This window comes from Eutrigla gurnardus (genome assembly GCF_963514095.1).
Source record: "Eutrigla gurnardus genome assembly, chromosome: 1".
Classification (NCBI taxonomy): domain Eukaryota; kingdom Metazoa; phylum Chordata; class Actinopteri; order Perciformes; family Triglidae; genus Eutrigla; species Eutrigla gurnardus.
The window spans coordinates 13,042,409-13,114,497 of NC_139915.1; the positions used below are offsets into that span (position 1 = coordinate 13,042,409).

General features: G+C 43.7%; 2 protein-coding genes across 2 annotated transcripts; both read right to left on the minus strand.

The window, feature by feature from the left end:
* Nucleotides 1-2,504: 2,504 nt before the first annotated feature.
* mex3b (mex-3 RNA binding family member B) lies at nucleotides 2,505-7,802 on the minus strand. The gene is made up of 2 exons (XM_084019233.1): nucleotides 7,296-7,802; nucleotides 2,505-5,769 (listed from the first exon to the last, which is right to left on the minus strand). Exons 1-2 carry the CDS (start codon nucleotides 7,513-7,515, stop codon nucleotides 4,421-4,423), a joined length of 1,569 nt encoding a protein of 522 aa, XP_083875359.1. The 5' UTR covers nucleotides 7,516-7,802; the 3' UTR covers nucleotides 2,505-4,420.
* A 10,653-nt stretch (nucleotides 7,803-18,455) lies between these two features.
* Nucleotides 18,456-30,908, minus strand: cUnh16orf87 (chromosome Un C16orf87 homolog). The gene is made up of 4 exons (XM_084019359.1): nucleotides 30,677-30,908; nucleotides 24,561-24,660; nucleotides 20,026-20,205; nucleotides 18,456-19,316 (listed from the first exon to the last, which is right to left on the minus strand). The coding sequence occupies exons 1-4, from the start codon at nucleotides 30,740-30,742 to the stop codon at nucleotides 19,198-19,200; spliced, it is 465 nt and encodes a 154-aa protein (XP_083875485.1). The 5' UTR covers nucleotides 30,743-30,908; the 3' UTR covers nucleotides 18,456-19,197.
* Between the last annotated feature and the right edge of the window lie 41,181 nt (nucleotides 30,909-72,089).

The following is a 72,089-nucleotide window of genomic DNA, read 5'->3' on the forward strand; positions in this document are numbered from 1 at the left end:
GAAGCTAGTTTGATTTTTGGAATAGATGGGTCTCTGATGATATTTGTGATGAAATGGATGTTTTTGTTGTGTTGCTGTGTTTATGTTTGTTGTATGATTCGGTGTTAAGTGTGTGTTGGTTATTGTGATTTATGTTATGTTACTGTTTTATAGTTCCGTTTTTGTCTAAATGAAAGAAAAACTTCACATGTATTACAGTATGATAAATGAATCTACTGGTGTCAGAACAACGTTATGAAGCTACTCAAGTCAAGTGAGTCATGTATTTCGTCCCTTCTTCTATTGACTCTGTCCACAGGAGGGAGTGAACTCCATGTGTTGTACATTTGGCTAAAAACACTTGTCAGCTCTTTCAGCAGCAGTATGATTGCTTCCTAATAATATAGTTCATGGGGCCAGTTTTTGTGGGTCTGTGATGTTTCCATTTGTAACTTATCATTAGAGGCTGCTCTCTCCACATTTACTATCTCACAGCGAAGCATGTGTTTAAACGTCAGTGTTTCCAGCCGGACCACATGACATGAGGCTGCACTTCAGATGAAGGAGGGAGGTGGGGGAGGGGAAGGACGAGCGCTGAGGAAGTTCAAATGAAATCAGGCTTTTTACACAGATGCTCCAGATGTTGACTGACACTGTATACACAGTTGATGATTCAAGGCGATATTAAAGGCCAACACTTTATTTGATTATGTTTACATTCACCAAATATTCTCTTTTTATTCCCAAAGACAATATGCCTACTAATCTCTTTACATGGCTGATGTAAATCAACATTCCACTACATGCAGCCATTCATTTTCCGATTCATGTAATGTTATTTGTGTTGTTCAGTGTTCTTACCAGCATCATCTGGTCCATTTGAGGAGGTGCCTCCACATCCTCATCACCAGGACGGTGAATCCCACATCGACCCCATTCTCTGCTGTTTGACGGCTCGATGCCCTCACATGTCGTTTATCACATCAAAACATGAAAAGTGGAGCAGCAGGAGCTGTGTATGACATTTAGATGCTTTTTATAGTCGTCCATCGTGGTGGACTTGTTGGAATGTGTGAACACAGATTCCCTCTTTCATGCCTTCAACCTCATTCTTGAAGAGGTTGGAGTTGTGATGTTTGTTCAAATGAAAAACCTGTTGGTATCCGAGTCCTGGATGAGGGTTCAAAGTAAGTGTTTCTTATTCTTTTCTTGTCTCCATGCATCTATACTGTCAGATGACAAATCTGTTTGCAATTAGTTGCAAAGCCCAATTCCTCTCCTTGTAGAACAATCCACCAATCAATGTTCACATTGGCAAAATAATAATGATAATTAATAAGATGTTCCCATAGGTCCAGCTGTTTTTTCTTATTGGAAATTCATTATTTGGACAAAAGAAAATGACATCACCTTATGCTTGACAAAATTACATCATGAAGATCTACTATTACCAACCAATTTCAACCAATAATATCATGACATCCATCCATCAACCAATCAGAGCTAAAGCTTATCTTGTCATGCATCAAATCAACGTGATGTCCCACCTCCTGTCACCATACAGGAGATTCTGGCTGCATGACCCAGTAAACAAGTGGCCGCCATGATAAGAGCCGTTTGAATTCTCTATATGCAAAGGAAAGGAGCTCCAATGCTTCCTCTCCTTTAGCATAGGATGCAACGGATCTTCTTTTAAGAAAGGAAAGGAGATCACGCCGCCCCACAATGCCTTGCGAGAGCAACATTTAAAGTGCTGCGCAACTCAGCCGTTCATGAAAACAAACAATATGCGTATTTGCATATTTAACAATTACTTTCATGCAGATATAAAGTAATTGGAATTGTGTTGATAAATGTGTGGACAGTGATAATAATTGAATGGTATTTTAACTTATTTCAACCATGTTACAAATGTTTGACAGAAACAAAACTAAAAACTTTGTCAACGTTGTTGACTTGGTTTTCCCCCGAGGTCAAGGAAAAGGCGTGAGGAAAAGGAGTTAGGAGTTAGTTCATTTTTTGACTATTCGACTGCAGGCAGAGACTCTGGAAAACATTTTCCAGCTCAACTTTAAAGTGAAAGTGAGTAATCAATTAATGGAAAAAATACGTTACCAAACCAATGTCTGATTAATCACATTACCACACAGGAAACATGGCCCCTGGGTGATAAATTGATATTTCTTTTGACATGCAGCTCCATCTTTCATTTATAAAAATGTTTAATGTTGAAAGATGCTCATCACAAACCCCATGGTGAAGCCTTCAAATATCTAAACCTCAAAAGGTTGGTTCCCAGAAGAGCCAGATTGTGTCTTCAGGTCACACGGCAGCACTAATTAGTGACGAGTCAGGCCAAGTCCCCCTCTGTCTGAGCCGACACGCAATAATTAGGCCGCGCTGGTAATCCTCAAGGCTTCTGTTAGGAAGCAAGGAGGTCAAATGTTCAGAAAACAACCCGTCTGCTCTCAACAAAAGCAGGTGAGAAGAAGATGAGAAGCACACAACTCGTCAATGGACCATTTTTATTGGACTTATATAGAAATACTTAAAAAAAACATTAAGTAGCACCATTACTTATTTTTTTTATCATGTATAACTTTAAATGTCAGAAAAATAAAACTCTTGATACATTTTGAAATCTTGTCTCAGCAAATATAATATTAGTATTTGACCATGAGGTTAAAGGCCCTTTTTCATAAAATAAAATATACTTTGTTCTTAAACTTTGCCCAATAACCTACATTTACGCTCAAATAACTTCACCTACATATACATACACAAGTGGTAAACAAATGTATTAAAATAGAAATACTAAAACTATAGTGGTGCAACAGAAGCCTGTAATTCCCACTGGAATCTAATTCATACAAATTTTAGAAAGCATACGGTTTCTTTGTGTTCAACTTACTAAGTTTTGTACATTTCAATGTTTCATAATAATATAGAATAAAATATGCTTTATATTACTGAATAAAAAATATGCTGGGTGAAGCAGATTTAAAAGACATTGTTTTTTGCTGAACATATAAAAACTCCTTTCCAACAGAATACTGTCAAATGCAATACACAGTCGTGTGATATTAAAATAATACAGTGATCAATGCCATAAGGCCATACTAAAAAATAACCAACCCAGCCAGTTCACTGAACTTAAATTAAAATATCTGTAAACATCTTTGCAATAAGAAATATAATATTTCAAGTCAAAAAAGAATAAAATACTTGATTCTGTATGAATGTCATTTAAAACGTGGATTCTATACATACATATGTTGTTGCTCTGATCTGTAAAATGTCATGTTCACACCAGACGCCCAGCGAATCTTCACCGTGCGTTACTCACACCAGTTTGACTTTATTCCCGTCACTCGCACCAGACACCAGAGAGGAGGCGGGGCTTCCCTCCATGTAGAACCCAACCAGGTTTCCTCCATCATCATTCACCACTATTGCTGCTTTGTACATGTTGAAGTCCCAGATCCACCAAGAAACCAAACGCTGTCCTGTCTGAGTTCATGACATCATCCAGAGGTGCTCGGTGGATTTCACCACACTGGATTCTCTGGATCTAGGAAGACCCACGTAGGCTGGTTTACCACAGCTGGAGGAACCCAGAATAAACTATTTAGTTAAATATCAATAACCAGTTGAAATGGATGCTGAAATAACTTCATAATGATTGTGACCAGTAACAAGTGGGAAGTCATGCTTTGTTAGGTCTGTCTGCAAGACAACAAGCTGACTACTTTTAAATTGCTTATTTCTGAATGGAGTCTGGTTGATGTGTGCTAGGCTATGCTAACATTGTAGCTGCTCCATCAACACTCCAAATAAGGTAATCTAGACATAAATACGACAGAGGCCTTGTTGTTTGGACCACAGACAGACTCTGGTTTCTCCACATAGTCTGGTCTGGTCTCTGGACTAATGTGAGCTCCATTTAGGATTCTGCAACATCAGGGCGTAGGTAACGACAGGAGAATCTCAATGCCGATAGGCTTTAGTTCTACGTGAATGACAGGAATCTGCATCTATCTGCATCTTTACATTGAGTTTGTATGCAGTCAGTCACACTGCACATGAAATTGGCCTTACGTTTGGTGTGAACTCGGCATTAATCTACAGTTAGGCTGGAGGCCCTCCATGTTTCCCAGCATGACCTCCCCTCTGACTACATTCAACGGGTAAACTGTAGGACTCAGCCAGTTTGTCACCAGTTTGACCCACCTGTGTCTCTTCACTTCATAAATATAGAGTACAATTTACTACAACTATTGATTGCTATGCTGTAATATTTAAAACATGCACTAAGATGTTAAAAATATTTCCCGAAGCTACAGTATATGATGTCCATTCCTCTGGATACTGCAGCCTCTTAGATACATATCTATGTACACTGATGATCCCATTAAAGCTGTATGAGGTGTCTTTACTCTCCTTATGAAAATATACGTATAGCCTGAGTGACGCCGGTGTGGCAGATGGGGCATTTGGGTTCGCTCCTCTCACAGATACGATTAGCACATTCCATACAGAAGAGGTTGTGCCCACAGGGGACCAGGGCGGCGATGACCTCGCTCTCAAAGCACAACGAACAGTCGCGGCTGCCTTTCCGGCTGGTGCCAGAGGAGGTGGAGGAGGAGGAAGAGGATGAGGATGACGAGGCGGAGGAGTCGCATGGGAGGTGAGGGCCAGGCAGGGAGGCAATAGAGCTGGAGTAACCGGGGAAACTGAGTGGGCGGGCACCTGGGTCGCTGCGCACCCTCCGGGCCAGTGGGTGCTCAACTCCGGTGTGGTTGTGGAGGGGAGGCGACAGTCTGGGCTGCCGGCGCTGACTCACCACCGCTCCGTTGGCGTTAGTGGAGGCGTTGGTGGGGAATATGGCTGAGGTGGAGGTGGGGGAGCCAGCTCCGGTGGACGAGGGGGTCATGCGACTGTCGTACTGCGACCACAGGAAGCCCGGTGGCGTGGACGTAGCCTCAAACCCTGACGAAGAGTCAAAAGCCAGATCAGTGCAGTCAGGAGAGATCGCCTCAGTTCCATAAACAAAGCAGTTCCCATTGGTGGTGGTGTTGTTGTTGTTGTTGTTGTTGTTGCCGTTGTTGTTGGCACTGTAGCTAAGCGGGGGGCTGGGGGGGCTGTAGTCGGCCATACGGGAGTTACCAAAGCAGGAATCTGTGGAGGCGCTGCCCAGCGACGATGATGAGTCATTGCGGTAGTTAGAGAAGGGTTTACGCATCCCGGCGCTAGATTTAGACCATAGGGTGGCGTTCCCATGCAGATCAAAACCCACATCGGTCCCGTTGGCATGGAAGTCGTTCTCATCCTGAAGCTCAATAAGACCTCCTGTCCTCATGGCGATATGGGCTTCAATCTCTTCGCGTGCTCTGTCCACATTCTCCGGCATCCCAGTCACCTCAAAGACCGGCTCCTTGTCTCGGCTGGGCGTCACAATGTAAGTGTGGGTCTGCTGCTGGATCCGCTTGATGGTGGCCCCCTTGGGGCCTACTACCAGCCCCACCACACGGTAAGGCACCCGCACCTGGATGGTGGCCTGTCCAGGCAGGTTAGGTGGTACAGGCACCGGTGTGCCGCTCCCATTCTGGCTGGTGTTTTTGTTTCTGGAGGCTCGGATCATGGAGAAGTGCTCAGCAGCAGAGATGATCTCCCTCCTGGCCATGGCCACGTCCTCCCGTCGACCAGTCACCACGAAGACTGGCTCCTCACCTCGGACTGGTGTCTTAATGTAGGTGTTGGTCTTCGCTCGCAGCGCTTTGATCTTGCAACCTGAGGTGGTTAAACAAAAGGTGACCGTGAGGACAAAATGACAACATGTGTTCACTCATTACTTATGGACTCGCAATGGGAAGATTTAATAATCGTAATCAAATAACTTGATGGTGGTAATTTTACACAATCAAGACTTGAAGATTGATATTTTCATGTATCCTCTATTTATGCAGGCAGACTTTATGATCACTTCATGATTATTTTATTGAATGTTTTTTCACTAAAAAAATGTATATCTTACCTGTGACAAATTATGAATATTTGTTTCTTAACAAAATGTGACAATCAGGTGAATTGCAATAATCTAATCATGATATGAATGTTTTGATTCGTCTCATGCATATCATGGACTATAGAAAATAACTGCTGGATGTTTATTATTGTTTGTCAACACAAATTCTAATCCCATGCTCCACAAACATACAGCAGGACAAAAACTCACAAACAAAACATCACTCCTGGGTCTCTTATTTTATACTAATAGGATCACGGAAAGACGGGAAAGCTACCTAATCATTCCATAGCCTGCTACTGGTGCATAAAAGTGCAATCCATGCACATGTGTCTTTATGATCAAAATGGGAAACAGCCTCAGAAGAATGACATAATTAGTCAAGCAGAGAGGGTCTGTAACCAGGGATGGAGAAAAATGTCTCCATAGCCCAGTTGACATAGATCCTTAATGAATTACTAATGTAGGTTAAATGAGGCCCGGGTCTCTTTTCAAATAATCCAGAGGTCACAGTTAATCCACTGCTTGTATTTACCTGGCAGCAGCTAGAAGCAGCAGCAGCTAGAAGCATCAGCAGCAGCAGCTAAAGACATCAGCAGCAGCAGCTAAAAGCATCAGCATCAGGGAGTAGAAAAGATTCCTCATACGTAACCAAGCACCAGACCGCCCTGCAGCTGGAACACTCCTAGATGTGTGCTGTTTTACGGGCGCCAAGGTAAAATCTGATCCTGTACAAGACGGGAATCGATTACCGAAGACGGACACGTGGGGTTCTGGAGAGCCTCACTGTTGGGTGGTTTAGCCTACATGTCCATTTGGAAGTGTCTCTCGGGGAACTCACGTGACCTCAGAACGCTCTGTCTTTAACCCAGCTGCGTTCACGTCCCTCTGTGTTTACAGAGGCGGACGCACGACGTGGTCTTCTATCAGACTTGTTTCGGCTCATCCAAATGGGTTCCTCTTTCACTTACTTTTTAAATTGGGGTCTGTTGCTTGCTGCCGCCCACAACTGTGTATTTATAGAGGAGGAACAGAATGTGTAACTGGCGAGACACTCGCAAAAGTTGCTGCTGAATTAGAGGCTGGTTCCTGCTCATTTTAGATATCCGATATTAACACGCTCGTGAAGACGGGCAGGCCTTTGTCTAAGGTCGTCCAGGCAAGACCGGACCGTGTCCTGGCAGGACCGGACCGTGTCCGCACACCAGGATCACATCTCATACCTGAGATGTTTGTGACACATGATACATATAAAGAGAGCACGGCTGTGAAGAAGCAGAGAAACACGCACCCTGTCTGCCGACGATCTCCGCCACATGCTCAGAGCTCGGAACCGGGACGCATTCGGTCATGTTGACGCTCTTCCTCCGGGGCTCCTGGTTGTCGTATAGGTTGCTCTCGTCGTTGTCCAAGCCGAGCAGGGAGAGCTGATCCAGGGCGATCTGCAGGGCTCTCTGCTCGTCCATTGCGTCTCCCTGGACGCTGCCGTCGGCGTACAGCGAGCTGGGCATCTTTGCGGCGTTGCGGGCTCGGATAGAAAAAGGAGGTAACGAAGGAGGGCGGAGAGGGGAGGATGAAGGGAGAGGCACCGGTCCCGGTCTTCAAAGACAACTGGTCAGCGCGATGAGGAGGGAAGTAAACATTCAAGCAGCAGCTAAATGAAAAACATCCACCCGCTAGGAAGTCCCGGTCGGGGCCGTGCTGTTGCAGACTGTGTTTATTCCACAGGAGTAATAAGAATATTCCTTCACGACAAAAAAGTGCCCCTCCCCGGCTGGCTTCCTTCAGGTTCTCTGGTGCTTCTGTCTGAGTCCTCGCGGAGCCAGACGGAGAGATGTGCAGGTGACGTCACCGCCTGGGCAGGGACGATGCGGCGCTGCGAGCTCATTAACATATCCTCACGCTGATTGGCTGGACGAGTGGTGAGTGGGTGGGGTTATGTGTAAAGACATGCCCTTCTTTGTTCTGAGCTTCTCTTTGTCTAGCTCTCCCATGCTGGTAATGTTGTTCTTAGATGTAGCACAGCTACCAGCAGCATGTGGACTGACATGACCTCAGTAGATGTGACTAAGTTATGGAACCACAAGCGGCACATCTCTGCTGCTCAAAAGCAAAGATTTAAGATACAACACAGCCTCATGGCAGCCATGAAAGAGTCACAAAATGTAATCGATTGGTTTTAGGGGACACTCCCACTAGACACCCGTACCATGCCCAAGCATGAGGTGTGCTTCGGCACAATACAGTTCAAGCACAAGCACGGGTACAGGCGGTAGTTCAACTCGGTGTTCAACTCGGATGGCGGCCCGCTATTGAGACAATTTTTGACTGGGTCGGAAATGGGGGTGCTTCAGACTCGTGGTGTGTGCGGTAAACTACATGATTTTTGAAAATAAATTGTCCATTTCTTCACACTGGGGCTCCAAAGCTGATTTCGACCAGCCACCTTCAACCAGACATCACACGTCAACCTTGAAAAAAATACATCCATCGTCAATGCAACTTCGACTACGCTGATTAAAAACGTATATGGTCCTTCTGGTCTTCTAACCCATGCCCTTCAGTGAAATCTGGATGAACTGTGGACCACAGCATGCTAGCTAAGTCTTCTGATAATGTACATTTTTTGAATTATACAGTAATGATATTTAGATTTGATTTAGGTATTTGACATGAGGATGACAATGAGGACCATTTTACATTGGAAGGTCTTCCAGCCTTTATGTAATAATGTTTTTAAACAGCCCGGCTGCAGCAGTGCAGTCTTGATGACAATAGCTTCAGGCAGTTTGTATAATGATTTCAGCCTCTTTCTCACTAATGCATGGTATTATGAAGCCTAAAGGTTGTGTCAGAGGCCTCTGTGGATGTCCATGGATGAAGAGAGGCAAGATGGTGGGGTGGGGAGCAATGGGGGATTGGCAAACACAAAGGGGATTTTAAGCCGATTGAAAACCGTTGAGACCAGAAGCACTTTGCTTTGTCCCCCCAATTCTGGAGCACAATGCTAATGCTAATGAGGAGTCAGTCAGGAGGAGGTGATGGGATGCACCCTCTTATATTTGACACCTCAACTACCCCCCACCCCACCTCCCGACTTGTAGCAATCCTGAATCTGTTCAATTATATATAGGAAAAGTGTTTATTACTACTACAAATAGACAAACACTAGATATGCATTTACAGCCTGGTCACCTAAAAGTTACATTTCCACACAACAAAACTACTTTGTGAATTATGTTTCAAGGGAAATATATTTTATAGTGGATCACATTTATTCTTGACATATCACAAATTAGTTTCGAAGAGCCTGTGGAAGTCCACATATGGAGAAGGTCTAGGTGGTGGACGGGTCAAAAGGCCACCAGGAGACTGATGAGAATGTTTTGTTATGTTTTCTTTCAGTTAATTAAGATTGCTGAGCACTATTCTGTAGCTATGGGGGATTCATGTCAAAAAGAAATGTTAAATTGACTTTGAAATCAGCATTGGTGAAAAGGGGGATCCAAACTGAACACCAGGAAGAGCTTCATCCAGCTAACACAGCAATATGTATCCAGACACAAGGGTTTACTTTTGAACAACAGAAAGAGCTTCTCATCATGAGAAGTGAAAGCAAGAGTTGGAGGTGAACAAACAGCTTGAATTAGAGCCGATCCACCAGCAGACTGAGAAGGCACTCATTATACTCCAAACCAAGATAGTTAGTGATATTTATAGTGTTTTGTTTTGTTAAGTTCATTAATCACACATTTCAAATGTTTTTTAAACTGTGAAAAAAACTAGAACAAGAAATTAGAAAAAAACTTTTTCCCCTGGAAAGTGTTTTCAGAGATGAATTGCTGCATAATGAGTTGACTATTCCCCCCCCTGTTTAATGCTTCATTTTGATCTTTCTTTTCTTAAAATGTGTGGGCATAACATGGGCTAGAAACATACAAATCTAATTTCCCAAGATGAAGGTCTAACCTTATGGGGGTCCCAACCACTGATTAAAATTATAATTGCTTCGTAATATATCTTCCACACGGAAATCTACCTCCAAATGCTAATGTGTGGAGTTGGAATTAAGCACAAAACTAGTTTACAAAACAATTTGTTGTCAGAGGTACAGCTTGTTTATAAGAAGTGGACATAGTGGTTTCTGGACTATTACATTCTCATTTCAACTGTGTTTTTCATGTTTTTGTGCATTTGTGTGGTGTCCTGTTCCATCTTCTCCCCTCTGGTAGGCGCCACCGAATACTGCACACCAAAACCACCAGATACAGTTGATATATATTTGCATACAAGCTTCTGATGTTGAAGTGAATAATTGGCATACTATGCTCTGAGCTAACCTTACATGTTAAGCTCAGTCAGTGTGTTAATACTATTGTTCATACTACTGTTGATACTACTACTACTGCTACTGAATCCTCATAGAGAAATAAACCCAAAAACAATACTCGTTGCAGCTGCGTTTATCTACATTTCTATCATTCTCCCCTTTGTTTGTGTTCACTGTTCTGATGAAATAAAGTGTGACTGAAAGTGTTGTCGTGGTGTTGCACAGGCCCACAGCGTGTCCCACTGCTCTTTCTTCAGCCCAGATGGACACTGATTGCAGCACCATCCCTGATATTTGTTGTTTGGTGTTAGGCGTTAGGCAGCTGCTTCGAGGCGATTACCCGTATGCCTTTTAATGAGAGGAAGAAAAGCTTTGTGTGCTGTAAGAGAGTGACGGAGACAGGCAGGGCTTAGTGATTGCCCTGTCAGGGCTGCAGACTCAGACACTGGGTCATGTTGAACAGCAGGTCACAGGATACAGCATCGCCTGTTTGCACACGGCTCCGTCACACCATGATCTCAGACACGCCCCCTCAGGTGTCCTGCATAGGACCTTATTTCAGAACAAATATGTATGGTAGTCAACGATGAGCGGCATCATTCTGATCCCATTTGAATTGTACCATGTAGCTGATGTGTCTGATGTGTTTTATCCAGTGACTCTTTTTATCAGCAGGAAGAGAAAAAACAAGCAAGACTGTTGTTGGCATGAGCAACGTTACATCCCGGTCCCGAACACACAGAGACCTGTTGTTAGTGTGAGTAACGTTACATCCTGGTACCGAAAACACAGAGACCTGTTGTTATAGTAACGTTACATCCTGGTACCCAACACACAGAGACCTGTTGTTATGTGAGTAACGTTACATCCTGGTACCCAACACACACAGAGAGACCTGTTGTTAGTGTGAGTAACGTTACATCCTGGTACCCAACACACACAGAGACCTGTTGTTAGTGTGAGTAACGTTGCATCCCGGTCCCGAACACACAGAGACCTGTTGTTAGTGTGAGTAACGTTACATCCTGGTACCGAAAACACAGAGACCTGTTGTTATAGTAACGTTACATCCTGGTACCCAACACACAGAGACCTGTTGTTATGTGAGTAACGTTACATCCTGGTACCCAACACACACAGAGAGACCTGTTGTTAGTGTGAGTAACGTTACATCCTGGTACCCAACACACACAGAGACCTGTTGTTAGTGTGAGTAACGTTGCATCCCGGTCCCGAACACACAGAGACCTGTTGTTAGTGTGAGTAACGTTACATCCTGGTACCGAAAACACAGAGACCTGTTGTTATAGTAACGTTACATCCTGGTACCCAACACACAGAGAGACCTGTTGTTAGTGTGAGTAACGTTACATCCTGGTACCCAACACACACAGAGAGACCTGTTGTTAGTGTGAGTAATGTTACATCCTGGTACCCAACACACAGAGAGACCTGTTGTTAGTGTGAGTAACGTTACATCCTGGTACCGAAAACACAGAGACCTGTTGTTATAGTAATGTTACATCCTGGTACCCAACACACACAGAGACCTGTTGTTAGTGTGAGTAACGTTACATCCTGGTACCGAAAACACAGAGACCTGTTGTTATAGTAACGTTACATCCTGGTACCCAACACACAGAGAGACCTGTTGTTAGTGTGAGTAACGTTACATCCTGGTACCCAACACACACAGAGACCTGTTGTTAGTGTGAGTAACGTTACATCCCGGTCCCGAACACACAGAGACCTGTTGTTAGTGTGAGTAACGTTACATCCTGGTACCGAAAACACAGAGACCTGTTGTTATAGTAACGTTACATCCTGGTACCCAACACACAGAGAGACCTGTTGTTAGTGTGAGTAACGTTACATCCTGGTACCCAACACACACAGAGAGACCTGTTGTTAGTGTGAGTAACGTTACATCCTGGTACCAAAAACACAGAGACCTGTTGTTATAGTAACGTTACATCCTGGTACACAACACACAGAGAGACCTGGTGTTAGTGTGAGTAACCTTACATCCTGGTACAGAACACACACCTGTTGTTAGTGTGAGTAACGTTACATCCTGGTACCCAACACACACCTGTTGTAGTGTGAGTAACGTTACATCCTGGTACCCAACACACAGAGAGACCTGTTGTTAGTGTGAGTAATGTTACATCCTGGTACCCAACACACAGAGAGACCTGTTGTTAGTGTGAGTAACGTTACATCCTGGTACCCAACACACACACACACCTGTTGTTAGTGTGAGTAACGTTACATCCTGGTACCCAACACACACAGAGACCTGTTGTTAGTGTGAGTAACGTTACATCCTGGTACCGAACACACAGAGAGACCTGTTGTTAGTGTGAGTAACCTTACATCCTGGTACCCAACACACACACACACACCTGTTAGTGTGAGTAACTTTACATCCTGGTACCCAACACACACAGAGACCTGTTGTTAGTGTGAGTAACGTTACATCCTGGTACCCAACACACACCTGTTGTTAGTGCGAGTAACGTTACATCCTGGTACCCAACACACACCTGTTGTTAGTGTGAGTAACGTTACATCCTGGTACCGAACACACACACAGAGAGACATCACTTTTGGGTGTGTTGTCTTTATAATCAAGTATTTTCAGTCTTATACTTCAACAACAGATAGACCACAAAATGAAAATTTCTTGATAGTGAAAGTGTATTTATATTTACATGTATTTATATACACTGCTCAAAAAAATTAAGGGGACACTAAATGATCACAGTATAACACCAAGTCAGTTAAACTTCATTAATGTTGGACACATTCAGGAAGCTCAATGATGGTGAATCAGTTTCAACTGCTTTGATGCAAATGAAAGTGACAACAGGAGCAACGAAGGGACGACAACAATGTGATGCGGAGGCCACAGATAGCTGCTCTATCCTCCTCCTTCCTGACTGGTTCTTCTCTAGTTTTTTCTTCTGCTAGTGTCATCACTACTTGTAGCATGAGGTGGTACCTGCAGCCCGATCAGGTTCACAGGTAGTCCAGCTCCTCCAGGATCCACATCCATACGTGAGGTTGCAAGAAGGTTTGCTGTGTCAAGAGCATGAGCAGGACCATGAGATCGGCCCTTACACCAGGAGAGCTGGACAAGGCCGTAGAAGGGCATCAACCCAGCAGCAGGAGGAGAACTGACAGAGTCCTACAACAAAACCTCCAGCAGCCTACTGGTGTTCAACAGACTTCAAGAGGGCCCCTGGTCCTCTAGTGGGACCTGGTCCCACAGCCCAGGAAGTCATTTCATTGGCATTCATATATTCATAGGTATATTCATTTATTTATGTGTATGTATTTAGTTATTTAATATTGGCTTAAATGGCATGACACATCTTCTTCTGAAGCTCCTCCAGTATATGTGAGGTGTCTCATAGTGTAATGGAAGAGAACAGACCCAGATGGAGATGGAAGGATATGTGGATGTGTGGTTTAGAGACCGGCTGGCACGTGTGTGTGTGTGTGTGTGTGTGTGTGTGTGTGTGTGTGAGTGAGAGAGCCACAGACTGTAACCTGATCCAGACTCAAGGTTAGACAAAGGAAAATGGGACACTTTGGTTTTGGTGCATTTTTACACAAGGAAGCTTCTTTCTTCACAGGTTTTTACATCAGCGAAGTGAATGCCTATTTATTCTAATCATCACACATCCCCAAAACCAAAACAAACAAAAACCCTTGAAAGAGTATGAGGCTGGAGCTGTCACTGAGGGTGTCTCTAGTGGGATGGGATTATATTTAAATCAAGATCATAATTGGTACATTCAGGCAAATATGACAAAGGAAGGATGATTCATTTGTAACCGACGTTGGATATGATATGCTGTTGTGATGTTGTGGCTGTTGCGATTCCACTTGCAGAATGATGTGTTTGAGGCATAGAAATGGTGCAGGCTACGTGCTGGGATCTGCAGGTATGGAAGCAGCGCTGTCCCTATCTGTTTCCTCCCTCCTCCCGTCTTCCTCACATCTCTGTGCCTCCTCCCTTCCTCCCCTCTTCCCCTCCCCTGTTTGCTCTGACACACTGAACTGAAGTGGCACTGCTTCTCTGTGCTGTGATTGGCTGCCTGCCAGACGCTGGCTGAGCCAAGCAGCACAGCGGCAGGGCAGCTGGAGCTGCCGGCCCACAATGCACCACAGCGCACCGTTCCCCCTCCCCCTCCTTCATCCTTCATCCCACCACCCCCTCCTCCTCCTCGACAGCCAGCCACAACCCAGCTCTTTGTCTTCGCTTCCCTCTGCTCCTCTTCTGATATTCAGTCAATCTCTGATCAATAACGGCTTCGTCTCTGAGAAGGAGGAAAGAAACAACATTATATTGCAATGCAAAGCACCTTCTGGAATATATCTATTTAATGGTTGGGTCTCATGTTCACACCAAACACAAAGCATATTTTTCGCAGGCTGTAATATACAAAGTCAATGCAATGATGTCGCTGCCGTATTTATGTCTAGATTACCTTATTTGGAGTGCTGATGGAGCAGCTACAATGTTAGCATAGCCTAGCACCTGTCAACCAGACTCCATTCATAAAACAACCATTTTAAAAGTAGTAGTAGCTTGTCGTCTTGCAGACAGACCTACTAAAAGCATAACGTCACACTTTTTACTGATCACCATCATTATGGAGTTATTTCAGCATCCTTTTATTTGTTTATTGCTATTAAATCTCAGCTAAATAGTTTATTCTGGGTTCCTTCAGATGTGGTAAACCAGCCCACATGGGTCTTGCTAGATCCAGTGAATCCAGTTTGGTGAAATCCACCGAGCACCTCTGGATGATGTCATGAACTCAGACAGGGCAGAATTTGGTTTCCTGGTGTATCTGGGACTTCAACATGTACAAAGCAGCAATAGTGTTGATTTCAGCCATGATGGAGGAAACTTGGTTAGGATCTAGGTGGAGGGAAGCTCCGCCTCCTCTCTGGAGTGTTTAGTGATGTCAATAAACACAAATGATCCTGTGGTCAAACTTGCTTGAGTAACACTAGGCCCCCTCCCCCGGTCACCAGGCAGCCCAGCGGGAAACCCCTTCCCTCTTCCTCACCAGTCCCTATGCATTTTCTGAGGCCAGTATAAACTGTGAAAAGAAAAATGGCTCAGCAGAGGCTGCCATGCAAGGAGCATGCACACTGACACACCGAGGGCAATATAATCACTATCTTGCCCAAGAACACTTCAGCATCGAGCCACCGATTCGCTCTACCTGGTCACCCGCCCCAATCAAGTCACACTTTATTTAGAACTGCATCAGACAGTGAAGTCTGCCTGTATGGACAGAATATATTGTGTGTGTGTTTACTGTTTTAAGCATGATTAAAATGAAGTCATCACCTGAGTCATCACTTCTATCAACCCATTGAATGAATCATCCTGTTTTTATTCCAGCACCTCTTGCACTGTGCACTTCATGCTTTTGTTGTTTCCTAAGAGAGACAGATAAGCTGAGATGAAAAACTACTAAGATCCTCTCAATACTGTGATCCTGAATGTCCCTTCTTCATGCAGAGAGCTGCAGGCGTTCCTAGATAAACATGAGGTCATGGTGGGCTCTGGGTGGCGGCTGCCTGTCCAGCTGCATGCATAGATGAAGGGATGGATGATCGCTCTGGGCAGGCTGGCAGTGCTGGTAAATTACTGATGTAGAGACGGGGAGTGGACTGTGAGTGATGTTTCCATGGTGGAAATCAGATCCTAATGGACTGGAGAACGGCACCAGTGGGCAAGATCCAATAGAGCTCAAAAGACAGCGGTCATGTACTGAGAGTAGACGTGGCATTATTGCCTGATGGAGATAATATTCAGTCTCCTTTTAAAAGTCTGTGGCCAAACCTTAAAATCACTATGGAAAGATGACTTATGATTGCACTGCATTGCCCCATTACATTGCATAAATGATAATACAATTATGATAAGTTATCAATATTATAAATACATACACATACATAAATGATGTATTCATGTGTGATCTGTGATCTACAGATGGATGTTAGAAATACAATTTATTAAGGCTGACCAACAATTTGAATGACGATTAATCACCATTCCTAAATATATACAATAATAAATGCCCATCTTCTCATGTATAGAATGTCTAAAAAGTCATAAAAAGTATTTTAGTCTCAGCAGGAAGTGGACACGTTGTTGGACTTTCTTGGTTTGAGCTGTGGTTTTGATGGACCAGTTCAGACTGTTGGCCATGTGCAACCACCGACTCTTGGTGTTTCAGACTCTTTCAACACTGATGGTCAGCAATTTACATTTTTACATTAACATTTAGGGAATTTAGCAGACGCCTTTGTCCAAAGCGACTTACAATAAGTACATTTGTCGATTTACTTATTTTAGTGTTTTAGACATGGAGCCCCCCTGTCAGATCCAAGTTCTTCTACTCTGGCCAATTCTGTCCAGAAGGGACTTCCACCTGAACCAACTGTGCAAGGGAGGGACTCCACCCATAACTCAGCAGCAGCCAGGCCTGCACTGAAACAGGCCCCTAATTTACTGCCATGTTTTGCTGCAGTTGAGAGTTTTTTCTCTTTTAATGTGTAGCTGACTGTGGCAGGTTTGGCAGCATGAATCCAGTCTTTGTCTCACTGCGCCTGGTTGCTGCTTTGAAATTTGTCTGCTTATACTTTGGGTGTGTGTGTCACTGCTGGGTGAGTTACTCTGAAAAATGTATTCTGGGACAATTCAAAGTCCAGATGTAGTCGTATACACCCCATACTGTCTTTTGAGGAAGTGGACTAATCAATCGCTGTCATTGACCAGTGATGTTGGGAACAATAGAGGGGCCTACATGCAAAGCCCAAGCTAGAGTAGGAGTTTTTTTTTTTTTTTATGACCGTAATAAAACATATTCACCCCACTAAAGTTACATGTAAGAGTAACCAGTTTGAATTAAAACTCTCGCTCCTCATTGGATGGGAGTCACCGAAACTCCCCGGAACCCCAGCGTGCCGTTCCTCCTTGCTGTTTTTTTCAGTGCATCCTTGTTACAGTAAGAGCAACTGCCTGCTTTACGTCCTGACTCGACTGCCAAAGGGAGCAACAACTTTGCACGGCTTCAATTCCCAAACTCAAGACCTAGGCCAAGTCTTCAACTTGTGAGTCGTGTAGCGGCCAGCATTCAACCAGGACCGGGGTGAGGAGTGGATGATTCCAAGACATGGGAACAACATCAAGTATGAGACTTAGGCCTATGTCTGGGCAGAGACATAGTGAGTTTGAGTCTCTGTGGGAATAATGTCGTTGTGTGGAACGTGTGGTGGGATTTGTTCTCCCCCACACTGGAGCAGATTTGTGAACCTTTCACCACACTGCCAATAAATATATTACTTTACTAGTTTGCGGACCGGTAACAGGCCAAGGAACACCAGGTCGTCTGTCCCGTTAACGTGTGGTAAAATAACTTCATTTATTGAGTTGGTGGTGAGTTTTAAGTTCTTTGATAATCTTGCATGTGTCTCTATCTCTCTTTTCCTCTCTAACCTGCTGTCATACTCAGCTGACAGAGCAACATGGATGTACAGATAAGAGTCAAAAATCAGTTTCCACAGTGCCATCTCCTGGCTAAGTCTTGTGTTACATCATGGTGTCTCTCCCTTTCTCTCTGTGCACCAGACAGTGGAGGAGGAGAGAGGAGGAACAGAGAACGAAGTGACAGATGTAGAGAAATGTAATAACATTTGTGGTTTCCAGAGAGGTGCATTTTATTTAGTTTGTGTTGTTTTTCTAAACAGACCCTGCTCTGACCTTTTTTTGTGTACATGTGATGACTTACATGATGAAAGAATTCGTTTTGAAGAGAACTATTCAACTGAGAAGAGACAGTTTGATCAGCGAGATATATTCAATCAGTAATTGTAGATAATTGTTCTAACTAATTCGCATATATTTGCTAAACATTTGCATTGTTGTTGTAAAAGAATAAGAAATTCAAACTGTTGTAAACCAGTGCCCAGTGGTTTGGAGGTTTACACATATGAAAATATGAATTATCATTTGAGAATTATGCACAAGCAATTGAGGGGAAGAAAAAATAAAAACAAGAATTGTTGATTGAATAAAAATTGTACAGATTGATCAAATATATTTTATTTTAAAAAGGTATTCAGTTCATCAGGACATCACATTTAAAAACCAACAAAAATACTTGTCTGACTTCCTGTATCATTTCAGGAAAGCTGAAAGTGTGCAAAAGTACACAGTAATTAATGACGATATAGTTTTAGTACTCAAGGAACTGAACCCCCTGTCCCAGTCCTGTAGCTCGTCTTGTTCAGGGACACATAAGTGAAGTGAAATCTTGAACTCTACAAGGAAGCTCAATATTACTTACAGATGACTTAACAAAGGCAATCACAAACATCTTCATAGCATCTTCAGTTGAAAGCGAGCAGCTACCAAAATGGTCCCTTCCATTTATGTGAAGTCACTGTGAGTTGAGGATGTCGATAACACAGTCCATTTATTTCTGATGAATGCAGTATTTCTTTAGGCGTGGATGCTTGTATTTATAGGACCATTGAGAAATATCATTGAACCTTTTCTTCCTGAATCTATCAACCACAACATATGTTGTTACAACACAAACCATACGAACATGGAAGTTTGCATGTCTGTTATGGGAGTATAATTCAACGTGCTGAAGAGCTGTGGTTTTCCTGTTGGTTTTAATAGTTTGAGCTTCAGCATTTTATTGAATCTTATTTCATCATCAAGGTCTCCACATCCGGATCAGAGTTCAGTTCGGGCCTCTTTGGTCATCCTCTTGCTATCTGATGATTTTTCTATGACAAGTTCTGTTATTCAGGCCTGAATCTATAAGATGAGTCTTTGACCCAAGATCTTTCGGTTGATCTCAGCCAAGGCCACAGAAAACACAAAGGCCTTCTCATCTGAAAGACTGGCATAGATATCCACTTCCTTCTCTAGTTTCTCTGTAAACAAACGAAAAAAAAAAACACCATCAGTCAAAGAAAACACATTTTGGCAATACAGTATTTATCTATGGTCATGCCAATAAAACTTTTTTTTAGGCATGGGACAATATAATAATTTCTCGTCTTAGTTATCCCACTAAAATTATTGTGATTCATGATATCCAGACAATAATCAAAATATGATTAAAACTCTTAAATTGGCACTCAAACACACTGGAATCACTTTACATTTAGTTAAGAAACACATTTTATTGCATCACAGATAAGACATATTTTGTAAGTGAATATTTGCCATGATAGTGAGCTAGACAGCCTTTGTCAAGTCACTCATGATGATATTTAAGATCATCCTGATAATGCAAATTCACCATGATGGGTTTTTTTTTATAATAAAATGCTATACCGCGGCATCCCTCGTGTGAACACCGCATAAGACCTCTAATGCAGCTACTGTTGTGATCATCAAATCAAAACCCAAATAAAGCCTTCCTCACCAGCTACCCCTGTTACGGTCCGGGTAAAATATTGATGGGCATTCTGACATATGCTTATAATATTTAATACAGGTTGCATTATATTGTAAAAAAAATGATTATATTGTTCATCACAATTATTTCTGTGACAATATATTGCCCAACAAAAGTACAGTTATCGTGACAGGCCTAATCATAAGAGACTTGTAATAAGAAACTGTGAGTTCTTTTACCTTTCTCCTCTTCCTGTTTCTTCAGCCCCACTGTTTTTGGTCTGCCCCGCCCCCTCCGAATGGGATCTGATTGGCTGTTGGTCCGGGATCTTCTCCTGTTCTCCAGTTCACTGGTTAAAGAAGAGTCTATCCTCTCTCTGCGAATGCGCTCTGTCCTCCTCCGCTTTAAGTCCAGCTTGTCTGAAGCAGTATATAATAAAAAATGTGTCAGCACAATTTGTGGGTTAGACTGGTTCCAGGCTGATGTGCCTGATTTGTTTGAAATCGTGATTAAATCTGTAGATCTGTAGAAGACTAAATATGGCAATATGACAATTACTATGGTTATGAGAAAGAGAAGACAATAATAATAATTATTATTATTATTATTATTAAAACAGGGTAAATAATACTAATAATTAGGGCTGTCAAAAATAACACATTATTGCATTATTGCAGGGCGATTCATTTGTGGAATTAACGCAAATCTTTTTTTAACGCATTAACGCTGATGGCTCTCTGGACGTTCAAGTTTGAAAAGACAAAGATGGAACAATTAATAAAGGGGGAAACACTGAAGCTCATGCGAATAACAAAAGGCCAAAATTCACCTCACATTTATTTCTCTCTTTAAAGACACCAACGATGAAAGCATTTAGAACGAATATGAACTGATTGGGAATGAATATGAGCTGATCGGTGGCTGTACCAGTAACCTGATCAAACATGTGGCAATTAACTTCAGCAAAGCCAGCAGAAATGTCTGGGGGAAAATGTCATTCTGTCATTTCATGCATTCTGATGACATGTTATGCATCGATTTATATTGGAAATGTCTTTATGATGCCATGCAAGTGTTGCATGGCATCATAGACACATGATAGGCGGTTTGAGGTGGTCAGTATATTCACAAATTATTGAAAAAGAAAACCTTGAAATATGTAGCATTCAGGAAATAGCCCATTGAAAATCTGTTAACGGACCGGCATTTCTATAGTGCTTTTCAGCTACTCATAGCGCTTTACACAACATTCAGTCTATTTTACCCATTCACACACATTCATACAGCAATACAGCTTTGGGGGCAATTTGGGGTTCAGTATCTGGCCCAACAACCCTTCAGCATGCAGACTGGAGGAGCCTGGATCCAATCTACCATCCCAATGTATGACCTGCTTAGTTTATTTATATTTCTTCAGTTTTATTTTTTGAAAAACTAAAGTGCTGTCAAGCCTTGGTTATGCTTCCGCGTAGTGATCACGCAATGGCCACACAGTTGCTTGGACGCAGTCGTGAGACCGTGATGGTTCTGCGTGGGGTTTACGTGTCGAAATACAATTCAATGCCAGATAGAGGGCGCTATGTTTTTTTGTAAAGACTGACCGACCGACCGACCGAGACTCTTGTGACGTATATCGTCGTTAGCCTCGTTATAGCCTATTTGTTTACTTTCCGGCTTTGAACATCCACAATTTTTCAGAACTTGGTGTTTTATTTCTTTGTGCAAAAGCGACAAGGTGCAAACAATAAAACAAGGTGGAAACAATAAAAGTAGCCTATTAAAAGTTTCAATGGCGGTGTTTGAGTGGAAACCGGAAAAGCGGTCTCCAGCGAATGTAGTTAGCTGACCAATCACAGCCAATGCCGCTGCGTTGGTGCTGCGTCGCCTCGACGCACGTCTTAGGATTTTTGGGAGGTGCACGTCAGGCCTTTGTGGTGGACGTAAGGGGGGTCTGCAAGGAGGTAAGGGGTCCGTAAGCCCCCTTGCGTTGTGTCAACGCGGAAGCATAACCTGGGCTTCACTTTGTATAATGGCAGTGGTTTGAGATTTCTATGTTATAATAAAATAATTATAATAATATTTGTTATAATAAAAGAGTTTAAGCTTGAAATGGGTCATATCGATCCCTAACAACACCTACAGTGACAACAGTCGCAATGCCAACGTTTAAAATGAACTTTGGTTTTGCCCATACCACGGCAAAGGTGTCTCCTTTTACACAAGCATCCCGGAACCAGAGGCGGTAGTGTGATGTACTAAATAAGCGTCTGAAATCCGATTCCCCCTGTGATTCCCTAGTGAACACTGGAGTTGAGTTTCTTTTGCTTTTCTTGCACATTTACACCTCAAGCGCAAGCAAAGTTGCTGTGCATCATACACAGCATGTTGAAGATACAATGGAGGCTTCGCGCAAGCAATTTCTGGCTTTCTATCTTCAGATCAACGTTCTGAGCTTTTTAAATCCCCCGGTTTTTAAAAGCTGTACTAAATCCCCCGGTTTTAAAATCCAACACGTTGAATCTACAAAACTACATTGTTAGGTTTAATCAAAACAAAACTTCATTGTTATGTTGAGGCGGCAAAAACTAAATAGTTAGGCTGAATCAACACAACTACATAGTTAGGTTGAGTAGTATCATGGTTTGGAAAGTACTGTGAAGCGCAACACAAGTACTTGGTTCACACGTGTCGCGAACCATCCATCACCCAAAGTTCTCCCTAAATACACTTAGACGGATTCCACGGTTGTGTGGGAATGTCGTTTTGAGGCGATCGGGCTGCATCAATGATGGCTGCATTCCACTTAGGGGAGATCCTGGTATTGTGCGTGCTGGCTCCCTGGAATAGCTTACTGGAACACTTCATGGAGTCTATTGAAAATGGAAGGGGTAGCAACCCTCCTTCTCAACCATTTTGCATTTCTAGCTAGAGGAGTGGAAAAAGCCAGAGCATTACGTTGAGTTGTGTTAAGATTTGCTTCCTCATCTGCAAATCCAAATAAGCTCCTAGTGGCTAGTGGGTCGTGTTCAATTCCAGTTTAGAGTCTGGGATAGTTCGTCATTTCACACTTAAACTTAGGCCTTCTAGCCGGGGTTAACTTCAGGATACATTTTATGTAATGTATTAAAGCTGCAAGCAGCGATGAATGCTGAACCATTTATTATTATTATTAATATTATCATTGAGTATCAGTTACAATAACCCTTAAATGAAACAGAAGGGCTTGTTTTGGTCAAACAATGCCATATTTTTTTGGAAGTAGGTGTAAAATTCTCCCTTTTCGAAAATAAATAAAATTAGAAAGCTGTTCAGTGATGGAGCTGGTTTCTTTGCAGAGCTAGCTGGACACTAATGATGATGATGATTTTAACAGAATTATTATTGGTTTTCATGTTGTCTCCAGTGGTGGAGGAAGTATTCACATCCCTTGCTCTAGTAAGAAAATATCCCTTGTCCCTCTTATACAATTGTATAATGCCATTAGATTATTATGAATCATGTCTTAATGTCAAAACAAATGCTGTTGTAGTTGCTTGAGGTGGAGCTCCTTTGAATTCAGCTGCAACAACTAGGCTAGTTATTTTCTTTATGGATTAATCAGGTTATTTTCTCCACACACACACACACACACACACACACACACACACACACACACACACACACACACACACACACACACACACACACACACACACACACACACACACACACACACACACACTAGGGCTTTGACTTTTGCCCAAAAGTCATATTCGAAGTTCGTTTGTTTATTAATATTCGAATATTTATTAATAATATTTTGACCATTAAATGCCTTCAGTAAGACCTATATGGTATGGTATGGTACTTAAGTTGTATATGTTTTGTCCACCTGAGGGCAGTGTATCAGTCAACGTCAATAGGCAGGCAACAATGTTTTCAGAACCTTTATTTATTTAGGTCAGACATAAACTGTGTATGCATTCGGTTTCATCAAAATAAAGATAAATAAGCCAGTCAGGCTAAACTGAAAAGACAAAATAAAGGTAGGCCTAAAAATAAAACCTGGCTCGCGGAGCATAATTGTGGGCTCGCGGAGCCGTGTGCTGCCCGGTGTCGGTGAGAGCTCCAGGCTGCTTTCGGACATTATTTGGGCCGTCAGTGGCGACCGTTCGGCGGTGTTTGTTTGCCTATTTACGGGCAGTATTCCGGGCGGCGCGTCTTAGAGTTTACGGTTCTCGGGACGGAGCGCGAGTGCGGGCTCGCAGGGCCCGCCCGCTGCCCGGTGTTGGTGTGGGCTCCAGGCTGCTTTCAGACATTATCGGGGCCGTCAGTGCCGACTGTTTGGCGCAAACCAGGACGCTAACGTCACCTATAGGAGCCCAGATGACCAATGATAGCCTTGCTAATGAGCTCGCGATTCACACAACTTCACCAGGCGTGAAAAAGCCTTGGAATCTGAATTGAAAACAACGTTCAAGCAAAGACATTTACAAAAAATAATGCCCATAACAGGTTCGAATATTAAGGGCTGCCTAATATTCGCTCGAATATATATATATTTTTTGATATTCGAATTATATTTGAATAACGAAGTTCGGAGTCAAAGCCCTAACACACACACACACACTCTATGCTGCATTGATCCAAGGCAGACAGACGTAAATTACAGTACTGAACCATGTAATAGAATAAATAATACTTTGCTCAACATACATTTAGAATACCAAGCATTATACAAAAGGTCGAACATTTTCAGGCATAACTGATTAGCTTTGTGCAATCTGAAACTTACCTGCTATGGCTGGAGACGAGCGCTCATTTAACTTGGCATTTAGGAGTTTTCTGCTAATAAACACAAAACCACATGGGCAGGACTTGCACGCAACCGGAATCTAGAGAGTAACAAAGAGGAAACATATGGAATATTTAATTACTGTTATGGCTTCACCCTTAAGGGGAAATAAAAGTTGAGCTTTGACCAAAGGATGGCACAACACAACAGCTCATAGAATAAGCACATATTTAATTCTTCTTCCTCTTGGAGTGAGACTTTTGTTTTGGTGCCTTTGTTTTGATCGTAATGCAGGTCGTCCAATAACTGGATGATCGGTGGTTCAATCCCTGGCTCTTCCAGTAGGTTCATCAGAAGGGAATGCAGTGAAGGAAGTGACCATATTTGGACTGCGGAGGAGTGACGTGCGGATTTGATAAACACAAGCAGCAGACTTGCTGCTCGGCCCACCACGCACCTGTCCCGGTAGTGTTTCTGGTGCTTTTTTAATGATTCTGAACGATCTGCACAATGTCGGCCCGCCCGTGGTGAACCGGAGACCGGATCAAACGACCGGTTCTCAAAACTACGCCCGAAAGCAGTAGATTTCAGTTCTTCACTTTGACTACAGAGTGTGTGTACTTTTCACTCCTCTGAATCTACCTTTCTATGTTTTCTATTTTATTGTGTTGTATATTTACAGGCAGCATGTATTTCTGACCACGGCCCGATCTCAATGTCCCCCCTCACAAACGCACCGAGTTTTCTGTGCCTTCCCGTTAAGTCCCTGCAGGTTCAGGTCTGTCCCACTATCAAATCATCAGGTGCACGAGGGTTCGCTAGTGGACTTTATGTGCACTTTATGGCCACTTTCTGTAAATCAGCATTAGGGCTGGGTTCAATTAATCGATTTTCCGATTAAGATCGATCTTCATTTGAATCAATTATAAAATCCCAGGATCGATCTTCTAATATAAGCTTTTTCCCCGTGGACGCGTGAAGTCTCGGCGTTAGTCTCGTGTGGCTAGCCATTGACTCTTCGCGCAACGCGATCTCTTCACATGAGAGACTACTGAACCAAAACATGGGGGGGGCTGCTCCACTGAAGGCACCGCCAAGACTAAAGGCAGATGCGTGCTTGCACTTCGGTTTCAAGAACTATGAAGACAGAGAAGAGCTGGACAAAAGTACAGCCATATGTAAGATGTGCAAAATGGAAGTGAAATATTGTGGAAATACGGCAAATCTAGGAAACCATTAACGAGACATCACCCAGATACGCAATCTGCAAAAACGTCCGATCTGAAAAAACAAACCCAACTGGAGAAGGCATTTGGGATTAAGTTAGCATCCAATTCTCCACGTGCTCAAAAAATAACTCAGGCTGACGCAACTTTCATATGCAACGATATACGCCCTTTAGGGCTGCACGATTCTGGAAAAAATGTGAATCACGATTTTTTTGCTTAGAATTGAGATCACGATTCTCTTGCACGATTTTTTTCCACAAAATGTTTATTGCACTGATGAACTTTAACAAAACAAAAAAAAGGTTTGTTGCTTTGGCAGAGGCATAGTAGTAGTTCTATCAATGGAAGATAAGTAATTTTTACAATAGTAAAAAAAACAAATTTGACATGCGGCTGATAGTGAATCAGGCGCTATAAAATGAACCGTCAGGCTCAAATACGACTGGACCATAAATCAGATGTAGCGGGAAAATGATCGATTTCTCACAATTCTGCCTCGACCACTGCCCGCTGCTTATTGTACATGTTCGGGAGCGCAATGTTTGAAAAGTAGTTCCAGGAGGGCATCTAGTACCGTTTGTTGTGAGTGTTTATCATCTTACGAAATCCCTCATGTTGTACAGTGTTTATCAGTTGGCCGCTCTTCATTTGCATAAAGTTGAATCTACTTTATGCTAATCAGAGGAGCCGGGCTCGACTTGCCGCCTCGGGAACGGTCGCGAACGGTAGCGAACGGTCGCGAAAATCTTCTAAACTGAATGTTGTCGATCTAGGATGATTGTCAGGCGCTCTCCTTCATACAATCACGCCTACAGTTCATGGCTGCACCTGATTGGACGATCGCTTTCACAGCTGTCCTGTCTGCTCCGGAGTTCACGCAGACCAAGGCTCGTTTGGAAACGTTCTCTTATTTTACGAAAATAGTTCAACGAAAGGTGTTTCTGAAAACATTTTAAGCGAGAAGTAAGCTATGCAGTTGCTGAATCTGTCTTTATTTTAGATCGACAACATTCAGTTTGGAAGATTTCCGCGATCGTTCCCGAGGCGGCGAGTCGAGCCCGGCGCAATGAATGGGACGCGGAGAAACACCGCTGCCTGTGGACAGGTACCTTCTTGCCAAACACTCAACTGCAGGCGGCTTCCTCCACTGAATCACGTGTTGTAAAGACGCTTTACCATAGGTTGAGGGAGGAGGCAGCGGCAGTGCTGCGTTTGGGGGCGCTTCAAAAAATCCGGAAGGAAATAGGAGCATTTGTGATGCAGCTCGAGATATAAAATGTTTCAGAATCGCCGTGTGTAGAAATGAGATCACGTGTATGTGTGAATCGAGATCGCGATTTTTTGTGCAGCCCTAACGCCCGTACAGCGTTGTTGAAAATAATGGCTTCCGAAGCCTCATCAATACGAGAACCACGCAACGTTTTACCGACACGTAAACATCCGATTGAAGTGGCAATCCCAAACCTGTACGCAGACGTCAAACAGCGTCGCAACTTCACACACCGTAAATCCTCTAATATAGGCTCGGGCCTTTATTTACTGAAGCGCATCGCGGCCTAGGCCTTTATTGGAAGGAAGCCAGAATTAGAGACAGGCCCCTATTTCTATTTGAGCAAAACGGACTACCAGTAGAATTAATAAAAACGCGATTTTGTGTTTATTTGAACCTATAAAATACTAGGTGCTCCGCAGCTGCCATATTATGGTAAACAAGGTTTACCGCTTGCCAGTATTGCACGCTAGGAAGATGATTGACAGGCGCTCTCCTTCATACAATCACGCCCACACTTCATGGCAGCACCTGATTGGACGATTGCTTTCACAGCTGTCCTGTCTGCTCCCGGATTTCAAACAGACCAACATGGTGGCTCGTTTGGAAACTCTCTTATTTTACGACAACAGTTCACCGAAATGTGTTTCTGAAAACATTTTATGCGAGAAATAAGCTATGCAGTTGCTGTCTTTATTTTAGATCCACAAAGGTCAGTTTAAAAGATTTTCAAGAGCTTGCGGGAGGCGGCGGCGCATTGCAGGGCTTCTTTCATACCATAAATCCTCTAATATAGCTTCAGCCAAAATCTCCGCGACGCAAAGTCATTGCAGGCTGACAATGAATGGGAAGCATGGAAATAACGCTGCCTGTGGACACTTGCCCCGGCCTCCATTAGAGACCGGACGTTATTTACCTCCGCCGACAGCGAGACTGGCCAATGTTAGAGAGAGACAGGCCGGTAATTGAATACAGGCCAGTATTAGAGGATTTACAGTAAGTCGGCAGAAAGAGTCGCCCTAACTTGCAACAGCTGGACATCCAGAGCAACGGATTCGTAGCTGACAATTACTTCTCACTATATTGCCGATGACTTGAGGCTCATGTCTCATGTTTTACAGACTAGACTCGAGCAGTTGAAACTAGCCACACGATGAGTAATCTAGCTGAACTGTTGTCCGAGGCGATACAAGAGTAGGAGTTTCCAAACAAAGACCCAGTCATCGTAACTGACAATGCTGCGAATATGGTCCGTGCTGTGGAATTGATGGTGCTGTTACACATTGGCTGTTTCACTCACACAGTCAATTTAGCCTCACAAGCAGCTCTGAAAGAGGGCGAGTGGGAAATTTCCCTTATTGTCTACCCCTGGTGTGTCTGTCTATTAGGGCTGTAACGATACACCAAACTCACGATTCGGTTTGTATCACGATTTTTGACCCACGGTTCGATACAAATTTCGATATTTTTTTTTTTTTTTAATTAAACATTTGATTTATGTAAGATGCAGATTTGGCGTGGAGGGCGTGTCTATCTGATGGTCTTTTAACTGCACAGGTCCCTCACTCAACTTACTACAGAGAAATGTCCCACAGAGCAACGTTGCAGAACCAAACTAAGGTAACGTAGTAACTGTAACCGTCTTTGGCAACGGAGAAACAAATACCGCAGCTGTACGTGGAGAAGCGTCCTTCCTCCCGCCCGTCCTACCGACTCCTCCTCACATTTCTGCCCGATAAACAGCGTCTGTCACCGGCAAAAAAAACTTTAACTCACCGAGTGTTTATGATGAAAAAAAATCTCTGCGACGGTCAGCCCTCCGGACCGAGACTTCAGTGAACTTTAGCCTCCGTCGGGTTTTGAGTGACAGGGAGACTCCAGGGAAACCCCTTGAAAACGCACACACGTCATCATCATGACGTGTACCGGGACGTCTCTTTGCGCTGCTTTCTGTGAATTACACAGCGGTTCGTCTTTACTTCAGCGGTGCTTCGCTCCGTGTGAACGAACAACGGCGGAGAATTAGCGAACGACCGCTGCGGTGTTAATGTGGTGTTACTTACAGCTCATAGTGCTGTTCTGGACCGGAAGTTGTGTCGCGATTCTGCCTTCTCGTGGCGCGAGACAGGTTCGTGGATCTGAGTGTCGCGATTTCAGCTTCGATACGTGTATCGTTACAGCCCTACTGTCTATGCATGCATGTGTATGTAACTGCATGCATGCTGAATGCATGTGTACATCCAATTCAATGATATAAAAGTGATTTAATTATGTGAAATCTCTTATTAGAGATATGTGGCCCTGAAGGACAAGCTGTACGTAGCGTCAGCATTAGATCGTCACCTTTCTTGTCCGATTGCCAGTGACGTCACTTTCTCTAGACTGATGACTGAAGCTGCTGATCTGGAGCAAGTGGAGGTGCTGATGTTATAGAAGTATAAAGTTATAGAAGTATAGAAATCACAGATTTTTCCTGTAGACTACATTATTAATATACATCGGTTTAAGTAGTTTTCTTCGTTTTAGAAATATTAAGCAATTTAATTCCCCAGTGAGTTCCCAATTGATTTTCCAATTAAGTTTATTCATGAATATTTTCATCTTTGAACAGCAAGAATCTGATGGAGCTGAGCAGGAAGGACAACTCCCATGGCCCTGTTTATATTGTATATTATACACCTGGTTTATAATTATTATATTATACACCTGGTTAATTATTATTATTACAATATTACATACCTAGTTCATTATTATTAGTATTATATTACACACCTGGTTTATTATTATTTTTAGTATTATATTACACACCTGGTTTATTATTTTTTAATTATACACCTGGTTTATTATTATATTATACACCTGGTTTATTATTATTATTATTATATTACATGCCTGGTTTATTATTATTATTATTACAATATTACACATCTAGTTTATTATTATTATTATTACAATATTACACATCTAGTTTATTATTATTATTAGTACTATATTACAAACCTGGTTTATTATTATTAAATTCTACACCTGGATTTACAGCAACCAATTATTTTAATTTGGCTTATTAAAGCCGTTTGAACTAAAACAAGTAAATATACTATTTGACAGTTATGTCTGGTCTGGGATGATAAGAGTCTGGATGACGTTCAGATCAGGCTGTAAATATGTGAAATAAAAACCAACACTTTGAAATAACATATTTTGTTATCAAAGTAAAGTGAATTTCTACCATTTCAAACCCACAGTCTCTCACACTCAAATATCTACCAGGTGACGTCAGTTAAGTCCCTGAGGGTTCAGGGTTTAAGGCTTTAGGGGGACACTGGGACTGGGCCTGTGTGTTCCTCCAGAGAGGGGAGTTGGTCCCGAAACTTGCCCCATTATAAACCCCTCCACCTTAATGAAGGGGACTTCAGACGGAGCCCCAGGGACGGAGCGGGGACGGCTTCGGTTGGAAAAGGCCCGACGTGTGTCCTCCACTAAACAACCACGTCTACGTGTTACGAGCAAGCAGCGGCTCGAAGACGGTAGACGGTCTTCATACAGCGACCAAAGGCCGTCATACGGGACACGCCATCAACAACACTCACAACTGCAACATGGTTTCATTTCCTCACCTGTTGGTCGCACTCGGGACAAGATTTCGTAGCCATTTTGACTTTCTTTGTTTTATTCGCCGACATAGTCCGTCTCCTGCAGAAACCCGCTCGCTACAACTTATTTCTGCGAAACATGGACGACAACTAACCCTTACCGTCCGACGACACGAGGACGATTTACACACGCCGAGGCGTCGAGAGGACAACACGCGTGTAAAAAAGCTCACACACACACACGGATATCACAGTAGTAGGCGAATAATGCTAAAGATGCGCACATGCGCAGGAGGGTCTTTCTCCTGGTGTGTTGCGTTCAAGTTCTTTGGGGGAAATGGTAGATCGCAGGCTCTTCACATTTTATTGATTTTTATTGTCATGTACTTTGTAGCAATTCGTTATCAGTCATTAAATACTTAGTCTGAATTTGAAGAAATACAATAATATTACAATTACGAGCAGTTCATAATCACACAGGATTTCCGTATGCCTTTTTATGACAAATGTACAATTACTTTTTTTCAACATACTGCAATGTGCATTTTTACATACTACATAACGATGGATGGATGGATGGATACATAGACAGACAGACAGACAGACAGACAGACAGACAGACAGATAGATAGATAGATAGATAGATAGATAGATAGATAGATAGATAGATAGATAGAACATTTAGACATTGACAACAACAGATACACTTCACAGAGAGAGAGAGAGAGAGAGAGAGAGAGAGAGAGAGAGAGAGAGAGAGAGAGAGAGAGAGCAACCAAAAGCTAAAACACAAATGACAACCTATACAGGAAAGCTTCAAATCAACTGGATAGGATGCATTTAGGGGTTGTTAGTGGGTCAAGCTATGTAGAGTCGAGGTGAAGTCTGAACAGGTGAGTCTTGAGCCTAATAATATAATAACTGACATATTATATAAGTGCATATAGATATGTGTACCCTATACACAGCTTTGAGGTATAAAAAACGAATTATATAGAAGTGCATATAGATACCCTATAGAGGTTGAGGTAAAATAATAATAATAATAATAATAATATAGAAGTGCATATAGATATGTAGCCTATAGAGCTCAGGCAGCTGGAATTAAGGTCTGAGTGGTGTTGTTTGTGTCCCTGTTGATTCAAACAGAGTCCTGATCCTCCACAGACAACAAGCGGCAAACAAGATGCTTCTTTTTGTTATTATTACAACATTTTATTTTAAATAAGAGTGAGGTTTCATATCCATTTACAGCGGACTCTGAGAGCAGACGAGTTCAACTTTTCTTTAAGCCTGAGAAAGAGGGGGGATTCACGTTACATACTCGTGTGTAATATGAGTTTACAGCGCCCTCCATTGGTCAACACTGGAAACACAAACTTTGTGCCCTCGTGTGTCTTTTTTAATGTCTTAGTCAAACACACAAGACATGCTGATTTTAATGTCAAACTAATGTCAATAATATTGTATCAATGAAAAACATGTTTATTGCAGTAAAACATGGAAAAGATACATTTCAACTTAAAGACTGAAGTATTTAAATGAGTAAAAATGAGCTTGTGCCCGTCTGACTGCCTCACTCATGCAGGATGCTGATGGAGCCACACATGTGGAGATCCAGACCAGCGTGGTGTTCATGGTGGAGATGATGATCCTGTTTCCTGGGACTAAAAGCCTGCAGCCGACTCTGCACATGCAGAACAAGACATGGATGAGACTTCAAAACAAACAAGTGTTGACACGCCCACATGAGAAGAGACAGCCGAGCACGACACGCTGCTTCAACTTGCATTAGATTAAATGACATTTTGAAAAGTGGGCCTAAGTGTGCTATCTTAGGTTCTCTTAGCTTTAGCTGCATTCTTGGTCACTTAATCTGTCTAGAGGTCAACATTTCTTTTAGCTATCAAGTTTAGACTCCATTCCAGTAGGTAGCAGTGATGCACCAGAACATTGTTTCCCAGGGGCCATCTGGCTGTATTCCTTTGAAGACAAATGATATGAAAGTGGTAAACAGTGGATCCTCTCATTCAACCCCTTCAATGGAAAGTAACATTAGTGACTGAGCCTCACTACAGCTACAGATGAGAGAAGAGCATGCATTTAACATCAGCTGATACTAAAGGTCAACTTAATAAAAGCAAACTTCCTTAAAGCTAGAGGGCGCTGCTTTTGTCCCAACTGGCAGTGAGAGGAATTTAAAATAGCATTATTTGAATCTGAATGAATGAATATTCAGATTATCTTTCATCATGACATTGGTCGTGTTGACGACAAATTAACTGATAGTCATCTTTTCCATATAAAACTTGCCCTTCCCCTTTTCCTCCTCTTCTCTCCTCTCCTCTCTCTAAAAGACAAAAGAGGAGTTAAGAAAAAGAAAAAGTTGAGAAAAAGGGAGTTAAAGTCTAGAAAATCTTATAACCAGAAATAAAATGATACTCACCTTTTTATATAAGGGTACAAACGTGCCCTCCACCTCCTCTGTTCTCCTCTCCTCTCCTCCTCCTCCCCTCCTCTCCATGGTTTACATTAGGTGACCAATATTGTAGAAGTAGGTGCCTTGCGACGACAAGGACTTTATTGTTTTCTGTGTGTTGTTCTCATTAGTGCCTTTTTCGTCCTTTTCCCCCTCTTATTTTCCTTTGCCTGTATGACATACCGGTTAAACCTTAACACAAGCCTAAATTAAACATGAGATGGGGTCAGCACAAAGCAAACGTGATGAAGGCGTGGCTTTAAGCCCGAAACTCCATATATGATCACAAACTACGGTGAATCTTGCGTCGATCGATCCAAATTTTGGGTCACTGAGTGCGTTTTTCCTGATACAGGCAGTTTTAGTCTCAGGCAATTAGAAATTCTAAAAATTAACCTCAAGCGAAGGGAGGAAGAAGACAGGGAAAGGAAGAAGAGCAGGCGGGGCAGAAAAAGGGAGCCTTTCAAAGCTGATTGGGCTGCCTATGACTGCTGGTTGCAGGAAGCCAGATTGAGGGGAACCAACCTCTCCTCCCCCTCCTTCTTCTCAATGTCTTAAACTAGATGCGACCCTTGACCTCGACTCGGCTCCTCCAGCTAGGCCAGTTCGCCACAGGTCCAGGCAGCCGCCCAAACCCGCACCACAGCCACGGCAACCACTGTAACGACTTGGCCATATTGGAGAGAGGGAGACCGGACCCCCAGGCCACCTCAAGTGGACCAGCCCTCGTCAAGACAGTACGAGGGAAACTGCATGACAGGCCCAAGAGAAAACCCTGCCTGGCCAAACAGAAACAGCTGGGAAAGCAGAGACAATCGAAATGGAGGGCGCGGACGAGGCAGAGGGCAAGGACAGGGGTCCAGGGTGTGCAACGGCAACTGTTATATCTGTGGAAGACCTGGACATTGGCAAAACGATCGTCCGGAGCGTGGACAATGGCAGGACAACCGCCAGGGATGGCGCAACGGGGGTGACTGACTAGCCGGAGGGCTGGGGAGAGTGACGGGTGCATCTGGATCGGAGACAGGCCCCCATCCCAACCATGGGGCACGTGAGCACACCAGCACACCCACACACCCTCCACAAGACAATTCAGTTCCATACTGAAGGCCATTGATCGCTTAGAAAACACACACATCAGAAAACAGAAAACTTGACGGAATGTATGCCTCACTAAACTCTGCTGCCTATAAGAATCTACCCCCACTAACACTCACCGTTGCAGACACACCCCTCACTTTTTTGGTAGATTCAGGAGCAACAGAGTCTGTGATACGACACACAGAGTTTAAAACAACACCTAAATTGAGCGACAGATGTGCAAAAACTATCGGGGCCTCGGGTACCTCTGTGACAGAATGATACACTGTCCCACTGAGATGTGTAGACGAGCTGAAGGGCAGTTTTAAACACTTTTCTTTTGTCAAAATGATGTCCGATAAATCTCATGGGGAGAGATCTTATGTGTGTTTTAGGCATAAACATAAACTCAGGGCCAGAAGGCCTCACCATGCTCAGAAATGTCTCACACACTCAAGCCTTTCTCACGTCGTCTGGCACAGTATCATTGGCACCTCCCCCACTCAGACCTCGCTGCAATAACAAACACACTCACACACACAGCCGCATACACACACGCTGATGTCATGAACAACACACACTTGTATTGTGCTGCACACGTCTATTTAACTACTATTTTTTATTATTTATTATTATTAGCAACTATTTGAACTAACATGGTTTGGACAGAACAGCTTGTGTGATAACCTAAAAAAGAAAAAAGAAATGCATCGATGCAACTGAGTGGAGACAAACGGACGACCCCACCTTTTAAAGGTGCACCGAGTTAAAATTCAAAAAGTGATCGCTGCTCTGAGAACTGTCGAAATTAAACTTCAAAACCTAGGTATCTCACGCACCACACCTCACTCGTCCACACGAAAAGGTGATGATCAATAATGTCAGTGACATCCCAGAGCTAAAACAGGTACCACTGCAGGATGGTGATGTAGGGTTTATAAGGAATGCTGAACTCATTGTAATCACTCCAAAATCCTCCTACAGGCCCTGGCAGCGGCAGTATCTGTTAAAAGAATTTTTCCGTAAACGAATAAATTCACCCAAGGAGGAGATCGGAGACATAAGTAAAGTCGACGTCTGACTTTAATCTTGTACAAGAGGAGCAGTTACAATGCAACAACGTGTGAGGATGCTACAGAGGAAGTGCTCAAATCATTGTTGTGACTTGAGTCTTTTAAAGGCACAGGAGATAACGCGTCATTGAAAACATGTAATACAAGACATCATGTGCACAGGGCCCCTGATAACGGTTAGCTGTTCTGCAGGATAGCTTTAGGCCCTGTTTAGGTCATCAGTGGAAATACTAAAGTCATTAAAACACTAAAATCATGTGGTTATACAAAATTCTTATAACAGTATCCACTAAGGAAAGAGGCTGTGGAGGGCATCAAACCGGTGTTTGAGGCTCTCCTCAAAGCAGGCATCATCGTCCCCTGCGAAAATTCACCCGTCCGCAGACCGATATGCCCAGTGAGATTCGGCCTCCAAGCGCGCCAGATGAACGTTTGTCCAGGATCTGCAGGCGGTAAATGCAGCAAACCCACGTGCCCGCCCCTACTGTACCAAATCCTCACACAATCCTCTCACAGGTTCCACCTGAGTGTAAGTGGTTTTCTGTTGTTGATTTGGCTAATGATTCTTCAGCATCCCCATACACCCCGACAGCCAGTACTGGTTTGCATTCACATTTGAAGGTAAAACGTATACATTCCCCCGTTTGTGCCAGGGCCTGTCCAAATCTCCCACCACTTTTCAACGCCGCTCTGCGCGACAATTTACAATCCTTAAGTCTGCCACAAAACAGCGCCTTGCTGGCATATGTGGATGATTTAATGATTTGTTCTCCCACAGGAGAAGCCTGCGTGGCTGACACCCTGGCCCTGCTAGAAGACCTGGCCGACAACGGCAGTAAGGTCAGCTTGTCCAAATTACAGTTCGCCTGTAATCAGGTCACCTTTCTGGGACATATCATATCAAAATAGGGGAAAACGCTCTCCCAACCACGCATCTCTGACATCCAAGAAATCCCCAAACCAGTCACAAAGAAACAGGTTATGAGCTTTCTTGGTATACTGTAGACAATGAAATAATGAAATCTGTTCCCCCAGACCTGACCTCCGGGAAACACCACCTGACAACCCCCGACATGGAGCTCTTTGTGGACGGCTCAGCATCAAGGAACCTGGGAACAGGCCTCAACCAATCAGGGTTTGCAGTCACCACATTATGTAACAGGGACGCTACCCTATTTAAGTTTAGGTACTAACAATTAGCAAGACACACAATTATCGTTTGGCTAAATTCAGAAGACCCAGGTTGACTCATGGAGTGGAGAAGAGGACACTGAAGGCAGCTTTAGGTTTAGCACACCATATTTTTTATAAATTGTGAAACATAGACAGTAATATTAGCAGTGATAAACAAAATAGAAATACAAATGGCCATTCATAGGAAATACTATATACAGTTCATTTCATCAATAATCATTTGAATGACGTTGCAGCGCACAGTCCACAATTGCCCAAAGGGGAGAGTTCAACTTCGCCTGTACTGGGAAAGCACATGCTCAGTGCAACGGCCCAATGTTTGATTGTCCAGTGGGAAGGGGAAAAAGTCTGTGTTGGGGGTGAGTGTGTGTAAGGTGTGTATGGGCCGTGTGTGTGTGGCAAAGGCAAGAGTTAGGGAGAGGAGCGGCTGCACAATGGAGCCTCCTACCAGCCCGACAGTGAGCAGTGGAGGTTCAGTAGGTTCAGTAGGTTCCTTCCTGGCGCAGTCTTCAGGCTTTGCGCCCAGGCTAGGCTCTAGCTCGCCATCAAACCTGGCCAATTCCAAGAGTTAAATCGGCATACGACTCGGCATTCAGACGCTCAGCGGCTCCGGTAGTCGGCTCCTGCAGCAAACATTTCCCCAGTGTGCTCCTCTCGTTACCGCCGCGGCAAGCCGCACTGGGCTATGTTACCGGTGTTACCGGATGCGCTCTGTCACGTGACGGCGTAACGGTGCGACGTGATGACGTACGGCCTCACGTCATATTTTGTTTTAAAAGGACAAGGGAATATTAATAAGGGTTGGCCCCGCTGTGTACACAGGCAGGTCTCCAGCACGTTTCACAACGACATACACATCCCGCTCCCATTTGTCCTCAAGTTTATGCTTGCCACGAAGTCTGACATTTCGCACCAAAACTCGATCACCTTCCTCCAGACTCGACGGGGTGACTCGCTGATCAAAGCGGGCTTTATTTCGTTCACCAGATTTTACAGCATTCTTCGAAGCTAGTTGGAAGCTTTCTTCAAGCCTGGACCGCAGGTTCTCAACGTACTGGGAATGAGAAGTAGCTTGATGCTCCCGCACAGGCAAGGCAAGGCAAGGCAACTTTATTTGTGTAGCACATTTCATACACAAGGCAGACTCAAAGTGCTTCACATCATAAAACAAAGTGAGAAGAAAAATAAAAAAAAAATAAAAAAATTGAAGAATTAAAAGAAAATAATAAAAAAATAAAATAAAAAAAAATGCATTACAGAAAGAAAAGAGAATAAAAACATATTTGCAATAATTAAAAACAGTGCAGACATTAAAAGATTTAGCAGAAAGCTATGGTGAACATAAAAGTTTTCAGTCTAGTTTTAAAAGTGGTCAGAGTTGGGGCAAGTCTAACATCTTCAGGAAGTTTATTCCAGCCATTTGTTGCATAGTGACTAAATGATGCTCTCCCGTGATTGTTGTTTACTCTGGGAATCACTAACAGATTGGTCTCAGAAGATCTTAGTGGTCTAGAAGTATTATGTAGTGGGAGCATATCAGTGATATACTTCGGTCCTAGACCATGTAGTGATTTATATGTGAGCAGGAGGATTTTGAAATCAATCCTCTGACATACAGGGAGCCAATGTAAGGATTTAAGAATTGGTGTAATGTGCTCACATTTTTTGGTCTTTGTAAGAACTCTAGCAGCAGCGTTCTGAACAAGCTGTAGCTGCCTTACAGTTTTTTTCGGAAGACCTGCAAGGAGACCATTACAGTAGTCTAGCCTACTAGTAATAAAGGCATGTACAAGTTTTTCTAAGTCTTGAGCTGACATGACCCCTCTAAGTCTTGCTACATTTTTTAGGTGATAGTAGGCTGATTTTGTTACTGATTTAACGTGACTGTCGAAATGTAAATCAGAATCCATAATAACCCCAAGATTTCTGGCTTTGTTTGAGGTTTTCAGGGACAGAGAGTGAAGGTGTTGAATTACTTTAAACCTTTCTTTTTTAGCACCAAAAACAATTATCTCAGTTTTATCCTCATTTAGTTGTAGGAAGTTTTGGCACATCCAGTCTTTGACTTGCTCAATGCACTGGCACAGAAGATCTATGGGGCGATAGTCGTTTGGTGATAGTGCTACATAGATTTGGGTGTCATCGGCATAACAATGGTGGTCAATGTTATTATTTTGCATGATTTGTCCTAGTGGGAGCATGTAGATGTTGAATAAAGTCGGCCCCAAGATTGAACCTTGGGGGACTCCACACGTTACATTGGTAGGTTCTGATACAAAGTCGCCAATGGAAACAAAATAGTTCCTATCTTGTAGATATGACTTGAACCATTTTAAGACTGTGCCTGAGAGCCCCACCCAGTTTTCCAACCTGTCCAGGAGTATTGAGTGGTCGACAGTGTCAAATGCAGCACTGAGGTCTAATAGCATTAATATTGAAGTTTTGCCAGAGTCTGTGTTAAGACGGATGTCATTTACAACTTTAATAAGGGCCGTCTCGGTGCTATGAAAAGGTCGAAATCCTGACTGGAAGTTGTTGTGGCAGCCAGTTGAAGCCAGGAAGTGATTTAGTTGTTGGAGGACAACTTTCTCAATTATTTTACTTATGAAGGGTAGATTTGAAATTGGTCTGTAGTTGTTGATAATAGAGGCATCTAGGCTCCGCTTTTTTAGAAGAGGTTTAATGACTGCAGTTTTGAAGGCCTTTGGGAAATTGCCTGATTGAATGGAGTTATTAACTATTTGCAATACGTCTATTGATAGGCAGTCAAAAACATTCTTAAAAAAGTTGGTAGGTAAAGCATCAAGGCAGCAGGTGGATGATTTTAGATTTGTCACCGTTTCCACTAGAGTTTTAGAGTCTATGGCATTAAAGCTTGCCATCATTGCTGTGTTACTTTTGCCTGAACAGGGTGGCGATCCAACTTTTTTGTTTGAGATATTGATGGCGCGTCTGATGCCTTCAATTTTATTAGTATAAAAGAATGCAAACTCATTGCATTTCTGTGTGGAGTGGAGTTTAGCTGGTATTTGTGTTGGGGGGTTGGTCAGTCTGTCAACAGTTGCAAATAGGGTTTTCGCCTTATTAGTGTTGTTGTTTATGATATTGGAGAAGTATGTTTCTCTCGCACTTTTTAAGACTAAATTGTAGGCCCGGAGGCTCTCTTTATAGATGTCATGGTGAATATGAAGTTTAGTACTCCGCCAGATTCGTTCAGCCTTCCTGCACTCTCTTCTCTGGGCTGTCACAACAGCAGCTTTTCTCCAGGGTGCCTTTTGCTTACCAGAAATTGTTTTAACCGTAGCAGGTGCAATGACATCTATGACATTCAGAATTTTGGAATTAAAGATGTTTACAAGATCATCAGCATGACATGGGTTTAGAGTTGGTAACGAGGAGATGGCATTTTTAAAGAGTACATTGGCATGTTCATTGATGTACCGCTTTTTGACCTTATTTGATTCTGTTTGTGTGTCAGGAATGAAAGAAATATTAAAGAAAACACAGAAGTGATCAGACAATGAAGGATCAGTCACAAAAACATCAGAAACATGGAGACCTTTTGTGATAATCAGGTCCAGGGTGTGTCCCTTACAATGAGTAGCCTCTTTCACATGTTGAGAAAGGTCAAATGTGTCTAGAATATTAAAAAGTTCTTTTGCACCCTTGTCATTCAAATCATCAATATGAAAATTAAAGTCACCAGTTATAACTAGGCAGTCAAAATCAGTGGAGATGCTAGACAATAATTCAGTAAAATCATCGAAAAAATTTGACGAATATTTAGGTGGCCTGTAAATAATTAACAGGAGCCGAAAGCGAAATCCACTGGAAGACGCGTTGAACGACCGAACATCAGCTCGTATGGTGTAAAGCCGGTGACGTCATTCCGAGTACAGTTGTAAGCATGTACTAACGGTTTCACGTAGTCTTTCCATCTAGCCTTCTGCTTGCGCTCCAGCGTCCCAAGCATGCTGAGCAGGGTCCGGTTAAATCGCTCAACTGGGTTCCCCCGAGGGTGGTAAGGGGTCGTTCGGGTTTTTACAATCCCAGCGAGTTGGCAAAGCTCCTTAATCAACTTCGACTCGAAGTCAGGCCCCTGGTCCATGTGGAGTCGTTCTGGTGCCCCATAGCACACTATGAAGTTCTCCCATAGACATTTTGCCACTGTCTTCGCCTTTTGGTTTGCTGTGGGAATTGCTATTGCAAACTTTGTAAAATGATCAGTGAAGACGAGAATGTCTTTTGTATTGCTTTGATCTGGTTCAAGTGACAGGTAGTCCATGCAGAGTAACTCCAAGGGACGAGTAGTCCTGATGTTAACAAGTGGGGCTGATCTTTCTGGGAGTGCCTTGCGTCTCACACAACGGTTACAGGTCTTGATCTTGGTTTCAATGTCAGCTGCCATGCGAGGCCAAAAGAACCAGGAGCGTACACGGTCCAAGGTCCGCTCAATGCCCATGTGCCCCATGTCATCATGCAAGCTTGTAACCACTATCAACCTCAGCTCCTCCGGTAACACCAGTTGGAACAAGACTTGCTCCCCGTCTTGCCTCCTTCGGTACAAAATGTCCTCTTGCAGCTCAAGGCGGTTCAGCTCCCTCAGCAACAGCACCAGATCTGGAAGTTCTTGCCTTGCTGTGGGGGGAACCTTCTCCCCAGTCTCCATCTGGTGGATCACCTCTCTTATGAATGGGTCAGCACGTTGCTTTTCCTTGAGGGCCAGATGTGACAGGGAGGGAACAACTGGTAAGCCATGGAGGTCCTCGCTGGCATAACAGTCCGGAACGGCTTTAGCTGACAGGCTCAGGGACTCGACCAAGGCGATGGAACTCCCTGCCGAACTGCCGGGCTGACCCATGACAAGGCAGCGATGACAAACGGCAGAGACAATGTCGGTGTCGAGTTCTTCCAATTCACCAGACTTAATGACATGCTCTGCAGTAAACTTGTTGATCAGGTCCCAATCCTCCTGTTCTGTCATGTCAGCAGTGTGGCTGTGAGGCCGGCGGGAAAGAGCGTCGGCGTCGAGGTTCTGCTTCCCAGCCCGATATTGTAGCTTGAAAGTGTAGGTGGACAGGGCGGCAAGCCATCTGTGACTGGCGGCATCCAACTTTGCTGTTGTTAACAAGTAAGTGAGCGGGTTGTTATCAGTCACCACCACAAAGCTGGCTCCGTACAGGTAGTCATGACATTTTTCACACACACTCCACTTCAGCGCAAGAAATTCTAACTTATGGGCAGGATACCTCGACTCACTCACTGACAGACCACGGCTGGCATAGGCGATTACTCTCAGCTGACCCTCCTGCTCCTGGTATAAAGCTGCTCCGAGTCCGGTGGTGCTGGCGTCGGTATGCAAAATATACTGCAGCTTTGGGTCAGCGAAGCCAAGAACTGGGGAACTGGTCAACTTCTCAATGAGCGTTTCAAATGCACTCTGGCAGGTGGGGGACCATCGCTCCCCAAAGGGCTTCTTCGGATCCTGGATTCCTACTAGACTGGACTATTTTGAGGCCTTGGAGGTAGGTGCATAACCCCGCGTCAAGTCATTGAGAGGTTTTGCAATGGCGGAGTACCCTTTAATGAACCTCCGGTAGTATCCAGCAAATCCTAGGAATGACTTGAGCTCCTTCAGGGTTCTTGGAATTGGCCAAGATTTTAGAGCGAGGATCTTATCCGGATCAGTCTCAACTCCCTTCTCCGAAACAATGTGTCCCAGGTATTTAACAGACGTCTGGAAATATTTACATTTCTCGGGAGAGAGCTTCAGACCGTATTCTCTCAAGCGATGTAATACCCGCAGCAACCTCCGCTCATGTTCCTCCAGTGTGTCTGAGAAAAGAATAAGATCATCGAGGAAAACCAGAACTTCTTTCAAGTTGAGATCTCCCATACTCTTCTCCATTAACCGCTGGAATGTAGATGGAGCGTTTGTTACCCCTTGCGGCATTCGGTTGAATTCCCAAAATCCAATGGGTGTCACAAAAGCCGTTTTAGCTTTGTCTTCTTCGTTCATTCCAATCTGATAATACACAGATTTTAAGTCAAGAACACTGAACCATTTGGACCCAGACAAAGCGGACAGGGACTCCTCCAGGTTTGGCAGGGGATAGGCGTCCTTAACCGTCTGTAGATTCAGTTTCCTGTAATCAATACACAACCGTATGTCACCATTCTTCTTACGGACTGTTATGTGTGGCCAGGTAGTGTTTTTTTTCTTGCTGCTGTTTCCCCTCCCTCCTCCTTCTTCATGTTCTCCAGGCTGGTAGACTATTTGTAATCAGCCTGGGGATAAAAAGGGGGAGGAGGGAGGCCTCGGGGGCTCACTCTGGGCTCAGCAGGAAAAGGGGAAGGTTCGTTTGTTGTCAGTTAACCCTGGTTTTTTCCCCCACTTCTGTCTTTATGTCCGAAGTTTATTATTTTAGTTTGGAGATCCCTGGCAGCCCTGTTTTGTCGTATTTGTTTTAGGTTTGCCCTATTTCTTTCTTTTTCTTAGTGGGAAAACACAGGGTGCGACGGCCCACAGCGTGGCTGGCCCTGCGTTTTCCCCTTTTGTTCTTTTTGGCCGGGATCTCCTTCTCCCTTTTGGTTGAATACTTTGAATGTTTAAAGGTTAACTTTCTTTTTCTCTTTTTTCTTCCCCAGTAATCGTTAAGTTTAATAAATAAACTTTTGAAACTTAATTCTTGTGGTGTCCCTTCTATGTGCTATGGTCTCATCGAGCCTAATTCAACTAAAGTCTATGAGGCCGTAACACGGACCACGACAATTGGTGATGAAAATGACGACTCCGATTCACGAAGGACACCAGCCTCCAGAAGGTCCCTTAGATGTTGTCGAACTGCTTCGATGTCTTGAGGGTGGATGGGCCTGGCTCTGTGCTTGAATGGTGTTTCGTCATGCAACTTTATGCAATGTTTTACCTTGTCTGTGCATCCAAAATCCATGTCACTGAGTGCAAAAACATCAGGTATCTTGTTGAGCTTCTCAGTGATTCTCCTCTTCCACTCTGCCGGGATAGATGATTCTCCGAAATCCAACTTCAGAGTAGGGGGAGGTTCTGATGGTGAACGGCTCATTGACACAGTGTGTGATAAGATCTGGGGTGAAACTGCAAGTTCCGCGATGGTGGAGAGAGGTGGAATGGTCACATCCTGGTCCGACTCATTGCTGAGGATGACTGGGATCTTCTTATGGGACTGGCTTGGGAGCATAACCAAGGAGTTCTTGACACACAGCCCACCTGGCAGTGGTGAGGCTGGATGCTCCACAAGCGCCCACTGACCAGGAGACAGAATGCTGGTGTGGATGGAGCCATCTATGAGGGTGGTGTGGCCAGCAGGGATGCAGATAGGAGACTTGCTGGCTAACCTCACCACTCCATCGCTGCCCACCTGTTGTTGCTGGTGGCGGGTCTGCAGCAGTTTAAGCACTGCTTTGTAGCCATGGGCAGTCGGCTGGAAGTTGGCGTATTCGCTCCCCATGCACTGGTTGTAGAGTGGCTCCAGGGTGTTCATACCAATTAACACTGGGGACTGATGGGCTCCGATGTCGGGAACGACAAGTGCCAGCGTAGAAACATCCAAATCAACTCCCAGGAACTCACTGGGGAATGTGACCACCATCTCCACATATCCAAGATAAGGAACTGCTTGTCCTGCAGCTCCTTCCACTTGCAGTAAATCACACAGGGATTTCACCGGTTGGTCTGCAAAATGCTGGTTATAGAATGTCACCGGGATCGTAGTAACTTGCGACCCTGTATCCAACAGACAATCAAATTCTTCACCAGCGATTTTGATGTTGACTGTGCAGCGGGATCCGACCAAGCCTTTGGGCAATCTAGCTGGAACAGCGGGGGTGGTCTGGGTTACTTCATGACATTCAACATGGTTTCTTTGATTGGGACATTGTGGGTCCACAACAGTTCCGGTTCGCCCCACAACTGGAACTGACCTTAGTTTAAAAGACGTCTTGAAGGAATGTCTGATTTCTGCCATCTTTGCTGCTTATCGCTGAACTGCTTCTTCTTTGCAGCAACAAGTGCAGAGTTCGGGGGATTGTCACAGTGGGTCTTTATATGGCCGTCTTCACCACACCAATCGCAGTAGCCGGGCTTGGGAACAGAAGACGGGTTCTTTGATGACTCAGTTCGCAGAAGGAGCAGAAATTCAGCAAACGCTGGGGATTATGTTTACGTTGCTTCAGTTGGAGTTCTGTAATCAGAGAGTTGTCCCAACAGCCACGGCAGAACTGAGTCAGTATGTGTCGACCAAAGTCTTTGTTTAACACTCCCCCTCGTTTCATAGCCTGATTCAGCGCCACCTGCAACCGTTGAAGATAATGGGACGGCTTCTCTCCACCATCCTGGAATGTGTCCATAAATTTGGCATATAACTCATCGCCATCCTGTACCATCCCATATGCTGAGTCAAGTGTCTGTAGATACACTGCTGCTGGAGTGTCGGGTCTCAAGTGCTTAACCATATCAGCAGCAGGTGGTAACAAGCTGTCAAAGATTTTACGTGAGCGTTGTAGGTCGGACACTGCAGGATCTTGTAACAGCAACTCAACTCCGGAACGCCATGTGTCGTAGTCTGACTCGGTTTGAGGTCTGGGCGATCTTCCAGAGAAGGCTCTAAGACGCTGTGTGGGATGCATAGCGCTGTCGTCATTCTTGACAATATGCTCAACCACATAGCGTTGAACTTCAGGTGGATTAAGGTTGGCATGTGACATGGCTGGCAAAGAAGGTCTTGGGGCGTGTTGGGCTGGGGGGTCTGACTGGACCTTTGGCCGTGGTTCAGTGCCCTGGTCTGAAGCAGCAGGACCCACTGGAGGACCAAAGGTTGCAGCAGAGAGCAGTGGTGGATTTTGCAGACTGACTGTGACAGCAGGCGGTGGCTTTCCATCCTCCTCTGAAGGAAACTCAACATCAGTGGCAGTGGGATTGAGCTGGGAGACTGACTGACCGAGCAGAGACATCACCCCGTTAAGGACAACCGCAAAATATTGGCCGGTCAACTTTGCAACTTTTTGTAATTCGGAGAGGTAGTTCTTAGTTTACAACTTCCCTACCTCATCCGCGCAGACTGTAGATAGGTCAAAGATCTTATAAGTAACCTCACCGCTGTTACACTCATATACATATGGTAAGGTTGGATGCAACTCAGCTAATGCAGCGCCTGAATTATATTCAACCACGATCGAATGGTGAAAAGCAGAATCGGGTTCATCAATACGTCCGATATTTGAAACGGAACCATACTGCTGTAAAAAATCGATTACCTCATCATCTGTTTCAGTTTTTGTCGCTTCCTTTATCAAAACTGAATTTGGAATCTTAATGCCACGTTTCTCGAATATGTCCATTGCCACACAAATATATGAATTTGTTTCTCCATTCCTGGCTAGCTGGCCACTTTATGTAACAGGGACGCTACCCTATTTAAGTTTAGGTACTAACAATTAGCAAGACACACAATTATCGTTTGGCTAAATTCAGAAGACCCAGGTTGACTCATGGAGTGGAGAAGAGGACACTGAAGGCAGCTTTAGGTTTAGCACACCATATTTTTTATAAATTGTGAAACATAGACAGTAATATTAGCAGTGATAAACAAAATAGAAATACAAATGGCCATTCATAGGAAATACTATACAGTTTATTTAATCAATTATCATTTGAATGACGTTGCAGCGCACAGTCCACAATTGCCCAAAGGGGAGAGTTCAACTTCGCCTGTACTGCAAAGCACACGCTCAGTGCAATGGCCCAATGTTTGATTGTCCAGTGGGAAGGGGAAAAAGTCCGTGTTGGGGGTGTAAGGTGTGTATGGGCCGTGCGTGTGTGGCAAAGGCAAGAGTTAGGGAGAGGAGCGGCTGCACAATGGAGCCTCCTACCAGCCCGACAGTGAGCAGTGGAGGTTCAGTAGGTTCCTTCCTGGCGCAGTCTTCAGGCTTTGCGCCCAGGCTAGGCTCTAGCTCGCCATCAAACCTGGCCAATTCCAAGAGTTAAATCGGCATACGACTCGGCATTCAGACGCTCAGCGGCTCCGGTAGTCGGCTCCTGCAGCAAACATTTCCCCAGTGTGCTCCTCTCGCTACCGCCGCGGCAAGCCGCACTGGGCTATGTTACCGGTGTTACCGGATGCGCTCCGTCACGTGACGGCGTGACGGCGTAACGGCGCGACGTGATGTACGGCCTCACGTCATATTTTGTTTTAAAAGGACAAGGGAATGTTAATAAGGGTTTTTCACCCGGGTTACAATTACATGAGACACTTTTGGCTGAGCCTCTCCCATCTAACTATTCAGCACAGGCTGCAGAGCTTGTGGCTCTGACTGAGGTATGCAAACTGGCTAGAGGTAAGACTGTCACTATTTTCACAGATAGCAGATATGCGTGGGGGGTTTGCCACTCCTTTGGACAAATTTGGGCCAATCAAGACTTTCTCACTGCATCTGGCAAACCCATCCCTCACCATAGACTGGTCGCTTCCTTCCTTGATGCTTTGCTGCTATGTTTCACAGGGAATGCCCGTGCTGATGCTGAAGCCAAGGTCGCTGCTAAGCAACAATTGATAACACAGCTCGCTATCACTTCCAGCCCAGCTGTAACACCCGATGCAGACTTACAAGAACTGCAGAGCACACCAACACAGAGAAAGCCTACCAGGCTATTTCTTTCACCATTACGCTAAATTACGCGATGAATCGATTCTTAGTCCTACTGATTCAACCAAATCCATCTGCTAAAATAAATAAATAAATAGAATGAATGTTTTGGCTTCACCAATAATCAATATAAATGCGTTAAATCTTAGGAATCGCGATTCTTAATTATGATTAATGTTTTAATATGTTTAAGACACACTCTCCCCTGCAAGCATGTAGTCTATTGAAAAATGTTAAAAATAACTGAGCAATGTTTCATAACATTTTTGTATTCAGCATAAAATATTACTACTTTTTTATAGAATAAATATGTTAATTTTTCACCTTTCAGAAGAATACAGATAGTCTCACTCGCATTGTTTTATTCTCACTCGTTTTATTTCATGGATATGTAAGTTTGGTTAGAAGTTACTGTGTCGTTAATCGAATCGAATTGCTGTGAAGCCAAAGATTCACACCCCTAGTGATCTGTGCAACGAACAACATGGGCAGAGGCAACAGGGTCAAACAGAGCGCCCATCCCCCTGCAATAAGACCATTTTGATCAACTACAATTGGATCATGGAACTAACACCAGGTGAGGGAAAGAAATTCTGCCTCGTGATGGTCGATATATTTTCAAAATATGTCGAGGCTTTTCCCACTTCCAAACAAGACGCGTCGGCAGAGGCAAAGGCCTTACTAACACAGATACTTCCAGATGGGGAGCGCCCTCACGAAATGTTGCGGCATTGTGCACACCTGAACTCTGTTCTCTCTGATATTGATAAACAGGTGAAAGATGCACTGCCGACACCCACCACGCAAAGCGGCACAACCTGGAGCCAGGTGACTGGGACGTGGTCCGAGATCGGAGAAGGAAATCTTGGCGATCACGAAGGTGGAACGGGCCATACCAGGTGCTGCTCGTCACCGAAACCGCAGTAAAGATCGCAGAGAGAACCACTTGGATCCACACCAGCCGCTGCAAAAGGATCCCGGAGCCATCAGCTGATCTGCCCCCTGCGCAGGCCGATCAGAGAGAGCCAGATGGCATCGACCTTCAGCAGCCCGCCACTCCAGAACGGGGGGGGGGGGGGGGGACGTCAGCTGCACCTTCTGACTACATATCTCCTCCTGCTTTTCCTGCTGCAGATCGAGCCCTACTTCGGCCTCGCAGACCTAAACCGACAAGAACTACACACAGTGGACGTCACTCCGGTCACCCGGCTGGAACAGAACGCCTAGTACCGAGCCGTCGCTCTGGCCGCCCGAATTGGTGACGAATGAGAGTTGTTATGTCTGCGCCCAACTTCCCAATGGCGTGAGCACCCTGGCCGCTGAACATCTCTGAAACCATGGGGGTCATGGTGGCCTTCACTAAGCCTGTGGAATCGACAGATCGCATCATCACAAACCTTGCTCCTCGGTTGGAGGTTTTGAGCATCAGCGCTGTCAACTACAAGGGATCCGCAGTCAGTCATTGAGACCAGGCTGGTGCGGGTCTTGATATCTCACCAGACTTTTGCCTTCTGTTGCCATTGTGCCGAGCCTGAAATATTTTCACACTCATTACATTCACTACTACAGACTGCACAGGGCCAGACGCACGACAACACGTGTCTCACAAACCGAAAAGGGGCTCTTAGGAGCCTTCTCCTGGTGGGGGGCAGTCAACAATGCACATAAGATTGATGAAATATCCCTGGAGCTCTAAAATCTGACTGAACTCACAGCTGCCAGCTTTGCAGCATTTTCCCCTGTTGTCCAGGGCATCAGAAATGTGGCTCTGCAAAATAGAGTCGCCCTGGACTTGACCCTAGCCTCACAGGGAGGCGTGTGCCATGTCATAGGGACAAAATGCTGTACCTTCGTGCCTGCAATAGGTGACAATATGACCCATGTTGTTGCTCACCTGAACAAACTGTTACACAGGGAGAAAAGCAAAGACTCTGAGGCTTTTGAGGGCTGGGACCTTTGGTCCTGGCTCACAGAGGGGGGGTGGAAAGCCACCGCTGTCAGATTCCTATCACCTGTGTTAATTGTTGTGGTTGTAATTAGGGTTGGGCATCGAGATCCGGTTCCAAATAGGAACTGGTTCCTAAAAGAAGCTGTTGGAATTGCGATCCTGTTTTTCGGCTCTTAAACGTCCGCACTAGTTTGTTTGTTTTACTCCGCTCGCACTAGTTTGTTTGTATTACTCCGCCCGGCGTGCGGAGACTCCGCGATAGAACGATCAGTAACGAGTATTCTAACGCGCTACTATTGCCAAACCAGTAGTCAGATTAAAGTTACTTATCTAAATACACGGTGCGTTACTATTTTTGTCAGTAAAAAAAAAAGATCTGCTTTCTTCGTGCGTCTCGGGGGTGACGTATGTTAGCCGACACCTTCACGGACGGTCACGTGTAGTCGCTATACCGGCAGAAACGTAAACAATGGAGGGGGAGAGATACGCATTTTCCAGCTGGAAATACATGCATTATTTCGACTTCATCTCAGCAAAAGATGGCAACATAAAGGTTCGTTGTACACTCTGTGTTAACAACAGTGTTATCTACTTTCAAGAATACAACGTCAAACTTGAAAAAACATTTAGAGTCACAGCATGGCACAACCGCATTAAAAGAGCAGGTCCCGCCCGGTGACGGTGAAAAGGCGCAGCGTGTGAATAAACAAGACGAGTTCTCGATTTCACGGAGCTCCTGCTAACTCAGTCTGTGCTGAAATGCGAGCGGAGTCTCTCTTGAGTGTTTAGTGGAGAAATGTCTCGCTGCTTGCTGGCCCCGCCCCCTCCCTTCGTCATCACGCCGCTCATACTTGAGGACTGCGCTCATTTGTTTCATAAAACCAATCCTTGCTGCTCTAATGCCGGTTCAATATTCATAAAATGTTCATTCATGATGTCACTGCCATTACAATATGCAAACAATTATTTAAGTTAAGTGAAGTCAAGAAACACTGTCTTTATTTTTTTATATAAAAACATGTATTTTCTATCAGGACATAAGTGCAACTTAAAATGGATACATTGTTGATGTTACTGTTAAAAAAGCACATCAATAAAGTGAGTATTGGCAATAATCGGTAGTCTGATGCAGCTGTTGAATGTAACTAATAAAGTAACTCGTAATCTAACTTAGTTACTTTTAAAATCAAGTAGTCAGTAACTTAACTAAGTTACTTTTTAAAGGAGTAGTCAGTAGTCAGATTACTTTTTCAAAGTAACTGTGGCAACACTGGACCTGTTGACCTGCACCTCAAAGAATCGGAATCGAGAATCGTTTAGAACAGGAATCGAAACAGAGGATCAGGATCGGGATCGGTAAAATCCAAACGATGCCCAACCCTAGTTGTAATGTTGCTGGTCGTTTGTTGTGTACTACCCTGCTGCCGAGCTCTCGTGGGTTCGGCGGTGAGCTCTGCCTCTGGACAGTACCCGAGAATCACCATGGTTCCAGATGAAGATCAGTAGGTACCGCCCTTTTTGGATTCAGATATTGAGTCAATCTGATATGTTAACTCACACATAGATGTTAGAAGGTGATAACACTACAACTTTATGCTCAACAATAAAATCCTCACCCTTTTTGTGTGAACCTTGAAATGTAATTGTGTGCGAATTGTCTCACTCAGGGGCCGCCTGTCTACCTGTCCGAACTTAGTTCCTTTACCTTCTACAGCTCAACCAGTCCGCTACAAAGGGGGAGGGTGGTTTAGAAGCCCTTCGTCTCAACCCGGTGAAGAATGACAAACGACTTTGTCAAGGGGCTGTAGATTTTAGAAAGCAGCTGAGCTACGACGGTAGGTTATGGTGCCCTGAGGTAGAAATTTGTTCAAATACATGTATGTTATATCCTCATCTCACCTGCTTATCACATTTTGTGCATCATTTTCCCTGCAAGATGAAGGTTTCAAAGCACCAGGTCAATATGCATGACTTGTATGTTTGAGGGAAAGGTGGTCTGTATCAGAGAGCGAAAACAGGGTTGAAGGGTTTCTTTTTTAATTATCCATTTCTTTTTTTCCTTATGATTATTGAGCAGACATGTCATCAGTAGAGTATGGTAGGTTGTATCCTCCTGGGAAAGAGGTTCTGTTCCTGGTACCATGATGGCCACTCCTGATATGAAATTGTTTAGCTTATGCTTTTAATGGTATGATTGTTTTGTTTGATCAATATTGCTTGTTCACTATTTCCACATGCATGTGCAATGAAGAATGCAATGAAGAACAGCTTATGTTTTATTCTTTCATAATATAAAAGCCTTTTTCTCCAGTTTCAATGCATGCCCTGTTAATCCTTACTGTGAATTAGAGACAGACAATTATAAATTACCTTTTCTAGTGAACATAAAATGTTCAAAGGGGGGACTGTAATGGGAATGTTGGATGTTTGTAATTTCTAATCAGAATCTTCAGATGTTGATCCCCATCTCCTCTTTTCAACTGTTATGCTATGACTAAAATGATTGCCTGGTTGTGCGTAGTTAGGTGATTGAGCATGTGTGCCACAGGACATGGGATCATTTCATTATGACATCTGTATTCTGTACATTTTGTCTTTGTTAGATAGGACATGACCCGTCTTTTGTTCAAGGTATAATTCCTCTTCCTCAAAAGGGAGATTGCTGCTAGACTCAGGGTCGTTCCTGCTGACTCTGAACCTTTGCATCAGAAGGCAGGGGTGAACATTATTTTCCTCTACAGACGAAGATACTTTGTCGAATAAACCTCGGAGAAAAAGCTGATCCATTTTTCCACAACAGGAGTTAAAGTCTAGGAAATCACATGGGCAGATTTTCATTCATCACAAAATTAATTGTGACGACAAGAAATAAAATGATACTCACCTTTTAAAATAAGGGTACAAACGTACCCTCTGCCTCCCCTGTTCTCCTATCCTTTCCTCCCCTCCTCTCCTCCCGTTTCCGGTGAGCGTGAGTGGTGGTGGCGGAGGCGCGAGTAGCACAGAGTTTTGAATGGTTTTCTGTCTCTTCCTGTTGGATTTTGGCTGTATAGGCTACTTTTTCCTGTCCCTTTGTGCATGATCAGGTAAGTCTTTATTAAGTTTTTTTTCGAGTGTGTCCTGACTTGATCAGCAGCTGTAGGGGGATGGGGAGGAATGGCGTCCTCCGAGACGCCTCCGCCGTCGATCCGGCAGGGAGTGCGCATTGTCCCGCCGGATTGCACCGTAAGTGTGGAGGAGGTTCTGCTAGCTGCAGGGGAACAGGTAGGACACAATAATCTGCTCTATGCATCCAGGATGAACAAAGCTGTGGTTGCGTTCCTCAAGGACGAGCCACGTGTCCACCAGCTTGTGGAAAGTGGCGTTTTTATCAGGGACTTGTTTGTGCAGGTTTCCCCGCTGTCAGTACCTTCAACGCGGATTACCGTATCCGGAGTCCCACCATTTATAGCCTACCGAACAAACTCTTAGAAAATGAGCTGCGGAAGTTCGGTAAATTTGCAAGCGGTTTAAAAACTGTCTGGGATGTAAAGATGCCAAACTGAAGCACGTTCAGTCTCTGCGGAGACAGGTGTTTATGTTCCTGGACTCGCCCACTCAAACCCTGGAGCTGTCATTCAGAGTGAAACACGGGGATGGCTCGTATATGGTGTACGTGAGTTCAGGACAGATGAAGTGTTTTGAATGTGGAGATGTTGGACACAGACGTTTTAACTGTCCGCACAAGCAGTGGCGGGTGCCGCCGAGTCCGCTGAGACCGCGAACGCAACAGGGGCGGCGCGCTCCGCCGACACGGCCAGCGACGCCGGCGCAGCAGACTCCGCTGACGCCATGGCCGTTGTCACACAGGCAGAAACAAAGCCAGCCTGAGTGGCAACAGGCTTCTGTGACTACAGAACAGCTGAGTAGCTCTCAGCCAGCAGACACTGTCACTGGTGCACAGACACCTGTCGTTGAGGATGGAAACACAATTGTAGAGCAGAGAGAGTCCAGTAGGCCTCCATGTGAGGGAGAGGACTTGGATTTTGACTCTGAATCGGAAACGTCATCAGTTTGGGGAAGTCAGAAGCTCACAGACCTGTACTCGCTGGAGGAAATAAAACAGTTCCTTGACGAAACTTTAAAAAAGTCTGTGAAGGTATCCGATTTCTTTCCCGACACTGATAAATGAATTCGCTCTGTTGGTGTAATAAATAAGCTGGTTGGTTTGTCAAAATAGGGAGACAACACGAGCTGGCTATTAGAAATTGGCATTTATTGGCCCCAGAAACATAAATCAACCAAGGCAAAACGTATAAAGATCAGTATCAGTCATGAATGCATGTGTGAGTGTGTGACAACAAAGGTATAAATCAAAAAGAAATCAAGAACACAAGCTGCCGTCAGGCCTGCCGGTGGGCAGAGATCGGTTCCTCAGAGACCATGTGCAGAATGAGAACAGTCTTTATAGGCAGAGCACACCGGCCCAGGTGTAGCTCATGCAGCTGACGACCCTCCACTCAGCACCTGCAAAGCACAGCCATCACAGAACAGAGACACCTAGTGCGCCTGGGAGGAGGGATCGTCACCCCCCGTCAAAGCTTTGGTCAACGAAACATACAATTAAGTGTTTACTACTTTCTTCCTTTGGTCTCAAACCTTTTACATGTTGCAACCCATACTCACTTTTTTGGTGGATCCGTGAATCCGTCAGTATTAAGAGGTGGATCTTCCAAAGCAACTTTCTGTCCCCATTGCTTAATACTGGTACTGCAAAGGAGCCACAGAAGTGATAATCCGGTCACAAGCAGCAGCCATGTTGGTGTCTTCCATCAGCATCTGGTCAGAACAGCACCGTTCCGGGTTGTCCTCCTGCTGGGCTGTTGATCTTCACTGGTCCATGTTGGCATCCTGCTGGGCAGTTGATCTTCTGCAGTGTGATGAGTGGATCCATGTGGGGTGTCCTTCACACTTCATGACAGTGTTGTTGGTCAGCAGTATTTGAGATGGACCGGTCCACCTGGGCTGGAGAGCGTTCCTTCGCTTGAACTGTTTCAGGGTTGAAATCACCAGGCTGAAGGTTGTGACAGTCCCCATCAGTGGGAGGCGTGTGGGCTGCGATCACCTGTTAGTGCAGAGCTTAGACAGAAGAACACAGTTCCTTGCAGAGTTCTCATGTGATATGAGTAGTTGAAATGGGTGCCTTTGTCGCTGTTAATGCAGCGCGGGATCCCAAACAGGCAATGTCTCTGAGGAGCAGGGGAGACACTGTTGTGGCATCTGCTTTTCTGTTTGCAAAAAAATTCAGTCTATGTTGAAAACATATGATTAAAAAAAACCCAACAACAATAACATGTGAACATATGACTTTGTACAAAGTCAATCAGCATATTTACAAAAAAAATCCAAGAATGTGCTTCTTGGTTGACAAAATTGTTTGAATTTAGTGACATAACAGGAGCAACATAAATCTGCTTATTGCAGCAATCATTCCCCATTTGCTCCTGTGAGTCACACCATGTGTCACCCAAACAAGTTGAGGAAGCAGGAAATGTGTGGCTAATGCACGGCCGTCGCAGGAGCTCCACAAATCCTATAACAACACAACCAGTCAGAGTGCTCAGAGGTGTCGGGGGCAGCTTGTAACGTAGCCACGTTAAAGCAATGAGCTCAGCTTGTGGGGCTGAGCTTGGGGGGTGGGGGGTGGGTGGTTGAAATTCTAAGATCTCAAATAGGGGACCAATTGCATAACCTGATTCAAGTGTAGGGCTCTCTGATTCCCACGATGCGCATAGACTGAATCGCAGAATCTGACAAGAAAATTACCTGTAAAAGGCAGAATTTCGTGGAATTTGTCAAAATCTGAAAATCAATGTTTTCTCGAACATTAAAAGAGTTTGTTACCATACCTAAGCTGAAAAGGGGGGGGGGGGGGGGACGTTGTGGAGAGTCTCTATTGTGTTTTAGTGTAATCAACGGGAACACCACCTCATCCAGCATGTCTGAAAAGTGAACATAAATAGCGGCGAGTGGATTGACAGATCCACTGATTTTAGACACGGCGAAAGTCGGGGGCAGGGGCTGCTAGAAATGTCTTTATTTTGATTAACGATATCACTATTAGATGAAAAAAATGCTATAAAATTGTAAAATACAGAATTTCTATAAATGAAAACGGAAAACAGAATTTCAAAAAATGGAAACAGAAAGCACTGAATTTGGAAAAAAATAAAATGAGAAAAATGGAACTTAGAAAAATTAAATGGAAATCAGAATTTAGAAAAATTAAAATGGGAAAACACAGAACACGGGATTTAGAAAAAAAAATTAAACGGAAAACAGAATTTAGAAAAATTTAAATGGAGAGCACGGAATTTGGGAAAAATAAAATGGAATCTTGATTTCATAGGGTTCTCCTGTGGGAGAGCGGTATGAGCTACCATCTGCAAACAAAATTAACTCAGGTTTTGCAAGTGGTTTGTCTAGTGGATCGGGACGGGGTGAGCATAGTGATCAACTAAGATCAACTTTCACAACTATATGGCTTGCCATCAATTAGGGAAGGAAGGAGGGAAACCGAGTTATGGGGTGATCAGCGTTCAATAGTAAGGTTAGGTTTGGAAAGAAGGGTGAACTCATAGAGGGCAACTGCCAAGCATAGGTCACTGATCGGGAAACCTGTTTTAGCATAGAAAACACAGTATTAATGTTAGCATCAGGTACATCAAGATATACCCCATTAGGGGTGCATTTAATAGTGCAGCCAAATTGACAATAAATCACGACCCAGTAAGTTCAGAGGGGTATCAGTAGCCATTAGAAAGGCATGTTCTCCAGATAGGGGGCCTAATTCCACTGTCATTGGAGTACTTACTGGGTTTTGTTTAGTGATGCCGGAGACGCCTACTGTGTTTACAACCTCAGAGGACAATTCAACGAAGTCTTTAGGATTGATGGCAAGTCATATAATTCAGTTAATTTACCCTCTCTTTTTTTTTTTTAAGGAGAGAAAAAAAAAATGTATAAGCGAAAAATAATTTAAACACTAATAAAAAATAAAACCATAAAAATTAAAACCAGCATAATTATTAACGAGAAAAAAATATGAAAATATACATTTACGGAAAAAAAACTAATATAAACAAAAGGTAAAAATGAATTAATATAGACAAAACAACAAACTAGCTAAAGATAAGCAATAACACTTAAAAGGACAAAGTACTAACAGTATGTGAAACCTGAAATAATAAAATAGAAAAATAATGTATTTACAAAAAGGACTAAAATAGCAACAGGTAGGTTGCGGGAAAAAAATGCATTAAAACAGACAGACAACCAACTAGTTACAGAAGCAATACTACTAAACAGTGTAGAACACGATAGTTCATGAACTCGTTCATATTTTGGGCGAACGTGAACTGAATGTACTGTATTACTGCCTGATGAATGCTACTGTGAATGCGTTTATTCTGGTGTCTGTGAATGGCACACTCTCTCAGTTTAACTCCGTTCAATAGGGTGCCAGATTTGTATAGAGCATTTCAGGCAAAAACCAGGTGAAAATTAAAAAAAATAATAATAAAAATAAAAATGAAATACTGTGAAAAATAAAATTATAAAAATACAATTGAAACAAACAAAAAATATTATAAAATGATTAACGAGAAAATAATACTAAAAATTGAGAACAATATTTTTACATAAAAATAAAACGGGGCAAATGAATTAATACAGAAACAACCGGCTCAAGAGAAATGATAATACTAGAAGGATAAGGTACGGTATTAGTTATGAGAAACAAGAAATCATAAAATTGAAAAAATGAAATATTTACAAAAAAATACTAAAATAATAGAAGGTAGGTAGGGTGAAGTGAATTAAAAAATAAATAAACAAACCAACAGGCTAAAGAGAAGCCAGAATACTAAAAGAACCAACAATTTAACTATAGTAAAGAACAAAAGAGTAAATAACAAAGGGCAGGGTGGGGGAAACTAATTAAAACAGAGAGACAAACCAACTAGTTAGAGAAGGGATAAAGGGCAATTTACTAACAGTCTTGAGTAACACAAAATTCAAAATAGAATATAACATATTTACAAAAAAACTAAAGTAGGTTGGGGAAAATTAATTAAAACAGACAAACAACTCAACGAGTTAAAGAAGCGATACTACTAAATAACAAAGGAACAGTGGAGAAAAATTCGAATTTACATGAAAAGAAAGTACTCTTAGCCACGTGGTAAACCAGCAGTCGTGAATCACGGTGAACAAAAGGTTATTAACTAACAGATAAGGAATTAGAGCTGGAATGATGTGTTCAATTGTAACCTCCTGAACAACTACTCAATTCCAGCAACATTTCTCATAGTAAGAAAACAACATATTTATGGCCGCAGCGGGCCTTAAATCACAGCAAAACACAAATACACAACATTGACAAACAAGACGTTACAATGAGCTCATACAACTCTCAAACCGGTTATACACACCTCATTCATTCAATATAACAATATTTTACAAAGAGAAACACTGAAATCCATAAGATCACAGAGAGTTTCACCATGCAAATCGTCATTATATTTCCAAGTAGGGATTACGATGACATGAGCGGCGGTCTGGCTACCCCTACTACAATGTCATCCACCTCGCATAACAATCCCTCATATAGAAAAATCCTCAATCAGAGAATTCCACTATATAAACCGTCATTATACTACCAATAGGATTTAGGACAATATGAGCGGCGGTCTGGTTACCTCTACTCCAATATCATCGACCTCATATAATAATCCCTCACATAGAAAAATCCTCAATCAGAGAATTCTACTATGCAAACTGTCATTATACTACCAATAGGATTTAGGACAATATGAGCGGCGGTCTGGTAACCCCTACTACAATATCATCGACCTCATATAATAATTCCTCACATATAAAAATCCTCAATCACAGAGAATTCAACTATGCAAACTGTCATTATACTACCAATAAGATTTAGGACAATATGAGCGGCGGTCTGGCTACCCCTACTACAATATCATCGACCTCATATAATAATCCGTTACACAGAGAAAAAATCAAACCCATAAGGTCACTTCATAGAGAATCGCACCATGTAATCCGTCATTATACTACAAAAGGCCTTTTTGCTTAAAACTCACCAGAACAGCCTGCAGTCAACCGTTGCTATTTGAAAATGTAAATCGCGTTACCTGGGTCTATGGAAGATCCGGACCTGAGACAGGGTATTGTGAATATCAGCAAAAGTTAGGAATTTTACAAGGCTTCCTTTACCCTTTGAATTTGGCGCCGATTGCTAATAATCAAAATCACTCCCTCCAGTCCAGACGTCCTCTAGCCAAGGGTTAGCGAGTTGCCGACAACGCCATATTGTGGAAGAAAACAATCCAGGTCCAATTCTGTGGCTGGTTCAAATGAGGTTTAATCACTGACAGTGGAGAAAAGAAATTCACAGTGTATCCATGAAGATCCAGTCTCTTGGCCTGGCCGAGGTGGATTTATACAGAACATTCGCTCTGAATCTAACCCCCACCCTTTTCGTCCGATTAACAACCATGTTAAGTCCCTTCTAGCTGATCATCTGCACGATAAACTTGAGTCTTTCTCCAACACTGCCATGTCTGTCAACAACCTCACTGATGGCCTAAACGGTGCACTGTCAGAATCGCTCGAGTTCTTTGCCCCTCTTAGAACTAGTAGAGGCACTCGAACAAAATCTGTGCCTTGGTTCTCCGACCACTCTCGCGCATTAAAACGGGCATGTCGTAGACTTGAAGACAGATGGCGCACCTGTAAATCAGAGTCCTCACGCCTTGCCTGGACTGTTAGTTTTAAACGTTATAAACATGCCCTTTCTGCTGCCAGATCTTCTTATTTCTCCAACTTGATTGAAACCAAAAAGAACAATCAACGGGTCTTGTTTAATACTGTGGCCAGGCTTACACTCTCTTCACCTGTTCCGTGCTCCTCTTTCACAGCGAACGATTTTCTTGAGTTTTTTACCGATAAAGTCTCCCTTATAAGGGACAATATCATTAGCCAGCAGCTCTCTAGTACCATGACAAGCCAGCACTCTGGGTCCTGGCCCACGGGTTCACTCGCTCAGTTTCAACCCATTTCTGCTGAGGCCTTGGCCTCAATGGTTGCCGCTTCAAAGCCAACAACGTGTTCACTAGATCCCTTCTGACCTCTTTAAGGACATTTTTCCTATTCTAAATAACCCTATACGTGCCATTTTGAACACTTCCTTCTCTGAGGGGTGTGTCCCCTTAAACTATAAATCCGCTATCATTAAACCACTCCTCAAGAAACCCAATAGTGATCTCCTGGTTCTTGCCAATTATCGACCTGTCTCCACTCTCCCTTTCGTATCCAAAATACTTGAGAGAATTGTTGCTGATCAACTGAATGTCCACCTTTCTGCTAATAATCTCTTTGACAATTTTCAGTCTGGTTTCCGCCCCTGCCACTCTACTGAGACTGCTCTAACTAGAGTGGTTAATGATCTTCTTGTCACTGCTGACTCTGGATCTGCCTCCTTGCTTTTAACTCTTGACCTTAGTTTGGCCTTCGATACCGTAGACCATTGTGTGCTTCTACACCGACTGGAGCACTATGTTGGTGTTCGGGGGCTGGCGCTCTCTTGGTTCCAGTCTTAAGGCCAAGTTATGCTTCCGCGTAGACACAACGCAAGGGGGCTTGCGGACCCCTTACGTCCTTGCGGACCCCCCTTACGTCCAACGCAAGGGCCTGACGTGCACCTCCCAAAAAACGCCAACGCAACACCAACGCAGCGGCATTGGCTGTGATTGGTCCGCTAACTACATCCGCTGGAGACCGCTTTTCTGGTTTCCACTCATAAACAGTGTTGGGAACGTTACTTTAAAAAAGTAATTAGTTATAGTTACTCACCACTTGTTCCAAAAAGTAACTGAGTTAGTAACTGAATTACTTTATAATAAAAGTAACTAGTTACCAGGGCTGCCGAGACCAGGCACGAGCGGCGCGCAAGCAGAACACGATCCTGACTTTTTTTTTTTAACCGACAACCGACAAATTCAATTCATAGTAACGCACCACATTTAACGTTCAGTAACGATAACGGCGTTGTAACGACGGAAACAGTAATTAGTTAGATTACCCCGTTACTGAAAAAATAACGGCGTTACCTAACGCCGTTCATTTAAACAGCGTTATTCCAAACACTGCTAATAAACACTGCCATTTTTAAAAGTCTTCGAGTCAGTTTTGTTGAGTTGGTCGAGTGAAAATGAACAACCTGGAAGAGCGTCTGGCGGAGGAGGTTCGCAAGCACACGAACCTGTACGAGGTGTCTGCGAGAAATTACAAGGACCACCAAATGTCCGTCAACTCGTGGGAGCAGATCTCTCAGAACCTCGGGTGGTCAGTGGAGGAATGCAAACTGAAGTGGAAGAATGTAAGGGACCGGTTCACTCGTGTCCGAAAACAGATGTCCACATGCAGCGGCAATGCAGGGGGCAAGAAAGTCCCTCCCATTTACCATATGCTCTCCTGGTTATGCCCGCATATCAAACACCGGGCCCCCTCATCAAATTTTCCTGCCAAGGTAAATATCTGTCTGGTCGACCTTTGTTTGGGCTAGCTAGCACACTAGCAGTCTCGTCAGAGTGCAAAACATAGCCTATTGTGTTCACGGTGTGATAAATGCTTCGACTGATTGGCAACAACATATATATAACTTTTGCCTTCATGGTTGTAAACTTTTTTTTACTCGCTAGTAGTCCGTATGTAATCAAAAGCATTGTTACGTGACCATGCGTGCCTTTGTTTGGGCTTGCTAGCACACTAGCAATCTCATCAAACACTATCCTATTGTGTTCACGATGAGTGTTTCGACTGATTGGCAACAAAATATATGTAAAGTGTGCCTTCATGGCTGTAAACTGTTTTTTACTTGCTAGTTATCCGTATGTAATGACCAGAATGGACAGCGACGACGACCAAGTAGCGCTAGCCTATCTTCTGTTTTAGCACATTGTATGTAACTTTTGCCTTTGTTTTCTGTTTACCACAGACCTCACCCACCCCCACAGAATCCAGTCTGCCACTGTGTCCTTTGTCGGAGTCTCCCTCATCGGCTGAGTCTCCCCAATCAACATCATCATCACCTGAGCCTACCCCATCATCATCATGATCACCTGAGCCTACCCCATCAACATCGTCTGTCTCCCTGCCACCACAAGACATTCCAGAAGAACCAGTTTCTCCCCAGCTCCCCTGTCCACCAGCTGGGCCATCCCTAGGCACCCCCGGTCAGTCTCCACTGCCCCGGCCATCCCTAGGCACCCCAGGTCAGTCTCCACTGCCCCGGCCATCCCTAGGCTCCCCAGGTCAGTCTCCACTGCCCCGGGTGGGCCAAAAGAGGAAGAGGAAGGAGCACAATGATGACTACATCAACCAGCGGTTGGCTGACCTGGAGCAGCTAAAAACAAGAAGAGCTGAACTGGAGGAAAGGGTGGCAGCATCCTCGGACGAGCTCTTACGGTTCGGCCGGATCGTGGTGGACATGCTGCGGAGGGTGGCACCACAGTTTAGGTCTGGTTCCATGGACAATCTCTACATGTTATTACGAGAAGACATAAAAAAGACTGAAGCTTTAGCACAATCACAACCCACCTAAATATTCACATTTTGCAGCCATTTGCCATTATCACTTAATTGTCATTTACTGACAGGCATTTATGTTAATGACAGGTAGTTCACTCCTGCAAAGCTTGGAATCATTGCCTTTTTGCACTTGTATATAGCTCATTGTGTTTGTAAATAGTTGTTGTCATATTTTATATTGTTTTTATTTAATTTCATTGTTTGCACCTTGTAACTTTTCACTTTTAGTACTTTTAACTTTTGACTCATTACACTTTAACTTTTAAACTAAACTTTAATACTTTTGCACCTTGTTTTATTTTATTGTTTGCACCTTGTTGCTTTTTGCACAAAGAAATAAAACACCAAGTTCAGAAAAATTGTGGATGTTTATTTACACAAGTTTATAAGCATCACTGTTCAAGTGTGCCACGTGAGATGTTAGCTGTGTCCCAATTCAGGGTCTGCAGCCTTCGGAGGCTGCATTCGAAGGCCGCTTACGTCACAGAGCTGCGCGAAGGCTGTCCCAATTCGTCTAAATTCGAAGGCTCCTCCAAATGCGGCCAACAAATGTGTCCTCCTTTCCCCCGTATTTGGAGGATGCACCGCTACTATCCTTCGCGGCCTCCCATATCCCAAGATGCTTTGCGCGCCGCTGTTCAATCAACAATGGCGGCGAAAGACGGCAGCAGCACCGGCACCGGCAGCAGTGCCGAGTACCATATTTAAATGTAAGTAACGGGTTTTTGCTTAACGCCGGACGTTCAAGGGGCCTTAAAACACATTTGAGTGTTAAATGCGTGAAGTTAATAATGCTAATACGTGTAGCCACCAGAGTGTAGGGCCAGCTACGTGATGTAGCTTAGGCTGTTGATACGAGGAGCTCAGTTAACGTTAGCCTTTAAACGTAACGTAAGCCTAAAACCCTTCACTTTTAAATGTTGCAAGCTCCGATGGTAACTTATAGGGCTGGGAATCGATCCGAATTTCCTGGATCGATCCGATTCCGATTCATAAGGTCACGATCCGATTCGATCCACGATTCGATCCGATTCGATATCGATCTATTTACAGACATAATGCAAATAAATACTGTCCCATAGACAAAACAGCTCCATGTGTTTGTGATTGTATCCGTGTACGTGTAAGAGGGACACAGAGAGAGAAGAGTCAAGAATCATTCCATGGCAGAATTAAAACAATGACCAGAACTAAACAACAATGACCAAATAAAATATAAATAAATTAAAATTAAGTGGCCCTCTATATTAGAAAACTACAAGAACCCCTGTACCCAGTCTTTGACAACCAGAGACTTGTGAAATGCCAAACAGGTTGAAAGAGAGAGAGAGAGAGAGAGAGAGAGAGGGTACTTTCTCTTCGCTTGAACTCAAGTTTTGGTGGACGGTCCCTAGACCCGGACTGGCAGAGCGCAGCCGCTCAGTCCGGCTCCGCGCGTCAACACCGCCGCCGCATGAATGACGGCGCACTTGACCGACGCAGAGGAAACACTTCGCCGCTTCACGGGAGCGGAGTCAGCGGAGCCTTCATTCCAGAAGGTGATTTTAGTGGTGCCGCTTCAGCCATCTCGCTAGCTTCAGCCATCTCGCTAGCTTAAGTTTCGGTTTCGTTTAGCCGGCACTCGCTTTTTATAGTGCGCCTTGCGCGTCAAAGTAAATAGTGCCTTTAGTCACCTGGAAAAGATCGATCCAGACATTTTTGGATCGATATCGTGCTTTTTGAGCGTGAATCGATATCGGATCGCGGATCGATTTTTTGAACACAGCCCTAGTAACTTATATCTTATTGTAACCGTGGAGCTGTTAAGTTAATTTGTACTCGTAAGTTGTGTAGGCTACAGTTCGCTCCTCTCGCAGCTGAATATATAACGTTAACGATGGATTGTGAGCCCCGCTGTATTTCTAGGCTGTAAAACTGTAAACGTTTGGATTGAATACAGAGCTAACCTTAGGATCATTATTACTGTTAATATCGTTATTATATCGTACAATCATTTTGCATGTTGACATAACAGGAAATGTGCTTTACATGTCGTTTTGTTGTAGAGAGCAAGGAGCAGACTGAGGATTTGATCAAACTCCGGGTCCGGGATGAGAACGACCACCTGTTGAGGCCAAGAACACAGGGCCACCGACAGCAGCAAGAAAGAGGAAAACAGATGACTTGCTGGATTTGATCAGGGAGGACATGAAGTTACAGAGGAAGAGCGAGGAAAGGAGAAAGAGAGAGGATGGAGAGACCTTTTAGTTTATTGGAGAGAATGGTTGAGAGGCGTTGAATTTTTTGGGGGGTGATGGATGTTTTTTTTTCTGTTCGATTAAGTTCTGTGTTGATTTGTAATTTAAATTGTTAATTAAAAATATTGTATTGTTCCATTTTCTTTTCCAAATATTGTATATAGTTAAATTAAAATCCTATAACCTTGTAACATTATCTGTTCCATTTCTTATTTACAACTAAAGTCAACTTTTGAACTGCTTTTCAGTGACAAGAAAATAATTTATTTTTTGTGTAATTAACAAATATTTACAAATTTACAATAACTATTGACAAGTGGGTGTTCTTAACATGTAGAACTATTTACAAAAGATCAGCAGAAATAATTATTTACGGAGAACATATATACAGTATTGACTGATACCCTGGTGGTGCTGCTGGACTGGATGGGATGCTAAGGACCCTGGACTCTTCTGGCTCTGAGTGTGACATCATTTGGAAGGTGGGGGGTGTGGGATGCATGTCTCCACTGTCCACCACATTGTCCATCATCGGGGTTTGCAAGGCTGATGCAATCGACGGATGCCATGTCACTAAAATGTTTAAAAGAGAGGCAAGAATAAAATATTGAATTAAGTCAGGGTTATTTACAGGGTTCGTACAAATTTATATTCAATTAAATCACTTTATAAGCCAAGCATTTAAACTAAAATTCAAGCACTTTTCAGACCTTGAAAAAAAGCATTAAAATTACAGCATTTTCAAAGATTTTACATTTTAAGCACCTGTACGAACCCTGTATTAAGTCTTATGGTTAAATGACATTATCCATGTCAATCTATACTTAATATGGCTTGTCACTTAGCAGTATCATTTATTATCGGGTTATTAATTACCACGTACTAAGCTAGCTATGTATGAACATTAATATGGGTTAAAATAACGGCTTTAACGTTACCTCCCCACGGCTCTCTCCCAGCCGGAGATAAACAAGCCACCGGTGTCGCCGCAGCCGCCTCTCCTCTTGCTAAAAAAAAAAAAAAAAAAAAAATATATATATATATATATATATTTTTTTTTTAAACTCTCCATCATGTTCGTCTGTATTTTTGTTTTGACCGGTGTTTTTCCCGGGCTTGGCCGGCAGAAGTGATGACGTCGTGACGCAATCAGGAAATGCTCCGTAGGTTAGACCGTCCCATTTACCGGCTGGGTCCTCCGAAGGCTGCAGACCCTGAATTGGGACACAGACAATGTCTGTGCCTGCCATGGCACAGTTCCTTCTTGCGACAGAAAGAATTTCGTCAAGGCCTCCCGTACACCCAATGCAGCTGGGCCAGAATGGCGACTGGTCATCTCTTGACGATTTACGGGTGTCAGGTTTGAATCTCCATCCACCTCCCTGTGCCACTCACCAGGCTGTACAATTCCGCCAGATTCTGTGTCTGTAAATTGGGGTGGTGCATAGCGGCTTTCTGGTGCATTCGCTGCGTCTGTGTAGGACAGGTAGTTATGAAGCACAACACACGCCTTGGTGACATCCACAGCCTTGTCAGGTCGGAACTCAATCACCCGGCCCAGAATTCGCCACCGTGCTGCCATGATTCCAAAGGCGTTTTCAATGACCCATCTGGCTCTGGAGAGGCGGTAATTGAAGGTCTTCTTTTCTATTCCCAATTGTCTCCCTATTAAAACAAATATTGCAAGTTAGTAACATGATTGTACCACATTTTAATATACGAAAAGAGAAAATGCAGCACACTCACATACATGAGTTGTTATGGTTTTAATGGACAATGTAAAGTGTGTGGAGTATAGTGTGTTACATACCTCCATAGGGGCGCATGATATTGTTGTGCAGAGGGAAAGCAGCATCAGCGACGATCAGGTGTGGGGCCTTGGTCATGGTGCCAGGAAAAACAGCTGGCGGGGGCAGATTCAGTGTTTGTTTGAGCAACATTTCTCCAAATGTGCTGCGCTGGAAAATACCACCATCGCTCTCCCGTCCGTACCCTCCAACGTCCACCATGGTGAAGCGATATCTTGCATCACAAGTAGCCATGAGGACGATGGAGTGAGTTCCTTTGTAGTTGAAGAAATCACTCCCGGCATTCGGCGGTGCCTTGATGGTGACATGCTTTCCGCTAAACTCCCAACACAATTTGGAAAGTTCCAGAGGTGCCAAAAATCACCAGCAATAGCTTCCCACTGGCTAGTAGTAGGACAGGGCAGGAATTCTGGCTGCAATGCCTCCCACAACGCTTTGCACACCTCGGACAGATTGCCGGACACCGTGCAGGAAGCCAAAATCCTCAGCGTCACGGCCAGTCTTTCAGCGGCATCCACGGGCATGTTGTGTGTGCTCTGATGGTGTATGAAGGGCTGCACACGCCGAAGTAGGTCGTCAAACCTTTCCGCCGACATTCGGAAATATCTGAAGTGTGTCTCTGGGTCCAGATCTCGCATTGGTCGGACAAGAGTCACATATTCGCCTGTCCTCTGCCTCGGCACGTTTAAAGGACGTACAGACCACCTCCGCTGTTGTCTCCTTTATCGTGCCCTTATTTGCAATAGAAGTATTTCTTCCTCGGCTTTGATAATTTCGATCTCCAATGCCAGCAGTCTCTCTGTATCGGTCTTCATCGTTCACTGTGACTAGGAGAAAGCCGGAAGGTAAACAAATAGGCTATCGAGGCTAACGACGATATACGTCACAAAAGTCTCGGTCGGTCGGTCAGGCTTTACAAAAAACCATAGCGCCCTCTACCTGTGTGGTGTTGAATTGCATTTCGACATGTAAACCCAACGCAGAACCATCACGGTCTCCAAGCAACTGCGTGGCCGTTGCGTGATCACTACGCGAAAGCATAATCAGGCCTTTACTCATCTAGTAGAACCCTACGTGTTAGTTTTAATAACTCTTTGTCAGATTCCTCTACGGTTACCGCTGGTGTGCCCCAGGGTTCTGTACGGGGCCCTCTGTTGTTTTGTATTTACATGCTCCGCCTAGGTAGGATAATTGCAGATTTTGGTATTAAGTTCCATTTCTATGCTGATGACACACAGCTATACATCCCACTGCACCCTAATGACCCCTCTCAAATACAAAATCTGGAAACATGTGTAAGCCGAATCAAGAGCTGGATGACTTATAACTTTCTCTTGCTTAACACTGCTAAGACTGATTTGCTGCTGATTAAGCCTAATAACTATAAGCACTTTTCTGAGAGTTTCTGTCTTAACATTGATGGTTGCTCAATCCCTGAAAGCACGCACATTAGAAACTTTGGCTCAACCCTGACTTCAAGGACATCACAGGGACAGCCTTCTGTCAGCGTAATATTGCCAAAATCCGTCCTGCTCTATCCCGGCAAAGCGCTGAGGTGGTTCTCCATGCCCTTGTGACCTCCCGCCTTGATTACTGTAATGTCCTTTTTTCGGGCCTTCCCATTTGTTCTACCAGGAGTCTTCAGCTTGTGCAAAATTCAGCAGCCAGACTATTAACAAAAACAAGTTGATTCTGCCACATAACTCCTGTTCTGGCATCATTGCATTGGCTGCCCATTCAGGCTAGAGCTGAAGCTTTTAAAGTTCTTCTTTTAACTTTTAAGGCCTTAAATGGACTTGCTCCATCGTATTTAACTGAACTGCTCTCTCCCTACATTCCGCCACGTCCTCTTCGTTCCCTTAGCTCAAACCTCCTTGTCATCCCCTCAACCAATAAGGGTTAAACACAATAAAAAACAGCTCAGCAGGACATTTGATGTTCCGAGAGAAAGGAACATTATATGAGATACAAATAAGAATTGTAAGGTAACACATTTCTTCTACACCACCTTGCCCTGAACCAACCCACAGTCAAGTTCCAATTTATGCAATGGAACAGGCAACACAGTTAAACCCATTCCCTTCATCAGAATGTAATGCCCCGTATCACTTTCCTGAGAAAAAGGCAGTGCAGAACTCACAATGAACGAATCAAAAGCTCCAATATCTCTCAAGATTTTCACTGGTACCTTGAGACCACTCCTCACTAGTGACACATGGCCGTCTGACACAAAAGCTGAGAATTCAGACTGCTCCAGGCCCCACCTTTTCATATGAGGAAATGACATGGGGCGAACTGCTCTTTCTGACTGAAGCAGCAAGTGCGACAGGCTTGGCATGAACACTACCAAACTCACTTTTAGCCCTGGACTTAACAGGGCATTCAGCTTTCCAATGCCCCCTGCCCTTGCAGTAGTGACATAATTAATTCGGGTCAAACTGCATCTGACCCCAGGTATCCCGTTCTGACCTACCCAGGCTAGTACTAGCTCCTCCCTCCCACCGTTCACCTGCTGGACGAAAGTTACGACCATCCCCATTGTACCGAGCATCATCCCAAGTCCTGGACTCGCGGCCACAACGATGCGTCAACACATACTCATCAGCCAGTGTGGCTGCCTCGATAGCTGTCTTCACTTTCTGTTCATTTATGTAAGTTGCAATGTGACTGGGAACACAGTTCTTAAATTGCTCCAAAACTATCAAGTCACACAAAGCCTCATACGTATGAACCCCCAGTGAAGTACACAAATGATTAAACTGAGTTATTAACTCCCTGGAAAACTCCATATGCGTCTGCTTAACCGACTTCTCCCAAGACCTAAATCTCTGACGATATGCCTCAGGCACCAACTCATAAGCCTTTAATACGGCAGCCTTGACGGACACATAAAGCTTGCTTTCAACATCACTAAGTACAGAATAGGCCTCCTGCGCCTTGCCCGTCAAAACACACTGCAACAATAACGTGCGCTCAACGTCAGACCAACCTCTGCTTTCGGCCACTCTCAAGAAAAAGGTGTCCGGATCTCGCTCACAAAATTGAGGAACCAAACGCAGACTCTTGGTAACATTTTTCTTTGAATCTGTGTCAGCATCTGAGGTGTGTAGAGCCCTAACTATCTTGGATGCTAAAAAAGCAGCTGGTCCTGACAAATTGGACCCTATCTTCCTGAAGTTGGCTGCAAATTGTATAGCTGAGCCCTTGACACACATTTTCAATCTTAGTCTCAGCAACAATACACTCCCAAAAGTTTGGAAATCTGCCTTTGTCCTTCCCCTGTTAAAAGGGGGTGACCCTTCCGACGTGAATAATTACAGGCCTATTTCAAAATTATGCATTGTTGCAAAAATATTAGAAAATAAAAGAATCAGCGAACAATTAAAAGATTTTTTAGACTCTAACAGCATTTTAAATAACTTCCAATCTGGCTTTAGGAAGCAACACAGTACAGTCACTGCTGCCCTGAAAGTTTTTAATTATGTAATTGAAGCGCTTGATCTTAAAAAAGTATGTGTCGCCCTCTTTATCGATCTCTCTAAAGCTTTCGACACAGTTGATCACAAGATATTTATCAGAATCTTGAAGAAAATTGGCATTTCTAACCAGGCATCCACCTGGTTTGCTAATTACTTGTCCAACAGGACTCAATCAGTCCAGTTAGCCAATGTCACATCATCCTCACTCGAGATCAGTAAAGGTGTGCCTCAGGGATCGGTCCTAGGACCTATTTTATTTTCTATTTATATGAATGATCTCTGTGTCAATATGTCCAATGCTGCGTATCACTTTTATGCTGACGACACTGTCATTTATTGTTGTGCGTCCTCTGTTGTGCATGCTTTTGACCTGCTACAGTCTGCTTTCAACGTTGTACAGGCCCGACTGCAAAGTCTCAAACTGGTTTTAAATACCAGCAAATCAAAAATAATGGTTTTCTCAAAAGGTCCTTACTCAATTGAAAATATATCCTCTGTAAAAACTGCGCAAGGAAATCCAATCGAGGTCGTTACTAATTATAAATATTTAGGTCTCCTTCTAGATACGGAGCTCTCTTTTAAATTGCATATTGAAAACTTGGTAAAAAAACTCAGACTAAAGCTTGGTTTCTTTTACAGAAATCGCATGTGTTTCTCTCTGCGTGTGCGTAAATTGCTTGTGTCGTCAGTTAGTTGACTATGGAGATGTGTTGTACATGTGTGCTTCGTCCAAAAGCCTAGCAGCTTTGGACACTGTATATCACAGTGCATTGAAGTTTTTCACTGGTTGTGGTCACCTCACACATCACTGTCAGCTCTATTTAAAGTCTGGGTGGCCATCTCTGAGCACCCGAAGAGAAACTCACTGGCTGCTAATGGTCTACAAGGCTCTTCTCGGTATGGTTCCGTCGTATCTATGTTCACTCCTCCGTAGAGTAGAAAATCGGTACACCTTAAGGTCCAGTGATATTTACTGTTTGATTACTCCACGAGTGCGGACTGAACAGGGAAAAAAGCATTTAGTTTCGCCGCCCCATCAACATGGAACAATCTCCAGGCTGATCTGAAAATGTCTGAACTTTGATGTTTTCCGTCGCTTCCTAAAGGGCCGACAACACAAATCAATTGAGCGATGCCTCTGCTGACTATTCTTGCACTATTCTTATTTTAACCTCTATTGTACTATGGCCCTATTTATTATATTGTAATACTGTAATGTATTTTATTTTATGGAAATGTTGACGACGTGTGCTGCTGTCCTCCTGGCCAGGTCGCCCTTGAAAATGAGATCTCGATCTCAACGGGTCCTTTTACCTGGTTAAATAAAGGCTTAATAAAATAATAATAAAACATCAAAAGCACCTAAGGGCCCAGGAGAACCAGAGACCTGCCCTACGTTACCCACATTAGCCAAACTTAACTTGCGCCCTTCATGTTCAAGTTTTTTTATTTCTACTTGCAACATTAACAATTCTTTGCGCTGCTCAAAAGTCAACCCAGTATTCAACCCAACTTCAGAAACCGAAATGTCAGCCGTGTGTAATCCAGCACCACAATCATGTAATTTAGGCTGGAGAACACTGGTTTCCCACAAATTCTCCTTTAAAATGTTCTTCACATTCTCCTTTAACCGCCTATCACCGACATCCATCTTAAAATGTTCAGCGATCTTTACCAATTGCTCCCGCGAACAACCCTCCAATAACTCTTCTGACGGAGCTCTCAAAAATCCTCCAGAGTAGTCATAACTGAGGGAACAAAGATTAACTCTACTTGTCAGAACACACACAAAACTGACAACACACAAGCAACAGAGCTCAAACAGCCCATACACAGACAAACACCAAATACAGGCCACAGCCCCGTCCCTCTAACTGCCTAACAATCAATATCTCAAACAAAAAAGTTGGATCACCACCCTGTTCAGGCAAAAGTAACACAGCAATGATGGCAAGCTTTAATGCCATAGACTCTAAAACTCTAGTGGAAACGGTGACAAATCTAAAATCATCCACCTGCTGCCTTGATGCTTTACCTACCAACTTTTTTAAGAATGTTTTTTGACTGCCTATCAATAGACGTATTGCAAATAGTTAATAACTCCATTCAATCAGGCAATTTCCCAAAGGCCTTCAAAACTGCAGTCATTAAACCTCTTCTAAAAAAGCCGAGCCTAGATGCCTTTATTATCACCAATACAGACCAATTTCAAATCTACCCTTCATAAGTAAAATAATTGAGAAAGTTGTCCTCCAACAACTAAATCACTTCCTGGCTTCAACTGGCTGCCACAACAACTTCCAGTCAGGATTTCGACCTTTTCATAGCACCGAGACGGCCCTTATTAAAGTTGTAAATGACATCCGTCTTAAAACAGACTCTGGCAAAACTTCAATATTAATGCTATTAGACCTCAGTGCTGCATTTGACAGTGTCGACCACTCAATACTCTTGGACAGGTTGGAAAACTGGGTGGGGCTCTCAGGCACAGTCTTAAACTGGTTCAAGTCATATCAACAAGATAGGAACTATTTTGTTTCCATTGGCGACTTTGTATCAGAACCTACCAATGTAACGTGTGGAGTCCCCCAAGGTTCAATCTTGGGGCCAACTTTATTCAACATCTACATGCTCCCACTAGGACAAATCATGCAAAATAATAACATTGACCACCATTGCTATGCCGATGACACCCAAATCTATGTAGCACTATCACCAAACGACTATCGCCCCATAGATCTTCTGTGCCAGTGCATTGAGCAAGTCAAAGACTGGATGTGCCAAAACTTCCTACAACTAAATGAGGAC

Bases quoted from the DNA above. Each gene is read 5' to 3' on its own strand.
- cUnh16orf87 (XM_084019359.1), bottom strand. From the start codon at position 30,742: ATGTCGGCGAATAAAACAAAGAAAGTCAAAATGGCTACGAAATCTTGT. The intron at 20,206-24,560 runs GTAAGTTTCAGA...ATACTGCTTCAG, and splicing joins CTCGTCTCCAGCCATAGCAG to ACAAGCTGGACTTAAAGCGG. The intron at 19,317-20,025 runs GTAAAAGAACTC...GTTTGTTTACAG, and splicing joins GAAACAGGAAGAGGAGAAAG to AGAAACTAGAGAAGGAAGTG.
- mex3b (XM_084019233.1), bottom strand. From the start codon at position 7,515: ATGCCCAGCTCGCTGTACGCCGACGGCAGCGTCCAGGGAGACGCAATG. The intron at 5,770-7,295 runs GTGCGTGTTTCT...TAACCACCTCAG, and splicing joins GGAGATCGTCGGCAGACAGG to GTTGCAAGATCAAAGCGCTG.